Here is a 72,089-nt window from a genome sequence, read left to right on the forward strand (position 1 = left end):
TCAAGTTCTTACTCAAATGTTTGCATTAGTACCTTTTATCATTTCTGGAAGTTTCATGAAGTTTTGGGCAGTGGCGTGAGTCCTAGCCTTGAAAAAGTGGCACAAAATTCGTGGTCATTGGCTCAGAATTGCCTGGAAAAGTCCACAGTTGCTGGCATGCCTTTCTGTGGGAGCGACTAGAAGGCTTTGGTCATATTCATGCCTTGTCATGGGAGTGACTAAGGCTCTAATCCAGTAAAAATATAAGTTTTCTCACGGGTTAAGTGCCTGGAAGGGTTGGTTACCTCCTAAAGGGTCTGTAACTCCTAGGGAAGGTCAGTTTGGTTGTGTTTTATCAGTTCCACTTGCTTAACTGTACTTGGGGAGTTAAATCACATAATAGTAGCCTCTCTTCATATGTTTACCCTAGTGGACCAGTTAGCTTGGGTAAATGTGAGAGGAGGTTGTTATAGAGTGGTACCAGAGCATGGTTCACCCCTTGGACTTGATGGGCAGTGTATTGGTCATGCTTTCATGTTGGTTGCATATATGTATTCTTCTTGCTTGTGGTCTATGTACTTGTTGTGTATGCATGGTGGTGGTCATGGTTGCAATGGTGTTGCCATGTGAAAGTGGATGGTGTGTTGTTAGGTGTGGTCATCATGAGTGTATGTCAATTATCAATTGGTTATGCATGTCAGTGCTTATATATTGTTATTCATACATTGATATGGTTGTAGTTTTCATGCACGAGGTCATGGTATGTGGCTAGTATGATCAGGAATTGATAACTAGATAGTGGTTAAACTGATGTTATATGATGACGTGATTATGATTATACATGTATCATGCTAATCTGGTTGATCTTGTAGATGAGATATCCTCCCCGAACTATTCTGAGGTATGTTGATTATGTTATGTTTTCGATTTATCTTACATGGTATACTTGTAGGAAGAAGATCAAAGATGACTAGCAAGATGGTAGACTACAGTTCATGAGACTCTCCCTATGGATCATATAACAATGTGGTGTTGGGCATTCTTCTAACTTAGCAGACACATTGAGAAGTTTGAAGGCATAAATAAGGAGTTGCAAGGAAAATAATGATAGGATCATTCAGGCACAGGAGACACAAGCATAATTCAATGCATTAATTCTTTATAGGTTGTCAGAATTGCAGAGATAGGGACCACTTCGGGTTAGCCATGGGAAGGAGGACATGACAAATGGGACATATGGAAGTAGATCTCATGGTGGGCACAAGTCCGATAGAGATGAAATGATTCAAGATGGCAGACTCTTAGATAATCCGGACAAGGGAGGTGATGTACATAGGTTCTATTCTAGTTTTGGTTTTGATTGGCTATGGTCATCATCGTTATTATCCTTACAGGAGAAATGATAGGGAATATTTTCCAGATGAGTTCAAGAAAGTGAAGCCACCTACCCTTGATGGAGATTTGAAGAAGTCAGAGGATGCAGAAACATGGCTACTTGGGATGAAGATTCTTTGAGTTTCATGAATACACAGAGAATATGAAGGCCATAATAGTTATCTTCAGTCTCAAAGGGAAAGCAAACATTTGGTGGGAAGATGTGAAGCGGGTCAGAGACATCAGGAAAAGGAGTTGAGTTGGCATGAATTTAAGAGACTTTCTAGGAAGAAGAACTTGTCAAAGAGGTACTACGACAACAAAGCCAAGGAATTATACGAGCTAAATATGGGATCGATTATACATGAGGAGTACAGAACTAAGTTCTTGGAGTTATTGAGGTATGTACTACACCTTAAGGATGAGAAGGCCAAAGTTTAGAGATTTATCAGTGGATTTCCATTAGCCTATAGAGATCGGAATGAGTATGATGAGCCTTAGTCACTTGAGGAAGTTATTAGGAAATTGAAGCATTTTTATGAGCATTCAAAGTGAAAAATAGAATCTCAACAAGGTTGGAAAGGGAAAGACAAAACTAAAGGTAAATGGCAGCTGAAAAGAACAAGGCCTTAGGATGCATGTGAGAAAGAAAATGTTGCACCTTACAAGAAGTTAATAGGTCACAACAAGGAGGGAAACATAATAAAGGTGATGGTATAGTATGGTTGCAGTGTTGTACATGTGGTAAGAAACATCTTAAGAGGGTTTGTCTACAGAATCAGGGTGGTAGGCCTCAAATCTACAATGCACAGGAAGCGCAGAAAATTGGGAATGTTAGGCAGAGCATTCCATGGATTTGTGCAACACTAGATAACAAGTAGGAAGATCATCAGACAACTGTAATCAAGATAGATGGTAAGATTTGTGATCAAGTTGTTTCCATTTTGATTGATCCTGGATCTAATTATAGTTATGTTAGTCTTGAGTTGATGGATAATGTGGTTTGAATAAAGAAGTGCTTGTAGAATCCTGGTTAGTGTAGTTGGCTACAGGTACAAAGAAGAGAGAGTATCATTGGGTAAGATCTTGTGCATTTGAGTTGAATGGTATTGCTACCTTAGCACATCTGAATGTATATCGTTGAGATCATATAATATTCTTTTGGGTATGGACTGGTTGTATCTTCATAAGACCAAAGTGAATTTTTATGACAAGTCCATTGAGTGTTTGGATGACAGTGGAGAACAATGAATCTTGCAGGGTAAGAAGAAGGTAACATCAATTAGAATGGTGATAGTTATGCAGGCAAAGCGTAGTCGCAGAAAAGGGTGTGTGTTATTTGCAGTGCATATTTCTAGTGATAAAGGTAAGGATGTTGAGGATGCGAAGGTATTGAGCAGGTACCCGATCTTGCAAAAGTTTCAATATGTGTTTCTAGTAGACATTTTAGAGTTGTCACCTCACAGAGAAGTGGACTTTTCCATTGAGTTGGTACTAGGGGTAGCACCAACATCGAAGGCACCATACAGGATGAACACTCTAGAGTTAGTAGAGCTGAAGTTGCAGTTGAAGGAAATGCTTGACAAGGGATACATTAGGCCAAGTGCATCATTGTGGGGTGCACTAGTGTTGTTTGTAAAGAAGAAGGATGGTACTCTTAGGTTATGCATTGATTATAGGTAGTTGGAAAATGTAACCATCAAGAACAGGTATTCGTTGTTGAGTATAGATGACTTGTTTGATCATTTTAAGGGAGCAACAATATTCTTGAAGATTGATTTGAGATCAGGATATCATCAGGTACACATCAAGGAAGAGGACATATACAAGGTTGCTTTTAGGTTCAGGTATGGGCACTATGAGTTTGTTGTAGTTCCATTTGGTTTGACTAATGCTCCAACTACATTTATGTGCTTTATGAATAATGTATTGCGTCCTTATCTGGACAAGTTTGTTATTGTATTCATTGATGACATCTTGATATATTCTAAAAATGAGGAAGAGCATGCCGAGCACTTAGCAGCAATGTTGAGATTGCTAAGAGAACACCAGTTGTATGCTAAGTTTAGTAAATGTAGATTCTTTCAGACATAGGTACATTACTTGGGACATGTTGTTTCCAAGGAAGGTATAGCAATGGATCCGGAAAAGATAAAAGCTATTATGGAATGGGAAACTCCTAGTAATGTGGATGAGTAAGGTCATTCATGGGGTTATCAGGTTACTATAGGAGGTTCATTAGGAACTTCTCACGCATTTCATATCCTATTACGTGACTACGAAGGCAAGGTAATAAATTTGAATGGAAAAAGGAATGTGTAGCCAATTTTGAACAATTGAAGTAGTTGTTGACAAATGCTCTAGTATTGAAGATTGCAAATCCAAACAAAGAATTTGTGGTGTACATGGATGCTTACAAGAGAGGACTTGGTGGAGTCCTTATGTAGGAAGGACATGTAGTATGCCACGAGTCACAAAAACTAAATGAGCATGAGCATAATTATCTGACACATAATCTTGAGTTGGCAACGATCATTCATGCATTGAAGGTGTGGAGGCACTATCTTCTTGGCAGGGGGTTTGTCTTGATGAGTGATCACAGTGGATTGAAGTATATATTTGACCAAATGAATCTGAATGCCAGACAAGCTATATGGTTGGCCATGATTAGGGAGTTTGACTTCGAGATTAGGTACATCAAGACTAAGGAGAATAAGGTTGCAGATGCTCTTAGTAGGAGACTACTCGTGAACCACATAGAAGCTATGAGCTCTTATGGGACAAACTTACATGATCGGATTTTACAGGTAGGAAAATAAGATGATAAGTACATGGAGCTTATGCATAGGTTACAACAGAGTACAAGTGGTTAGGATGTTGAATATCTTCTTACAAAAAACAGTTTGATCATATTTAGGGACATGATATATATGCCAAATGACAATGAGCTCAAGAAGAATATCTTGCAAGAGTTTCATGCAATATCATATTCAGGTCACCCAAGATACCATAAGACATTGGTAACAGTGAAGAAGTTTTATCATTGGCTGAATCTGAAGAAGGAAGTGGCAGAGTTTGTGGCTAGATGTTTGGACTGTCGGCAGGTGAAAGTCAAATGTAAGCATCCAAGTAGACTACTACAACTGATTCTGATTCCAGAGTGGAAGTGGGAGGCCATTTCCATGGATTTCATCAGAGGTTTTCCAAGGACATCTAGACAACATCATTCCATCATGGTTGTGGTTGAAAAGTTGACAAAGGTAGCGCACTTCATTCCAGTGAAGTATACTTATTCAACTAGAGATGTGGCACAGGTATTCATCAAAGATGTAGTGAGGTTGCATGGTGTTTCGTTGAATATTGTGTCAAAAAGGGATGATAAGTTTACTTCCAAGTTTTGGAAGGAGTTGTTTGCAGGTTTGGGCACAAAGTTGGTCTTCAGCACAACTTATCATCCATAGACAGATGGATAGACATAGAGGGTGATCCATTAATGAAAAAGGTATTATAGACTATGTGTGAATTCACTTATGTTACTTAGTGCAACAGATTGAAAAGATTGCGAATAACATAAACACATAAACAACTTGAAAACACATTCAAACACATCAACACAACCAAATTTAATAAAGGAGTTCGCCAGACTTTCTCAGTATGTCTCCTGGTCCTTTCGCTTCCAATGCTGACCTATTTATTTTGTCTTCAAATTGTTGTTACATGTATGAGATCGAAAACAGAGTCTCAAATAAGAAAATGAACATCACCACTGTGTTCAGCTCGAGATTTCGAGTCAAACAAGTATAAACTCGACCATATTTGGCCACTGTGACCTCCAGACCCCCTGGAATGGTCCAAAACCACCTCTGTCCCTGCAAAACCACCCTCCATTTGGAAAAATCCACCTTATACCTGCATAAAACCACCTTGGTCTATGCGTTGGTGGTAGGGCAGGTTCGATACCTGTAATGGTTTATGAAATTGGTGACTTGGTTAACCAAGTCCCACCCTTTGGCATATTGGTTATGTTTTGTTATATGATATTGATATCCCATATATAGTTGTAATCTACGATGAATGTGGAATAATGTGATAACATAAAATCAAAGGATCGGTGGTCGTGGGGCTAACCCCGACCGTCTAACCTTTTTCCGGCAGAGATCCTGACACCAAAATAAATACAACTTTAGCATACCGATCCAATGGCTATCGCGTCACCCGTTCACCAACTATCTTGACCAATCTCCATTTTCAATCAATCCCACGTGATCCAACGACTATTGCATCATCTGCTCACCAACTAGCCCGGACGATCTCCACCGTCGATGTGACCCGTCCAATTGAATGACTATCGCGCAATCTCGCGCAGATTCTTGCATGACCGATATCAAATCGAGAACACACGAGAAAAGTGGTTTTCTCGTGCTACGTGTTGCATGTTAAGGTTAATCACGTGAATTTTAGAAATACCATTTCCACCTTTAGGGTGCGCGAGAAACCGTTTACCACTTCCCAAATACTACCCACGTCCTTAATCTGATCTTTTCATTTTTTAACTTCCTTTTACGCGACTTAATCCTAGCCGTCTATCTCCCTCACTCTCGTTCGTTGATCTGACTAATCTGATGACTGTGTTTCACTGCTTTAATACCACTTTCATCTACATTTGAAGACTTTGATCCGTAGGCAAAACTGAATCCATTTTTGGGTCACTCCTCCCCACTTGAAGCTTTTGGTCCACCAAAATTTGTTTTTAGTTGTTGAGTAAGTGAGGATAAAGTTCCCTCACTTTTCCAATATCTATCCATCGTGATTTACTCGAATTTGTACCTTTGAGTCCAACTCGAAGATACTCAACATTTCCCCGTCACGAAGTCCTTATCCTCCAGTCAAGAACTGTGTCCTCCTGTAACTCATTGAGATACTCGAGCAAAAGATCTTCAATGGAAGGTAGCTGACCTTGCTCTTCGGGATCTTCAATTAATGAAGGCTCATACAATCGCAAGTTTTCAACATTTACGACGAAACAGATTTGCATATAAGCTGGTAGATTTGTAGAAAACATTTTCACCAAATTTGTCAAGTATTTTGAAAGGACCATATCTAATTGGTTTCAACTTTTTACCTTCCCCTTGCAGTCTTTCTTTACTGATGTACAACCAAACTTGATCACCAACTTGAAAACTATGCTCAACTTGATGCTTGTCATGTCGCGCCTTATACTTTGCTTGGCTTCGTTCCAGTTGTTCCTGTACTACCTGGGGAATTTCCTGGATTTGTTCAATTAACTTGGTTGCTTTGTCCACATCATTGTATCCATCAACTGCTATGTCTTTACCAAATACAAAATCCAAGGGGTCTTTGGTATAAAACCAAAACAAGTCTCAAAAGGAGATCTCTGAGTAGAAGAATGTTTTGCATGGTTGTAAGCATGCTGCAAATAACACAAATGCTCATCCCAAAGTTTGGGATGCTTGCTGCAATATCCTCGAAGCAACTATATTATTGTCCTGTTGACCACTTCTGTCTGACCATCTGTTTTGCGGATGAAATGTCATGCTCTTCTTTAAATTTGTGTCCATTAACTCCCATAGACTTGACCAAAATTTCTTGACAAATCGAGAATCTCGATTGGATACAATAGAAGTGGGTAACCCAAAATGAACCCATACATTTTGAAAGAACAAATTTGCAGTTTGTTCAACTGTGACCTGTTTATTATATGGTGTCAAAATACACATCTTACTAAACCTATCCACAACTACATACAAATAATCATGACTCTTTCTAGACTTTGGCAATCCCCCAACAAAATCCATGGAAACAATTTCCCAAGGACGAGAAGGAATTGGAAGTGGAGTATACAAGCCTAATTTTCTATTACTTGGCTTGCTTGTAGGACACATAGTACATCCTTTAATATATCTAGAAACTGTCTCATTCATTCGTGGCCAATAGCAGAATCTTTGTAATTGTGCCACTGTTTTACTTACACCAAAATGACCTGATATGAGAGGAGTATGTGCTTCTTGAATTGTATTAACTCTTTCAGTTTGTGGGATGCATATGTTTACCAAATGATATAAGAGTTTGTTCTTTATGTAATAATCCAATTCTTCTACCTATTTTCCATGACTTAAAGTTGCATATACATCCTTAAAATTTGTGTCTTGAGCATATTGTTCAATGTAACTTTCATGAATTACCGAATTATGCTTGAGTATTGTGGATGCATTTATAATTGGTCTTGATAACATATCTGCAACCTTATTATGTATGCCCTTCTTATATTTGATAACAAGATTAAATTGTTGTAGAAAACCCATCCACCTGTAATGTCGTGATTGTTGCAATTTAGTTTGTAAGAGTAAATATTGAAGTGGTTGATGATCTATGTGTATGATTGTTTCTTTACCCATTATGTAGTGTTTCCACTTTTTAACACTCTGAACTAATGCATAAATTTCTTTATCATATGTAGGATAGTTAACTACTGTTGATATGAATGTCTCAGAATGAAACCATATAGGCTTTTTATGTTGCATCAACACTACCCCCATGGCATATTCACTTGCATCTGTCTCAATCTCAAATGGATGCTGAAGATCTGGCAGTGCTAGTATTGGCGCTGTACTGATCCTTTCTTTCAATGTGTCGAAGGATTTCTGTTATTTGCCCCTCCACTGAAACACCTGTTTCACACTTGTCAAATCATGTAAAGGAGCTACAATAAAAAAAATCTAGCAATAAACTTTCACCAATATTGCACTGCCCCTAAGAAACTTCCAACTTCTGTAGCAATATTGGGCTTAGGCCAATTTATAATGACTTCTACCTTAGAGAGATCTATCTTAAATTCACCACCCCCTACAATATAACCCAAATAATTCAAATATGTTCTACCAAATTCACATTTTGACAGTTTTACATAGAGATTTTCTCTTTTCAAAACATCTAAAATCTGTTTTACATGCTTTACATGTTCATCCCATGTTCTACTGAAAACAAGAATATCATCTAAATTGGCTATTAAAAAATCATCAATGAATTGCCTAAATACATCATTCATGACTCGCTTGAATGTAGCTGGAGCGTTAGTTAAGCCAAAAGCCATAACCATCCATTCATAGAGTCCTTGCTTCTTTTGAAAGCAGTCTTCCATACATCCTGTTCTGCAACTTTGATCTTATGATAGCCACTCCGCAAATCCAATTTAGAGAAGTAAACTGCATCTTTTAACTGATCTAACAAATCATCAATACAAGGAAGAAGATAAAGATTCTTTATTGTGATTTTATTTAATGCTCTAAAATCAATACACATTCGCCACAAACCGTCTTTTTTTCGCACTAACACAATAGGTGATCCGCACGGTGATGTGCTTGGTCGAATAAACCCTTGATCGAGCAACTCCTATACCTGCTTCTTTATCTTTGCATTCTCTAGATCTGATAAGCTGTACATTCCAATGTTAGGTAGTGGAGCATCTTGCTGCAAATAAATCTCATGTTCTATCTCTTGCTTGGGTGGAAGCCCTTTGGGCTCTTGAAATAGAATATCATAATCGGAAACAACTTTAACTAGATTTGCTTTCTGTATAGGATTACAGTCTTGGAATGCATCATATTTATCAATATCCTTTGCTTTTACAATCATAAGTAAAAATTGTTTACTTGAATTTACAATTCTTTTCATCTGTCCTAAATTTATGAGAGAGAAGTTATCTTTGAGTTTATGAGCCCTTACAATATATTTAGTTCCATCCTTAGTGAGTTGATACTTATTTTCAGTTCGATAGAAGATAGCATTTCTATCGTACAAGTATGGACTTCCTAATACAATTCCACATATGTCCAATGGGACTATGTCTAACTCAACCTCATCTACAAACTTTGACCCAATAGCAAAACGAAGTTTACATTGTTTCGTAACTTGTAGCTTAGTTTTATCACACACCCAACCTAATGGATATGGATTTTTATGAGGTTTTGTTTCTAGACCCAACTTCTTTACAATCGCTTCAGAAATCAAATTAACTTGTGACCCACTATCAAATAATGTATCAATTTTTAATATGCTTGGAAATGACTCTAATATGAAATAGCTCATTTCTTTTATTCTCATCATTATCATTATTAATAGAATGCGAAGAAGTACTTGTAGATGCTTTAGAATCTTTACCTTTTATACCTGTAGTTGTAACCATTGTCTCGTCATGTGAATCTAATCCCAAGTCCTTTGAATAGTAGCAACATTCTTTCGCTCTTTACTCCCAAACTTCTTAGGCTTTAATTCCATATGCAATGACCAACAACGTGCCTCATCGTTTCCTTGCTTCTTATAATGAGTGCATGAAGTTTTATCCTTCTTCACAATGTTTGTTTTCTTGTCTTTCCATTTAAGTTTCTTTTTTCCTTTATTCTTGCTTTCAATAGGTTTGGATGATTTTCCAACATCTTGGGTTACATCTTTGCCTCTAGCTTCTAGATGAGTTGCTTGAACCAATACATCATCTAAGCTAGTTGGATTATAAATAAGTATGGTATGCCTCAAATAACTATGAAGACCACCTATGTATTTCAACAATGTCTCTAGTGAGTCCAATGATATGCCTAATGTTAAAGCTCTCTTACGGAATTCCTGAGTATAACTTTGAACACTTTGACCTTTTAATTGACGTAGTGTTTTCCAACTCATCATTGCTTGTTCCATATAAGCCAAAGGATAAAATTGTTTTTTAATAGCAGAAACAAATTCATTCCAAGTTGAAATGATTTTACCATACTTTTGGAGATCTGCTTGTGTCTTTCCTTCCCACCATACAAGTGCGGTTCCTCCAAGTCGAAGGCTAGCAAGCTGGATCTTCTTCCATTCTGAAACAACTTTCGGTACCCTACAATACACTTCAATTTGTCTTATCCAATTATCAAGATTTTCAGCGTTAAGTTCTCCATCATAAATTGGCAAATCAAATTTTACATCTAATTTGATCAAAGAGGATTTCTTCTTCTTCTTCTTCTTCTTAGAAGGACTAGATTTATGAGAAGAAGAGGATAATGACGATGATGGTGATGATGGAGGAGATGGTGGAGGAAGCATTCCTCCCTTTCCCTTATCTTCTTTATCTTTAGGTGATGAAGTGCCTTCTTCTTTGTTCTTCTTAAACTCGCGATACATCTCTTCCACCATTGCACGTATTGTCATGAAACTATCCAAGAATTGAGATTCTAACCCAAGTGGAGTTCATCTACCATCCTTCTTTGTGAAAATACCCTTCCAATCTCTAGATTCACCTCAACAAGTTCACCTTCACCTCGTCCGAGCGTCAACCTAGTAAGCATTGAAATCTCCACACAAACTTGTCAAACCTTAAAAACCTTGATGCTCTGACACAACTTGATCCGTTAATGAAAAAGGTATTATAGACTATGTGTGAATTCGCTTATGTTGCTTAGTGCAACGGATCGAAAAGATTGCAAATAATATATACACATAAACAACTTGAAAACACATTCAAGCACATCAACGCATCCAAATTTAATAAATGAGTTCACCAAACTTTCTAGCTACGTCTCCTGGTCCTTTCGCTTCCAGTGTTGACCTCTTTATTTTGTCTTCAAATTGCTGTTACAGGTATGAGCTTGAAAACAGAGTCTCAAATAATAAAATTAACATAACCACTGCATTCAGCTCGAGATTTCGAGTCAAACAAGTATAAACTCGACCATATTTGGCCACTGTGACCTCCAGACCCCCTAGAATGGTCCAAAACCACCTTTGTCCCTGCAAAACCACCCTCTATTTGGTAAAACAACCTTTTGCCTGCATAAAACCACCTCGATCTGCACACTAGTGGTAGGGCAGGTTCGACACTTGCAATGGTTTATTAAATTGGTGGCTTGGTTAACCAAGTCCCACCCTTTGGCATATCGGTTTTGTTTTGTGATATGGTATTGATATCCCATATATAGTTGTAATTTACAGTGAATGTGGAATAATGCGATAACATAAAATCAAAGGATTGGTGGTCGTGGGGTTGACCCTGACCGTCTGGCCTTTTTGAGGTAGAGATCCCGACACCAAAATAAATACAAGTTTATCATACCGATCCAACGGCTATCGCGTTGTTGAGCCCCAAAATTGCATCTTTCCTATACACCTTTCTAGACTTTTTCCATTTACTTGGACCTCCTAAGCTGTCAACATCATTGCATATTGAGTTAAAAGAGCACATAAAGTGGTTTCCTAACTATGTTTTGTGTTTGCTGTTTGAATTAGATTTTTGCTCATTGAGCTGTGGAATCTTGTCACTTTCTGCAACCAGTTCAACTTTCTGCAGCCTTTTTGTTAAAGTCTATATTGCAGGTGTCTTCAGGCAATTCGAGCCACATAGGCAAGTTGGAAATGATGTGGACATGGACCGAGTCCTATTGGCTCAGTCGAATTCATCAAAGGAGGCCATAGTCAACAGGGGTCAAGCGATGGTCAACAGAAGAGTCATATGGTAACAGGACTCCACTTTTCAACACGTGAAGACATTGCGTGGCCGTTCTTAGATCTCTGGGGACATATCAACACCTGTGGACTACTCCATAAGGCAAATCCAACAGCCACCCTCAATAGATTTAATCATCACGGCAACCATGATGCTAGATCCCTGGACGTCGTTGTTCACGTGTTCTCTGTCAACGTAGTTCTTAGGAAATCAGTTATGTAAACGTTTGCTATAAATAATGCATTTCCATACACATAGTAGTTAGTCTTGGTAATATAATTTTGTTGTTAAGAAAGCCCACTATGCCGTGACATTATTTCTTTGTTATGACTGCGTTTTGAATACATGAGAAGACTCTGTTCATAAGCATAATTCATGGTTGATAGCTATTGCCCGAGGTTGTGCAGAGGGCCCCTGTACACACCGAGGTTTTGTTTCATACTGCTGTACATTTTCACGTTGTGTTTCTTTATATTCATTATGCCATAATTATTCACTTGTATATATTGCATTTCTTATGGTATTAACGTGTTATTTTTGTCCATAATTTTACATGCTTTATATTGCTGTTAACTGATCAGTGTGTTTGTTCCAGATTACAGTAGGCAGCCCGGGCATTTGCACATAGTTTCACAATGACTAATGACATGGAACCAGTCTTATCTTTCTGCTGATTTTTTTTTCTTAGTTTTTTTTAATTCCAGCACTGTCTTATTTATTTCAGTTTTGTTCATTTTTTTTTTTTTTTTTTCTAGGTTAAGACTAAACTAAGTACCCACGGGGAATTGAACCAGTGACTTATCGCAAGGAGTGCCTTAACAGCGCACCCATTCACCGTCAATCCAAAGCCCCATGGGCCAGTTTTGTTCATTTTCTTTATTAGTTAGATTAAATATTAAATTGCTCATGTCATTATCAGTTACCTCCGAAAGCCATAACGAGACTAATGGTGAGGGATTGAAATATGAGTGTGTAGTTTGATATTAGTTTATTTTTCTGCAAATTAGATATTGAGTTGCTCATGTCATTATCAGTTATCTCTGAAAGCCATAGCGAGACTAATGGTGTGGGATTGAAGTATGAGTGTGTAATTTGATATTAGTTTATTTTTCTGCAAGTTAGTTATTGAATTGTTCATGTCATTATCAGTTGCCTCTGAAAGCCATAGCGATACTAATGGTGAGGGATTGAAGTACGAGTGTGTAATTTGATATTAGTTTTTATTTTCTGCAAATTAGATATCAGATTGCTCAAGTTGTTTATGATTACCTCCGAAAGCCATAACGAGACTAATGGTGAGGGGTCAAAATATGAGTTGATGTAATTTGATTTTAGCTTTACTTTGCTTGCAATTTTTGGATTTATTTGAGTACAATTTCTTTTGTATTTATACAGCAACAAGGATAATGGTTTCATGATCAATAGTTCACTGTTTGTTTAATTAGAATAGTGGCACATTTTCATTCTCTTTTAGGAATTAATTCCATCATTGCATGTTTTAAAGCCTTTTTGAAAAGTTTGAAGTTTTGGAATTCATTTTAAAGGACATCATTGCCTTGAACATTTGTATCCATACTTGTCTTTAGAATTTCCATCTCACATTAGGAAATCAACGAAGATAAACCCAAAAACAAAATAAAAACCAAAAACGACAAAAAGTAAGAAACAGGTTATCTTGCACATATAGTGCGCCGCACTTCAACAGTTTACGACTCCCAAATTGACAATTAATATAGCAATTTAGAACACTCTAAATTGACCAAACACGCGTCACCCATTCGCCAACTATCTTGGCCAATCTTCACCGTCGATCAATCCCACGTGATTCAAAGGTTATCACATCGTCCACTCGCCAACTAGCCCAGACGAAATCCACCATCGATGTGACCCATCCAATCGAACGGTTATCATGCAATCTCCCGCAGATTCTTGCACGACCGATATCAGATCAAGAGCACATGAGAAAAGTGGTTTTCTTGTGCTATGTGTCACACGCTAAGGTTAATCGCGGTGAATTTTAGAAATACCATTTCTAGCCTTTAGGGCGAACGAGAAACCGTTTACCACTTGCCAAATTCTACCCACATGCTTAATCTGATCTTTTCATTTCTTAACTTTATTTTGTGCGACTTAATCCTAGCCGTCTATCTCCCTCACTCTCGTTCATTGATTTGATTGATCCGACGACTGTGTTTCGCTGCTCTAATACCACTTTCATCTACATTTGAAGACTTTGATATGGAGGCAAAACTGAATCCATTTTGGATTAGAGGGTCAACAGGATATTAGAGGGCATGTTGAGGATGTATGTGATGCATCACCAGACGATATGGGAAGAGTACCTTCCATTCATTTAGTTTGATTACAACAATGGATATCAAGAGTCACTAAGGATGAGTTTGTTCGAGGCACTATATGGGTAGAATTGTAATACTCTCATCAGTCGGAGTGATCCAGTTAACAGGTGGTCGATTGGACCAGATATGTTGGCAGAGATGGAACAAGAAATGCAGGTAATAAAAAAGAATATAAAGGCAACACAAGATAGGAAGAAAAAGTTATGCAGATCATAATAGATCGTTTATGGAGTTTTAGGTTGGGGAACATGTGTATTTGCGCATCAAGCCCAAGAATATCTCCTTGAGGATTGGATCATGTGCCGACCTAGCACCTCGATTTTGTGGACATTTCAAGATTCTTGAAAGGATTGAACCAGTAGCATATCAACTTGCATTGCCCCCGATAATGAAAGTCCATGATGTTTTTCATGTGTCATTACTTAAGAATTATGTTAAATATGTTTATCACGTGCTTGATTGATCTATATTGCAGGCGGAGCCAGATGGAGAATTCCAGCCGAAACCTTAGTGTATTGAAAAAAAATATGCTCATGCTATGAAACCAAGCAATCAAGCAGGTTAAAGTGTAGCGGAAGCACTTTGAGCCCGATGAAGCTACATGGGAGATGGCGGATTAGATGTGGGTTATGTATCCTTCTTTATTCATTGGTTGAGCGAATATTTTTGGTATATGTTTTCGTGTGATGTATTTTGTATATGTACATATGTATAGGAGGTAAATAGTGCAATGAGTTGTGTTATAAAGCTCCAATAAGTGGTATGGGTATCATGTCGTCATGATTATCATGTTGTTATGTTGTCATGTTGGTTTGCTTCTCAGTAGGTTGATCATTATAAATATTGCATCGAACTAAGTTATAACACTCCATGGGCAGTATGCTTTGCTTCTCAACAGTCTTGTTGGTTGTAGGTGTCATTGAATACTGAGGACAATGTTCCCCCAAGGGCAAGGGTTCTGTGACAACCCTGGTAAAAATTCCATGTAAATAAAGTTAATAAAAGAAAAATAATAACCAAGGTCATGGGACACATATTCCAAGTTGAATGTTGGAAAAAAACATCCTAGTGTGAGTGTTCATTTTGTTTATTATGGCTAAGGAAATTGACAAAGGCATGAGATATTAATTAGCATTTTATTTATGAAAATAAAGGAAATTAGGAGAAAAGGAAGGTGAAAGGTCACAGGTTGCATGTGAGGAGAAAAGTGAAGGAAAATAATGGAAAATTGAAGAAAATAGAGGCCTCATTAATAAAAAGGCTTATGAGGATTAATTGGTACCTTTTGTTAGTTCAGTTTTGGAGCTCTCTCTCTATTCTCTCTCTCTCACTCTTGGACACTTAGAGCATTCTTGGAGCACTCTAGAATTAGTACTTTTGCTTCAATGTCATTTATCATTTCTGGAAGTTTCATGAAGTTTTGGGTAGTGGCCTAAATCCTGGCCCTGAAAAAGTGGCACAAAATCCAAGGTCACTGGCTCAAAACGTCATGAAAAATTCCACAATCGCTGGCATGCATTATTACGGGAGCAAATGGAAGGCTTTGGTCACATGAATGCCTTGTCTTGGGAGGGACTAAGGCTCTAGGACAATAAAAAGATAATTTGTCTCTAAGGTTAAGCACCTAGAAGGGTTGGTTACCTCATGAAGGGTTTGTAGCTCATGGGGAAGGTCAGTTTGGTTGTGTTTTTCAGTTCTACTTCCTTAACTATACTTGGGGAGTAGAATCACATCATAGTATCATCTCGTCACATGTTTAACCTAGTGGACTAGTTAGCTTGGGTAAATGTGGGAGGAGGGTGTTACATAGTGGTTGTCCCATGTCAAAAACCTTACAAAATCCCGACAACGAGACAACAACCACCTCAAATTAGCATAATTAAGGATGTTTTCGTCAAGGAGGATGTATGGACACACATTAAAATATGGCAACTAGGAAAGCAATGGACATCAATGGGTTGCAAGTGGAATTCCTAAAGTAGGGTCTGAACATTACAAGCATCCTCAACCAAATGGTCAATGAAGGATTTCCAAACAACTAGGAAACACGCTTAATTTTTCCCATTCTTAAAGGGGAATACAGAAACAACCTAAGGAATCACATGGTTATCATGATCAACTCAATGTTTGCTAAATTGATGGGTGGGGCTATGGAAAGAAAAGTTAATAAGTGGGATTTCGCACTCAACAATTTCTAATTTGAAGCACCCCATCATAGGTCATTGCATCACACTCAGGCATATAATAGAGACAACTAGTGATAAAAAAGGAAAATATTTATGATATTTTTTGTTGATTTCAAGAGAGTCTTTGACACTATATTGAGAGATTAGGGTCCCAAATTGTTGGAAGGTAGCAATACACTAACTTTACGAAGACGCAAATGAAAAAATCTAGACCAAGGAAGGGCTACCCAAAACTTTCAATCGTGACATTGGGGTAAAACAATGTTTTTCTTTCTCCCCCACACTTTTTAGCCTCTACATAAAAAAGCAAAAATATTAGATAAACATGAAAATTGGGGGATTGTGAATATTCCATGAATTATTGTCAAGTTCTTGATTTATGCGGATGACATAAAACTCATGGTTAAAGAAATACACAACTTGCAATTTCATCGTAAAGCCTTATAAACCTTTTTCATAGAGGCTAGAATATGCATGAACATGGGAAAAACCAAGTTAGTGACATATCTTGCTTTAAAAAAAGAAAAATGTAGCCCCAAATTAATTATGGTGTAGCTCTATTGAAAGTAACCCAAGAATACGAGCTCTTGGGGTTTCATTTCAATGAAAATTTGAGTTGGGATAAATGAACACAAAAAGAACTCCAGGGGCCCTCTCTTTATACTCCAAAATAAATTTAGCTTAGTGGAGACATGGGACTCAAAGATGTGGCGTTCCCTCCTCCAAACCATAATTACTCTAGTGCTATTATATGGTTGTGAAATTTGGGGCCAAGTCTACCCAAAAGTAAGTGGAGGTAGTTAGAATGAGTACAAAAAAACCATATTAAGCAACTTAATTATAAAACACAACACCCATATTATATAATCCTTACAAAGTGGGGTTTGTACCCAATAGAGTTTGAAGCTTTTGGAAAATTAATTTTATATAGGAAAAAAATGACAATGATGAACAATAAGAGGTTTCCAGCCAAAATTGCCTAAGGGGAATTAAAAAGGACAGAAGAAATTAGGGGACCCATAGTGTAGAATTCAGCTTAAGGATTGGGGCATAGAAGAGGAATTTATCTCAATAGATAGAAAAGAGTTCAAATGCTATATCCAAAAATATTACAACAAGGGGAAATGGAAGAAACATTTGAGTAGGAGATAACTATACTACATAGAAAACTTCAACCAATGGGGGTAAATACAAATTCAAGACTATTTGAAACTAAACACATCATGTTGTCAAACAACATGTTATGGCTTAACTAAGAAATGGGAAGATGGGAGAAATGTAAGGAACTATGAGAGGAAAGGTTGTGTAGGATATGTGGGAATGCTAAAACGGAAACATGATGACACTTCATTCTTCATTGCATTGTATTCTCATGCATAGTAGAGGGCCAAAACACACACACTGAGGGTTGGGAAGTGTCATTTCAAAAGGAAAAAATAGGGGACATAATGATCCAGGTGGATATTGGTGGCCACCTGCCAAGTCCACCTAGACCCCCACCATTGTCCCTCTTGACATTTTCAGTTTCCTTAATTATAGCACAATTTACTATTTTTAGCAGTTTTCGGGTCCTGAACTTCCGGAGCCGTTTTGAGGCCCTAAACGATGTTTTTTGGGAAATCCCGCTTTCTGCGATTTTTTAGATAAAAAATCGTTGTTTGCGTTATAGTCCTCAGAAAGATCTTTTCAACGGGCTATCATGCGCGTAAAACGGAGATCGTATGCCAAAGTTACGACCCCGGGAAGTTGATGTACCAATTTACCCAAACGGGGCCCATAGTTTGGCGTTTTCACCTTCTAGGGTTAGGTTTTGGAATGTTAAGGGTTTTCCATTGTTTCTCAATAATAAATAGGCCTTCGAGCCTCATTGTAAAGACAGTTCGGAACAGTTCAGAGGCATGTAGCCGACACATCTCTTCTCAGAGATAAGCTACCATCGCCCTAGCTGGGTCATTTCTATTTGTAAGCATATTTCAGTATTCTCCATTAGTGAAATGAAGTATTATTTCCGCTGCATCTCTGTTTTTATGGTTATCGCATCTCTGTATTTATGGTTATCTCTGTAATCTATTGCGTTCCTGCTTAAATCCGGATCACATAACAAGATTGGTAAAGAGACATATACAATTAAGGAAAGGGTTATCAAAGAAGAGTCTAAGATGGAAAATAAATGATCCTTAATTTTATGATAGTTTCATATTATAGTCGGGAACTGGACATCACAAGTTCCTTCTTGCTTAACTATTTCTTGGTCCCATAGAACCTATGGTCTTGTGGAAAATTTAATAAAGATAAATCCATCCATCTATCATATATATATCTATCTCACTCAAAAAAGCGTAAATGTGAAGAGACAACACTTAAATTTAACCAAAAATTTTAATAATCCCTTGTGAAAGTATATCTTAAACCCTAAGAGAGTGCTCTCCATTATTATGCCAAGGGGCACTCCACAACTCAATATAAGAGAGATGTAATGATGCTTTAGATGAGATGTTGTAATGATATGTTAGATAAAAAAATAATAATAACAAAACATAATGTTGTCTCAATTAAAAAGGTAATAAAAGGTAAAAAGTAATAAAATGTAATAATAAAAATAAGAAGCCCATTCAATTCAATTTGTTGCACCGAGAGGCACAACTATGGAAGAGATTTTGTCATGTCCTATCTTCTTATGTTATGTTATCTAAATATTTTGACTTGGTCAAATTACATAGAAATACAAATAAAGGTAAAATGAAAATAAATTAAAAAAACAAAATAAAGTAAGAAAATAAAATTAATAAATAAAATAAAATTGAGGCAAAATAGTCAATTTAACATTTGCATTTTTGGGGTGCAGGTTTTCATAACCCATGGTTTTGCCAATGAAAATTTTCTCTAATGTACCTTATTTACAGGCATAAAATTCCTTGAGCTATAGAGCTATTCTAAACTTATGTTAGGTCAATAATTTTTTTTTGTCGACAATTAGATATGCTCCTACTCTGATCCAACCTTAAAATTTTCCTATTGAGGTATGTCCTACATTCCTTTTCTAGAATAAAACCACTTTTACACATCTCTATCATTTTTCAAAATATTAGACTATGGTTCATATCGTAAAAAGGTTGAATATGACTTTTTGGAAAATTTTGGGCTTTCACAACCTGATAAATGGGCAAATGTCCAATAGTGCCTTTATCTAGTGTATTACTTTAATATTTATATTTAGAGAAAAATTATAAAGCCAAGAAATCCCAAATAAGTGCATCATGTCCTAGATTCAACAAATGTATAATGTGATTATAATTTACAACAAGGCATAGTCCAATTGTGAAAAATGTCATCTCTCTTAGGCCTAATATACAATACAAACCATAACTATTAAGGGCATATAGAAAGGTACTAACCCATGGTTTGATTTATGGGAAATTGGCAAAGAAAGTTTGAAACCATCTAAATCCAGTTATATTATGCGATGTGAATGGAAAAATCCTAAAAATTATCTTTAATTCTCAGGGTCTGAATATTACTAATCTAGATTAGGAAACCATCGGAAATGTGTGTGTGTATGGTGAGACAATGTAAATGGAAGTGGAAGTGCGAATCTTTCAATTGTAAAATTATGGAAACATGATATTAAACATTCAAAATCTGTATTGAGTAAATCATCGGAAAATGTAAATTCATGGTTGACCACTGCAAATGGAAGTGGGAGTATCGTTTTCGAGGATGAAACATCTAGAATTGTTAAAATAAATTGGGTGTTCCCAATGGTGGTATATGCTAGTTGTTATTGCAAGAATTATGGGCAAATTGTTAATTTAATAAGAAATGAACTGCAATGTTAATGTATTAAAATCATAAATGTTGCACATTCCTGATTTGATTAGCCTATCAAGATGATTGTGTAAATGTGAAGGTATTAATATATTGATTAGGGTTTTACATGTACTACACTTTCATTTTAGAGCGTTCTTGAAAACATTATTCATCAGTGTGATGACTCATCCCAAGATAGATAGGAAGGGATAACTTTTTTTGCTTTTATGTTATTGTTTTATTTTTTATTTTTCATTATATTCAATAATGAGGATGTTGTCATTATATTCCATAAAGAGGATTAAAAGAGGGGAATATAATTAAATATTAATTTCAAAATAAATTTAAATAATTAATTATTTAATTAAAAAATAATTTAGCATACCAATACATCTTTAATAAAAGATAGAAGAATAATTTAAATAAATATCTTATTTATTGTTATCCTTAATTTTTTTTTGTATGAAAGCACCCACAAGGGATTTGAACTAATGACCTATTGCAAGGAGTCCCTTAACAATGCACCCAAACACCATCAATCCAAAGCCCCATGGGTTGCTTTTGTGTCATCACTTTATTTTTTGTTTTCTTTATATTCAATAATGATGATGTTTTCGTTATATTGTATTAAAATAAATTTAAAAAACGACTATTCGTGATTTTTAAAAAACTTCATATTTAAATTTAATTAATAGACATATACAAATTTAATTATTATTTATATTTGTGATTACAACGGGACCAATTCATTTATTGGATGGAAGAAGAACAATCAACCCATGTATGTTATCATTTTTTTTAGTTTTTTGTGACTAGGATGAGGCCAACCCATTTATTGGATGGAAAAAGAACACTCAACCCATAATGGGATGCCATCACCGAATTGTGGAATTTTTTTTTTTTTTTAAATGGGAGGGGCTAGTTCCCAGAAGAAGGATTTATGGGCCCTCTTTTTTGTACATGTATTACATATCGGTCAAAGCTGACATCACATCTCATTACAATCTTCATTATTATTTTTAAATGGGAGAGGCTAGTTCCCAGTAAAAGCATTTATGGACCCTCTTTTTTGTACATATATTACATATCGGTCAAAGCTGACGTCACATCTCATTGCAATCTTCAATGAAACTTTTTATATGCTGCAGCGCAACGCCTCAATCGGGACTTGATCGCTGGTGGGGTGCGTAGCAGCCGACTGCTGTGTGCAAAATTGTGGAAAACTTGGTCAAACTTGGACTATCACCAAAATTGTGGAAAACTTGGTCAAACTTGATCAAACTTGGACTAACCTTGGGACAGTTTAATTTCCACAAAATAATTTCCATCCTCAACCCCTCCTCATAAAATTAATACTCTCACTGGAGATTAACCCTTATAATAAAATTAAATAAATAAACATTCCAATAATCCTTGTTAAACCATAAATTATCTAATTTGCAAAATATTAATATTAACTAAGATTTATGGTGAAGAAACACAAGTTATTTAATTAATATTAATTTGCAAAATATTAATATTCACTGAGATTTAATGTGAAAAAACACTGCAATAAATTTCACTACACATCTTTTCAATTAAAAAAAAACCCAAAAAACCAACCAACGCCACCTTAAAATTTTATAGATAATTAATTTATAAAGTAAAATATTCAAAATCGCAACACATAGTTTAGCCTAGGATTTTTTTTAGAGAGAAAATCATCATGTATTATATTAAGAGAATATAAAGTTCTGAGTACATACAAGATCCTCTCATCCTGAAACAAATTCAGAAAAAATCAAAACATCAGATTATACATATACTTCTACAAAAAATATGACTATCCAGATAACACCATCCAAAAAGGATAGAGATAGTTTAGCCTAGGATGGTCAAAAACGAGACCCTGCTTTTCTGCAAATGTCAATAGTGTTCAAATTTGTAACTATAACCTATCCTACAATTAAACAGTTAGGGTTTAAAAGGGTACGCCCTGATTTATTAAAAGTCGAGCTGGGGGTTAAGATGAAACCATATAAGCATACGACGGAGCAGGGGAAGGAACAAACTGCCCTGTAGAACTGCGGGATGCTGAAGCTGTGGCAAATGTACTTGTGGATGGCATGTCACAGCCGTTATGGGTTTTCTCAGAAATCTTTTAAGCTCGTTGGGGGTTTTTGATGTCTCGGGTTTTTTTTTTTTGGTCATTGGTTGGCGATGATGAGGATCTTTCAGCTTTATAATGCCAGTTCTGCTTCTGATTATTAAGTGAGTGAAATGCTGGATTTTTCCTGAGCCTTTTTAACGGTATATGCATTTGTTAGTCGTTTATGTTACCCATGTTCGTATTATAAAAGACAACTAGTAATCTTATGATGATTCGTGCAATGAAGCAAATTAATAGATGCTTGAATTTCTTGATATGCGCCAATATGTTCCTGGGGTCTTACCAATTTACAGTCTGGGTTCCGTGTTGGTGGGGTCGTGCCGATTAGGGTTTTTATCATTCCTTCAACTTTAGATATTGTCAATGGCTGATGATGATAGAAGGCCAATGAATGGAGTTGCAGATGGTTCCAAGTCCTTGATATTCAAGGAGAACCTACTTGGAGTTACCTCTGCATTTCAATGGCAATACTGGCTTTCGCTGAGGCCCATAAAATTCTAGTATGCACTAGTGTTGAGATGGCTATTTTTGTTTATTACCTGCTAATGATGATTTGTTCAATATCTGGAGTTGCAAAGGGCTATTTTTGGTAATTACCTGCTAATGATGATTTGTTCAATATCTGGAGTTGCAAAGGGCTATTTTTGGTAATTACCTGCTAATGATGATTTGTTCAATATCTGGAGTTGCAAATGGTGCCAAGTCCTTGATCTAATCAAGGAGAACCTACTTGGCGGGCCTTTGCATCTCAATGACGCCATTGGACATTACTGAGGCTTTGGAATTTGGGGATGCTTTCTATTTATTTAAAAGAGGGTGCTTTCAGATATTTTGTTGATCTAGTTGAAGTTGATCTTATCAGGTTTATTATTATATGCTTCAGTGTATTTGCAACTTTTTTTCGCGCTTGCTGCCTCTTGATCAAATAAATATTAAAAAGCTTTCAAAGCTTCAAAATGAATTTGGTGCATTGCCTTGAGGGTTTTCAACATTAGGGTAATGTTGTTCCGAATCTTTAAGAACACACTAGTTTACTCTTTAATAACTCTTTTCCAAACATCCATGTGATCTTGATAGTTTTAGCTGATGTACTTTTTGACTTTTTGAGCGTATAGTTTTATAATAGAAATTACAGACCCTATTATAGGGAGTGCATATTACAAATTGCTTTCCTTGCCCATGGTGCAGAATTAAAACATGTCACGAAGTATATAGGCTTCACCTCTGCATTTCAATGGCAATACTGGCTTTCGCTGAGGCCTATAAAATTCTCCTATGCACTAGTGTTGAGATGGCTATATTTGGTAATTACCTGCTAATGATGATTTGTTCAATATCTGGAGTTGTAGATGGTCCCAAGTCCTTGATATTGAAGGAGAACCTACTTGGAGTTACCTCTGCATTTCAATGGCAATACTGGCTTTCGCAGATGCCCATAAAATTCTCCTATTCACTGGTGTTGAGATGGCTAATTTTGGTAATTATCTGCTAATGATGATTTGTTCAATATCTGGAGTTGCAGATGGTGCCAAGTCCTTGATATAATCAAGGAGAACCTACTTGGCGGGCCTTTGCATCTCAATGACAGCATTGGACATTACTGAGGCTTTTGAATTTGGGGATGCTTTCTATTTATTTAAAAGAGGGTACTTTCAAATATTTTGTTGATCTAGTTGAAGGTGATCTTATCTGGTTTATTATTACATACTTCAGTGTATTTGCAACATTTTTTCGCGCTTGCTGCCCCGTGATCAAGTAAATATTAAAAAGCTTTCAAAGCTTCCACATGAATTTGGTGCATTGCCTTGAGGGTTTTCAACATCAGGGTATTTTTGTTCCGAATCTTTAAGAACACATTAGCTTACTCTTTAATAACTCTTTTCCAAATATTCATTTGATCTTGATAGTTTTAGCTAATGTACTTTTTGAGCATATAGTTTTATAATAGAAATTACAGACCCTATTATAGGGAGTGCATATTACAAATTGCTTTCCTTGCCTGTGGTACAGAATTAAAACATGTCACAAAGTATATAGGCCTCACTTTTCCATTCTGCAGTGAACTGTTATCAGTGTATATTTAATTGCTCCGTGTCTGTCCTTTTGTCGTTGTGAAACCCATAAATTGGTTGGCGGGAAAAAGTAGGTGGTCTGAACTGTACCCTCTGTGCAATAATCTCTTGCAAAATATCAATTGCTTCATATTCCCTTCGCAGTAATTTCTTGCTAAATATCAATTGCCTCTAGGAAACACTGCCTTTATCTGCATCCCACCACCATTCTCATCCCGTAGAATGTAGTCGTGCCTTATCATATTGTTCTGGTGCTGTGTATGGCACTTTAGATTCTTTTTCAAACCATCAGTTGCGTCAGTTCAACACTCTCTTGTCAAATGTTTCTGAAGAGGATATTATGAGTAACAACACTAGCCCAGCAACCCTCTTGACCAATGCCAGATGACATCTGTATGCACTCTTCCACCTCCCTGCATTTTGTAGTCCCTGTAAAATAAGGTTAGGTTCTGAATAATTATACTGGGTTTGCACCCATTTGATGTCATATCATTAAGGGAAATGATGTTGCAGATAAAATTACAGACAGTCAATATATTCTATATATTCTTGAATGATTACACACATATTTATACAATCAGTAGTCTTAAGATAGGAATGCTATCTTAGATGTACATTAGTGTGGTTGAGAGATTCTCTCAACCACACACTAAGCTAGGAGAAACTAAATTCCTATTACATAGGAATAAACTCCTCAAATAGAAAAATACAACCATAGACAAGTAGGAATTAATTATTTCCAACTCCCCCCTTAATGACTACTTGTCATGATAGTCAAATCCACCATCATCACACGAATTGCATGTCCAAAACCTCCAAAGACACAATCTGCCGCCCTCGGACAGATCCACAACTTCTCCGACCCCACGGATCCCTTGAAGGTGAATTGGCGCGCTCCTGAACGAAAAAACCCGCACCCATTGGCGCGATTAATGGCCTAACAGTCCCGCCAGTTGGCCTTCTTGGCATTGCTGTTAGCGCGAAAAAACGCCAATCCCCTTCTACTCAGAAAAAAAAACATCTGAGTCCGAGCCAGGTGTTCTGCAGTCCACCTGCTCCTACGAGCACAAAGCTCCCGTGTACACACAGCCACAAAGGCACCTCAAGCCACATAGGCGATTCAGCCACAAAGGCACTTCAGTCACAAAGACTATATAGATGGTTTCTGGCTCACCACCAACCATTCAGCCACAAAGGCAAGCTGCCACCACCGGGCAAGTCCGATTTACCACCACCGGGCAAATCCGCCAACTTCAATATGCCACCACCGGGCAAATCACTGATCTGCTTCCACCGAGCAGAAATCTCCACGTGCCACCACCGGGCAACTCCTGTAGCCACTAAGGCTCTATAGATGGTTTCTGGTTCACCACCAACCGTCACATTACAGTGACAAAAGATGGTTTCAGGCTGACCACAAACCATTACAAAGTGGTTTTGAGATCACCACGAACTTTCAAATGCCTTTACAAGGCTTACATTCAACATTTGGAGTTTTTGGTACATACAATGACTATTACAATCACATGCTAGGGAGTTTATTCTACAAACCACACTAAAACAAAAAAAAATCTACTTTGTTGTCCGCCATAGACATTTTCGTTGCTCCTTTGATATCATTGTTGCACAAAATTAATATTTGATGCAATTCAACCTTGTTACCCACCACATTTGCATCATCTTTCTGATTTAATTGTCTTGGCTTCACCTGCATGATTTGTTAGAGTAGCTAATTCTAACAAAATCACTCCATTGAGTTAGCTAAGCTCAATGATTATAATTCCAAAACATTTATAAATACCACATTTTACTGTTGCAGTGGCAGCGTATTACCAAAGAAATTCGAACGCAACTATTATGGCTTGTCCATCACCATGCTAACCGGCCCTCATTTCAAACTGATGGCCTCCAAAGAACCTTGCCAAGTGAAAGAAATCCTCCGCCCAGGCTTTCTCTGCCTCCAGGGAAGTTTCCGGTGCTTCGATCTCGTAGATTGAAACTCACACAGGTCGGCCTCCAGCTCGACCTCCATACACAGCTTGGCAGCGGCTACACCGATCTCAACGGCCACTGTGAGCACGTACCGTCGGCTCCTTCGTGATCGGGTCTCCACGGTCACCGCACCAGAATTTCGAGAACGCTCAACCCTCCAATCATTCTTGCCATTCAAAGCACGTACAGCATCAGTTGCATCCCTGCGGTCCTCAAATTCAATGAATGCAAAGCCAGGTGGTTTACGAGCTACCCATACACTGCGCAGAACGCCATAGACTCTGAACTCGTCCTCCAGTTCCCGCTCGGTTACCCGGGGATCCAAGTTCCCCACGTACACCCGCGACATTGCCTCATCACGGATCCCCGATCTTCCATTCTCCTCTGATATCTGCTATTTCGTCAAAGGAAATAATCCTGAAAGCACTCCACTGCATGAAGAGCACTCCAACGACTGTCTTGGGTGATTGCAGTCTTGACAACATCTAATTCATATATGTCCGCAATACACAGAATGCTTTCCAAATTTTCAATGTTAATAATGTTTTCAATTATGAAATTTTGAAATGTAGAGAGTAGGAAATCGATCTGGTATTGCTGGCACAGCCGAATAATCATCTCGGCTTTTACCTCACCATTTTCTTGGAAATCCTTTGCATCTATCTGGGCCTTATAAAGGAATTTTAAGAATATGGCCACTGCTTCTTTGTTCACGTCCTCCAGCCTTATTACCATGCTCCTCGACTCTTGCATGCCTGAATTTAACATCGCCTTGAAAACAATAGATCGACCTGACAGAATTGAACTGTGGGCAACGAATCGCCCACCATCTGGTGTAAGTAGAACGACGTCCGCAGAGGAGTCATACCCGGGAACCGAATCCCTCATTGTTAGAAACTGAATTCTAGCCTCGAGAGACTTCAGTTCGGACTTCAGGGATTCATTTTCTTGCGTGGAGTTCTTCGTACCTGCCGCCTTGGCTTCTCAAGCATGAAATCGTGGACTGTACTAATCCAGCAATACACGAGCCCCTGATCAATACCGAGCTTACTCTTATCCGTCAGTCCTTCAAACCGAATTTTGTCCAGCGCATCGGACGAATTGCTGAGCCTCGATCCCACGACGCCCTGCTGGAAGCGGGCATCGTCACGCTCCACAGGATCCTAACATCGATCCCAATCTGCCACCATCATCCGCATCACTTGAGGGAGGGGCGTTCTCCTCCGTCCTCGAAAAACGAGAGCCAATGCAGCGCATCCTCGTAGATATCTTCTGCTGGATCTGGAACAATGTCTCCACTGACACTATCAATCGCTTCGGCAAGCTGGTTCCACTTCTCCTCCCCAATCCGCTTCACCAACCGATCACCGTCGGCATCGTCCCCAAGAAACAGGTCCCCGGTATCATCATCCGCAGAAATCTTCCCCGCATCGCCCCGGGCACGGCCCCGTCCCCAGCGCCTGATGCTGCCGCTCTGCAGCGACCTGCCAGCAGGAACCGCACGATCCCTGATTTTTAACCTCGGTCACAGCTCCCTTCTCTCTCCAATCGAACTCCTCGGTATGCGGATTCCCAGCCTTGAAGCTGAGGATCTGGGCCTTCCTCCCGCCATATGTCCACCAGATCTAATATCCCTCAAATGAATTCTGATCGAGTTGAAAGACCCCAAACTATAAGAAGAGTACCAAACATACTCATTCGCCCTGGCTTCAAGAGGGCTACAAAAGCACCTGCAACTGCAACGTAGCTACCTGCTAACACCTCAAGGCGCTGAAGATCCATGACTGCTTGATGTATAGAATTTGATCAGCGTCAAACCTTCTTTTAAAAGGTACCATCAACGAGTTGATGCCACACCAACTTAACTTTTCAAGGGCTTCAGCAATCCCCAAATCACGTGCTTCTTGTCGGACAGATTGATACTTAGTTCACGCGATATTGCCTTCTTCCACGGATGCTTCACGCAGTGATGGCCTTGATTGTTCGGCGTCAATCAAGACCAGACCTTCTCGGCCTCAATCAAGCAATTCAGATCCAACACGCTGTCGGATTGATGCTCACCTACAGGCATCCAACGCGGCCTCCTCCACGCAGCTGCAATTTCACGCAGAGATTTTGGCGATCTTGCAGAGATCCAAAATGTTCTCAACTGTTTGTCCAAGCACGCAGGCTTTTCAAACAACACGCAATGTAGTTTTTTTTTTCAGCTCAAGATCGGCGCGTCTTATCACCACGTAATCATGAAGGTCTTCGCGTAGTTCCACACTGTGGGGTCGGCTCAGCAACAATGAAAAAAAAAATTGATGGACAAACAAACATATACTACACTCTTTATTTTCCCTCAGCCCAGGAGGGGCCAAGCCCAGGAGGGGCCAGGCCCTCACAGGCTCTGATACCAAGATAAAATTACAGACAGTCAATATATTCTATATATTCTTGAATGATTACACACATATTTATACAATCAGTAGTCTTAAGATAGGAATGCTATCTTAGACGTACAATAGTGTGGTTGAGAGATTCTCTCAACCACACACTAAGCTAGGAGAAACTAAATTCCTATTACATAGGAATAAACTCCTCAAATAGAAAAATACAACCATAGACAAGTAGGAATTAATTATTTCCAACTGTTGCTGTTACTTCTCATTTCCATCGAGGAGTCTTACGGTCCTATCCTATCCTTACCACCGTCTGACATGTGTTCATTAGTTTATCAATATATCTTAATGTGTTTATTAGTTCATCAATATATCTTAATGTCTTCAATATATGTTAATTTACTTAGGGCAGGTGGCTGTTGGACATTGGATAAACCAACTTTCCCAGTGTGTCCTTATCTCTCCTTATCTCTGGCGATGCCATCGTTTGGTTTAATGACAATCATGATTCCCGACAAGTGGTATCAGACTGGTGATGCGATCATTTGGTTTAATGACAATCGCGATTCCCAACAAGTGGTATCAGACTGGTGACGTGATCATTTGGTTTAATAATAGTCGTGATCCCCAACAAGTGGCATCAGACTGGTGATGTGATCATTTGGTTTAATAACAGTCGTGATTCCCAACAAGTGGTATCACACTGGGAATCGTGATTCCCAACAAGTGGTATCAGAGTGTAGGTCACGAGTTCGATACACACCTGGCTCGTTGGGGGGAGATTGTTGGATATTGGATAATCCAACACCCCCACCTCTCGTGGATCCTTCCTATCTCTGGCGATGCGATCATTGACTAAAAACTGTGGGTTTTTGGTCTAACAGCAATCATGATTCCCATAAGTAACCCCCTTTTATTATATATATTGAATCAAACATTAAAACCTCTTAACAATTTCTCTCAACCATTCTAGATGAATCCTTGAATCCATGTCTATCTTCTATTCTCGAAGTTGAGTTGATTGTAACTGTAATAGAAGGGCTTCTTGTAGCATTTTAAAGCTATGTCTGTTTTTCTTTTATACATTACAGAATTATGTTACAAAAGTAGGATTATACGGAGAGACAATCATCGTATTTAATGCTCTGCTAACTATCGTGTTTAATTCTATATCTTATTTTTATGCGCATGCTCTATAAGTAGATTACTAATGGTCGATTTTCATCTTGCGCACCTATAGTTTTAGGTGTTGGTTAGTGGCTCATGATGATATCAAACCAAGGATTGGAGTTGCAGATGGATCAAGTCCTTGATATTCAAGGAGAACCTACTTGGAGTTGCCGCTGCATTTCAATGGCAATATTGGTTCTTTGCCAAGGACCAATAATATTATACTATCTACTAGATTTTTGAAGTGGAGTACCTATTTGATCTTGCCATCGCATGTCAATGAAACCATTGAATGCTTACTTAGGCTTTTATTTTCGGATTCTTTGTTCTCTTTAAATACGAACGGTTTCCTGATGGACGATTACTCTGCTCTGATCCTTAGGGTAGTGATAACATTTCTTTTTTGCTGTTATCATTTTTTGCCCTCTTTTGCCACAATTAGAAGAATATATGATGTATTTTGTCTATTTCTAACAATTAGATTGTTTTGCAATGCTTATCTTGGGGTGATGAATGATCTGACAATGATTTCTTTTATGACTAAATTACTAATGCTCCATTTTCATCTTGCCCCACCTATATTTTTCATAGGTATTGCGTAGTGGCTCATGATAATATCAAATCAATGATTGGAGTTGCAGATGGGTTCCAAGTCCTTGATATTCAATAAGAACCTACTTGGAATTGCCATTGCATTTCAATGGAAATATTGGTTTTTGACTTGGGCACAATAATATTCTACTACTATCTACTCGATTTTTGAATAGGAGTAACTACTTGATCTTCCTATCACTTGTCAATGGAACAATTGAATGCTTACCTAAGCTTTTCCTGTTTTGGAGTCTTTTTATCTTTTTAAATACCAATGGTTTCGTGCTGGTCTTGTTAACATTTTTGTTTCACTGTCATCATTGGTGTTTGTTCTCTTTTGACGGCCACAAATGGAAGAGTATACACTGCTATTCATTCTACAATCAGGAATGTAGGGTGCATGTTTCAATGTAATAACGTGCTGCTAATGGTGATTTGCCCAATATTTGGAGTTGCTAATGGTGATTTTCCCAATATTTGGAGTTGCAAATGGTGATTTTCCATGGCTTGAATGTTCAGATAGTGTGTTTTTAAATGCAAATGAAGGAATGTAGAGTGTTATCTCACAAGTTCTTCCTAAAAGCAAAGTCCAGACCTATCTAGGAGAAGAACTACAGACACAAACAAGCAAAATTGAAAGAATGTACAATTTGTTATCTCACAAGTTCTCCCTAAAAGCAAAGTCCAGACCTATCGAGGAGAAGAACGATAGACACAAACAAGCAAAATTGCCCATTGTCACTTTGGCAATTTTGCTTCTCACTTCTAGGTTAGTTCTTCAAACATGAGGAGGGCTTCCCTATTTAATTCTAAACCTGTTGTTGCTATTGGTGAATAGCGAAAATAGTAAATGACTAAATGTTTGATTCCTTCAAATGTGCAAGTGACTTGATGAAAGAAATGATACCGTGACCATGCCAATTTAGGAGCCTTCACAGAAATTTAGGAGTATTCAAAGCGCGCATTTGAGAAAATGAAATTAAGTTTCATACCACGAAAATTTCATAAATCAACATCTAGCAGTTATACACGGATGTAGATGTCATTTTCTCAAGGCCAACTTTTGATATCATTCAGACGTATGCAAATTTGTAACATAAAATGAGGCTTATTTGTCAGGAATAGAATGTAAAGGTTGTTCAGATAGTGTAATGCAATCAATTTATGCACCAAGCTTATACCAAGATTCGCATTAAAATCATTATCCATGTTTTATCTCATTCACTTGCTACCGTGGAAGCATCAAATGATCTCGAAATGCAACATATAAGATGAGGCTCAAGTTTAAGCATTTCATGACCCAATTTTCGAATGGCGGTTAATTATCAAATAATCTCGAAATGCAACATATAAGATGAAGCCCAAGTTTATAATCTCGAAATGCAACATATAAGATGAAGCCCAAGTTTGCACTTGAGTGCATGGTTCGCGCGGTGGGGGCTGTCGGCTTTCTCGCACCTCATCTTTGATCGATCCCAGTTGACGTGGCTTGATGTAGCGCTGCGCAGGCTATCATAATGCAGCTTTATCGTAGTTAAAAATGCTTTATCCTAGTTAAAAATGTGTTTAATGTGATGTTTGATGTATATGTAAAATATTGTGCAAATCAACCCTAATAATAAAAGCTTCTTCCAGGGGACTTGGCCCCTTTTGAAAAAATAAGATGAACCCCAAGTTTAAGCATTTCATGACACAAATTCCAGATGGCGGTTAATTACATTGCGAAACTTCATAGAAAGATTCACAATTCTCGAAATGCAACATATAAGATGAAAGCCCAAGTTTAAGCATTTCATGACACAAATTTCAAATGGCGGTTAATTATATTGGGAAATTTCATAGAAAGAAGGATTCACAATTCTAACGGCTGAAATTTCTTTCATGCTATCAATTTATTTTAGAACTGGATTACGCAATGCATGTTTCAGGTAATAACCATGAAATTCACCAATTCATATCAATACTGCAGATGATACAAAATCACATCAATTTTCTTGCTAGGAAATAAATGTGCTTGACAATTATCAATCGGAGTTTTCAAATTTTGATCACAGATGCAAAGTTAGTGTATTAAATTTACAAAACTTTGTTGTCTAGCTTAGTGGTGAGTGTGATTTGACCCTTTTTTTATTATTTAATTTTTGTTGGTAGTTAATATAAATTTTGTTTGGTCAAGTTAATGAGCTCCAAGTTTACAAGAACTTGTGGTGTTGCCCATGGTATTCATAGGGAATATTGTCTTATTTAAAGGGGAATTAAATCAACTTAGATCCAATTTACATCTTAAACGATCAAATCTCTTGAGGTGTGAATATTTTAAGATTTATACAAGATTTGATTTTTCTTGGTGCTTTGTAGATTCAAAATTAAGATGGATCTGTTAGGGTCTTATAATTTATAGGATCTCAAGGTAATTGAGTGATGTATCTCAACAATTTCATTTTGTAAATATTTGTCAATCTGCCAATGATTTTTAAATTAAAAAATATAGAATAAAAGTGACAAAATGGGTATAAAGAAGAAAAATAAAGAAAAAAACAAAATATTGAAAAGAGGAAAAATTGAATTCCATCAAAAAAGAAAATAAAAAAAGAATAACATAGTTGTTGCAAGTCTAAATGCCACTACTTATACATAGCTTTTGCTTCATTTCTGTAAAATAAAGTTGTGTGCAACCTTTTTGCTTCATTTCTGTAAAATAAAGTTGTGTGCAACTTTTTCAAAATGCCACAAATCTGTCAATGATTTCCAAATAAAAAAATATAGAATAAAAATGAAAAGAGGGGATAAAGAAAAAACAAAATATTGAAAAAGAGGAAAAATCGAACACCACCAAAAGAAGAAAATAAAAAAAGAATAATACTTAAAGTGTTAAGTCTAAATGAAAAGAGGGGATAAAGAAAAAACAAAATATTAAAAAAGAGGAAAAATCGAACACCACCAAAAGAAGAAAATCAAAAAAGAATAGTAAAATAAAGTTTGCTTCATTTTTGTAAAATAAAAATAAAGTTGTGTGCAGCTTCTTCAAAATGCCAAATGCCACTAATCCGCCAATGATTTCCAAATTAAAAAAATATAGAATAAAAATAAAAAGAGGGTATAAAGAAGAAAAATAAAGAGAAAACAAAATATTGAAAAAGCAAATGATTTTCAAATAAAAGAAATATAGAATAAAAATGAAAAAATGGTATAAAAAAGAAAAATAAAGAGAACAAAATATTGAAAAAAAGGAAAAACTGAACTCCACCAAAAGAAGAAAATCAAAAAAGAATAATACTGAAAGTGTTCTACTCGTACATAGTTTTTGCTTTATTTATGTAAAATAAAGTTGTGCGCAGCTTGTTCAAAATGCTACAATCACTAATTTTAATTTAATCATACTGTTTAATCATGATTAGGTTTCTTTAAATTTTTGTGAATTAGATAGAGAATAAGGGTTTATCTAACAGCGTAATCTGGGTAAATCATTAGTTAGATAGAAAATGACATTGATCAAATTGCTTAATGTGGGTCAATAAAAGAAATAAGAAATATGTTAGATAGTTTTTCATTCTGCATAAAAGAAAATAAAAATGGGTTTGCTAGTCTAAGTGCACCCTGGAGACATAAATAAAAATGTTAGTTTAGCTAATGGTAGGTAAGTTAGGTGATTGGGTGAATATCTCCCTATTAAAATTTTATCATAAGTTTGAGAATATAGCAAAAGAGGCAAATGTGCATGCTATGGATAATGTATTTCAAAATGTTTCATTATATTTACTTTACCCTAAGTTTGAAATCTCAAAGTGCACGTTGTGGATAAAATATTTCACACTTTCATTACCCGTCTTTATCCTAAGTTTGGATAGCAAATATTAAAAAGCGTAAGTGGACAATATTTTTTGTTGTTTGCGATTAACACTCGGTCGCATTTAGCACCTCGGTATGTGATCCCCTGCTCCATCCACGACTCTTGTTCTTTTTCGGCACCCCTTCACATTCTCCCTTTACCACCCGGGGGGGGTGGCGCGGTCTGGAAGGTAGTTTCTTCTGCAAGACCCCATCCTTACGTGGCGACTTGCCCACATTCCGCAACCCCCAGTGTATACCACCAATTGCTCCCTACCCCCTTTGAAAACTGCTTCCCCCTCGTCCCTTTACCGTTGTCTTTATTTGAAACCTCCGACACTCCTATCCCGCCATGTATCCTTCGCCTATAACTCTTGTGCCATTTTCAACGGGACTTTACTTCCCTGTTTAAGTAAATTTGATGCCCGTCACTCTCAATTTTTCACTGTTTCTGCTATTTACAGTGCCCTTCAACAATCTCCATCAGAACATTCCTACGACCAGACTGCGACATTCACTGACTTCCTTTCTTTCGCCTGACACATTGTTTTAGTTTCTGAGTTCGGTAAGCCCTCCTCTGCTTATTCATACTGTTCTAAAAATCTTTTACAGTCATGGCTCCTAAGACCAAGACCCAAGACAAAGCCATTAATCCTTTAATTCCCCCTTCCATAGATTTGGATCATATACCATTAGCAGACAAGGATTACAGAATAAGTGAAACTCTGTGTGACTGTGATTTCTTGGAGTTGTATTGTTGGTTAGAGGATAAACACACAGATAAGACTGATGAGATAGGACTCTAGGAGTCAAACCTCCCCCACTATATCTTTCTCTTGACATTCCAAGCCCCAGAATTTACCAGAAGATGTCAAGCTTGTTATGTCTCTGCTCAGAAAGCCATAATTGTCTCTGTAGGTGACATTCATTTCACCATTACAGCGAAATCCATTGATCAAATGATGCTAACCCCTAGTGTGGAAAATGTTGTCCCTTTCTCCCTAAAAACCCTCACCCAACCTTATCAGAAGCTAGATTTTGCCACCAGAGCTAGAATTTTTGAGATTTTCCTACTAGAGAATGCCCAATTGCCCAAGAAGAATCCTCCATATCCTTCTTCCATTTTCCCTGATCAGACCAAACAGATTATATCAATCATTTCTTACATCTTAGGTTATCATTCTATTCAATGGGTAGATGATCCCATTCTAGGATTCCTCCACATTTTCCACAGACAGCAAGCCCTCTATGATTTTCAATTTCAATCAATTCTTGGCTGACAATATCCATGAGAAATTTATTAAATTTTCTACAAAGCAAGTGTTCAATTACACCTCTGTTTTGATTTACATGTTCATTTATTACCAAGCAGAAAAGTTCAATTTTGCATTGCAAAAGTTGGATGATGTAGAGGACCAACGACCAGTGATCTTTTGGACCTCACTGGTCATGAGAGATCAGAAGGAATTCACATACAAACAATTCATTGAAGACTTTGTTCATCTAGCTATGAACATTTTCAATAGTGCATCGCAACCTAGAATGAGTGAGGAGATCAAAAGAATTTTGCATCTATCAGACCAAGTAAACACTGGAGATTGGTACTTGTATGAAAACTACAGAGAGATTAGAGCCTATGGATGTGAATTGGCCCCCTATAAACTTTTTAAGTACCTCCCAATGAGGATTTTTGCACTAGAGTATATCAGACATATGTTGAACTCAGATGATATCCACTTTGCAGTGGCCAAGAAGAAGGCATAATTTAGGATAAAGACACAGGCAGGCCCATTTGTGTGCAACACAAGGACAACAGTGAGGAGGCAGATAAAATATTGAAAGAGATGAAGTTCAGTGTGAGCTTCACATGTTCTTATGACACTTGTGGCACCATTTCGAAGCTCAGAGTAGAGAACAAGAACACTCCCTACATACACACTTCTAGGCCAAACATAGAGCAATATGCCAATCATTTAGAGTGGACAAAAAATACCTTGCAGGAAGTCGAAGAGAAGCTTGTTTCTACTTCTAGTTTGTAGATTCCTGCCCCTTAGGAGAAATCAAGCAAAAGGTAGAGGGAGGAAGGATCATCATTTTACTACTGGAAGTGAAGCTAGAGAATTTATAATCAATTATAGAAAGAGACCCAAGGTAACTCACAAACCAGAAGTAGACAAAGAGACTGAAGAGCATGCATCTATCATCATCACAGATTCACCACCTGCAACCACCAAGTTCACTACATTTTCTTCTGAACCTTCATCTTCACAAGGTCATAAAGATACTGAGCTGGATTCACAAACTGTCCAAACAGATAAAGAAAAGACAGTTTTTGACAGGTATAGAGAAATAAAGCTCAAGAATGAAATCTTGAAGAACAACACTGACAAAATAAAGCTCAAGAATGAAATCTTGAAGAACAACACTGACAACCAATTCTGGAAGCAGACTTCCAGCTCCCAAAGTAGATTGTTGTTAGTATTTGATACTGAGCATGGTAAAATACAGATGACCTTTCTTGAGGCCTATATTCCACAGTCTAAATCAGCCGCTGATATCAGAGGTAGATGAAATTTACCGCAAGGTAACAAAGTTAACAGTGCGAGATGAAAAGAGATGGGAAGAGTTACTTGATTTACTGGATTAAGGAATACACTGGAGTAGTAAAATGATTTTGCCAGCGCAACAGACAACACGAGAGTCAGTTCAAAATTGCATTCTGGTTTGGGATGACTCAACAACCAAAACCATCCAAACAAAGCCACCATTCTCCTCAACAGCCTATGTGGCCTATTCTTTTGTCAAGTTTAGATGATATTAGTTTGTAATTAGGCTAATAATACACTGTTGGTTTGACAACAATTTTGTAAAGCACTATTGTAATTTTTATTATAAATACTTCACTATTTGAAGTATTTTTTTTTAACATGATCGGGTGCTTATCTATTATAAAAACTGCTAGGAGCCAAGTCCTGTTACATATGTAGGTAGAAATAGATAAGGAGAAGTCCAAAAAGGGTTCGCAGACCCTGACTTCTTATAGGAAAACTTGAGTAGCACAGATTGAAAAAGAAAACGGCTGTATAGCCTTACAAACAGACCTGCGAGAAGACAAAATTTACTAGTCATTAGGCAGATTGCTAAAGCTGATTGACAGAGTCATCAATCTGAGGTTCTTTCTTAACACTTGCTCTGGTTGAAGTCTCAGCTTGCATACTCTGAGTGATAGATTTGATGTGGGCGATTGCCTCCTCCATGTGGTTACATTTTTCCTTTAGGCTTTCTATCTCTGCTTTTTGTTTTTCCAACTTCTTTCTCTTTGATCTGCTATCTGCCTGAAAGTCCTCTTTGAGCTCGTTGAAATTTTTGACGAACCTTGCTATCATAAAGCAATGGGCTTTACATAACGTGCAATTGTTGTTTGCAATCACTCCGTCCAAAGGATTCTCGGGTTGCTTTGTGTTTTCTAGAGTCTCATCATGCACTCTGTTTTCCGGAATCTCAGCCATATCTGGGGAGCGATTGGGGAAGGGGATGTAGTGCAAGAACAGGGAGAAGGGACTGGGGTAGAAAAGAAGGAGAGGGAGACCGGTAGAGAATGAGGGAAATGCCAAGAAGAGGGAATAGACCAGGGAAGAAACCACGCATAAAAGGGAAGATTAGGCACTGAGATTTACCAAACTATTGTGCAGGTGAAGAACAACCAAGCAGATGGCGAACTTCCAAGCTTGGAGACTGCTAAAGACACCCCTGGAAGCTTTAGAAGACGATCTCACGACTGTGTTGAACTGTTGGCGGCCTCGCTTGTTGCAGAACTTCTTGAGCTGATTGCCAAATATAGGACCTTTACTCTCCTGTGAGTATAAGAACGTGTTTCTGATGTGCTCATAAAGAGAAGGGTTAATGGATGTATAAAGCGGAGAGGAAGGGTGAGTGAGCAGAGAGTACGACGTGAACTTGATGGTCTGGCCAGGATTAGGATTAGACTTGAAATCTTTGTAGCAGTCTATGGAGATTTTGAAAAGACTCCTACCTAAATTCTGCGTGAGAGAGTCACGAGAAAACTGGGAGATCGAGGTCCTGTGATCGGTCCAGAATGAATGAGTGGTAAACATGGAGAAGGGAGGATCGTAGTTCAAGACATGACAGGCTGCGTGCGACTTGAATGAGTTTGGCCAAAGATCACAAGAGGAGATGTGGGGAATGATTAGACAAAGGGTCGGGAATACGCTGATATGACTGGTCAGAGAGTTTGACAGGCAGCTAAGCCGACTACGGGATTGGTTTTTCATATATGGAGTCATTTTCCCTAACTTGACCGATCTGTCTGTTGGATGCCTTAGTGGCATAGTGATCCGCTTCTGTGTTGTTGTCTCTTAGGACATGTTTGAAGGTCGTGTCCCCCATTTCTTTGATGTTATCCGCAATCCTGAGCTTTACATTATTAAGGGCCTCTTTTTTAAATTCTGTCCCCGACACCATAGCTGCAATAACGATGGCCGAGTCTCCCAATATGATTGGATTCCTAATTCTCAGCCGGTTCAGGATGATGGTGCCTAAGTAGAGGCTGTATGCTTCTGCCAAATTGTTGGACATTTGGCCCAATCCCCATTCATAGCTTACAAGAGTTTTACCTTGACTGTCCTTTATGATACCCCCTGCTCCAGCTTCCCCCGGGTTATTTTTGGAGGCACCGTCGAAATGCAAAGTGGGGCGATTCTGGTCTAGAATCCATTGACTTACTTCTTCCTTTGTGCCTCTGAGCTTCCAGTGTATTCTTCTCGTGCATGCTTTGGGGTGAGCTAGTTGGTTGTTGCTGTAGTTGATGCAGAATTTGTTGTACCATTCCATCTCTTCTTTGTGCCAGCTTGATTGATCTGGAGGAGCGACCAAGTTTGCACTTATTGTTTCAGATATGAGCGCTGTTGTTTTTGCCAGTATACGGGCAGGATTGGGCTTCTTGTTATTGAAAATACAGTTATTCCTAGCTAACCAGATTTGCCAACTAAGAGTAGCTGGGATGCATTTCCACAAACGGATGATGTTGTTTTTACCTTTCTTAGGAAAAGGGTAACATTTTACCCAGTTTTTTTGAAGAGAGGATAGCTGATCAAAAGTCTCTTCAATTTCCATTGGTCTGACAATCTGAGTCCAGCAGCTTTGGGCGAGGGGGCAGTGGAAGAATAGATGGTGACTACTCTCCTCCTCAGCGCGACAGAAGCAACATATTGATGGCCCCAAGATCCCTCTTTTCCTTAGGTTTTCAGCTGTAAGCACCTTTCCTTTGAGGAGAGTCCAATTGAAATGTTTGACCTTTGGTATGCACTCTGATTTCCATACAGTTGTGAAGAGGTTCCATTTGGCTGTTGAAGTGGATGCCTGGAGAAATTTGTAACCATCTTTGACAGTGAATTTCCCTCCGCTTGGCTCCCAGATATACCTATCTTCAGCCCCTATGTTGGTGGGAGCAGCGCCTGTGAGGGAGACCTTAAGATTGAGCCATAGATCTCTGAGTTCATTGGGAATTTGAAGGTCCTTCCAGCCCTGCCAGATGTTTTGGTCCCATATTGAAATATCGTACAAGGAGGTTAAATTTTTTGCTTCCATCCAAATTTGCAGAGGCCTGAGATTTTGGAGGAGGATTCTTGGTTTGGCACCCATGATTCTATCAGTCCAAATATTGACCTCCTTGCCGCTTCCAGGCACTTTGGAAATGTTCTCTCTGAACTGTGGGAGGACTTTTTTAATGAGCTTCCAAACAGGGGTGCAAGATCTTTCAGCTATTGTTTCGGAAAGGAGATTAGAATTTGGTCCATTAAGGTATTTCCTTTTCAAAACCTCCACCCACCAAGAGCCTTTGCCGATGAGAATTCTCCAAATCAGTTTAAAGCCCATAGCACGGTTGGAGAGGCTCGGGATTTTAATGGCTAGTCCACCCTTATCATAGGGAAGAATGACTTGATCCCATTTGACAAGGCTAAATTTTTTAGATTCTTGCTTTCCCCCCTGCCAGAGGAAACTTCTCATTAATAGTTCCATGTGCTTATGTGTACTAGCGGGAGCCAAAGTGACCGCATACTGGTAGATGGGGAGAGCAGAGAGGATAGCCTTTATAAGGGTCGTTCTACCAGCCAGATTTAGCCAAGAAACTCCCCAACTTTGAAGGAGACCTCTCATCTTTTCTATATGTTTGGCCCAGATCTCAGCCTTGACTGTTTCTTTGGCTAAAGGCAGACCTAGATAAGAGAAGTAACTCCAATTCCTTTGCACTGGAATGTCCAGTATCAAGGAGATTCTTTGCCTGATTTGGTCAGAGACATTCCAGGTATAGATCTTGCATTTTTTATTATTCAGCATCCCTCCTGAGGCAGCTAGGAAGGCATCCAAGACTTTCTTGAATCTTTTTGCCATTAGGCTTGAGGCTCCCCCAATGAGAAGGGTATCATCCGCAAAGAGCGAATGATTAATCTCTTTAGTCCCTCTTTCTATACCAATTCCAGTGATCTCTTTTTGCTTGCGGAGTTTTTCTAAGTGAATGCTCAAAGTTTCCGCCATAATGATGTATAAGAAGGGAGAGAGAGGGCAGCCTTGCCTCAATCCCCTGGTGCTTCTAAAATACCTGCTTGGGCGACCATTAATCAGGGGAGCAGTCCAAGGATTGGAGATGCATCCAGAGATGATGCTTATAAAATTTTTTGAGATCTCGAATTTTTTGAGGATCGCTGTTAGGAAGTGGTGGTCGACACTATCGAAAGCGTTTTCCATGTCGAGTTTGATTATCATGCTGGTGGGCTCCAGTATTGTAGCAATAATGCTACAACTCCTGGAGCTTCCTATCTATAATTTTATCAACCCGGTAGTTCGTACAAACTTGGAAGCGACGGTGCTGTATGCACAAGTACTAGCTCTTGTCGCAGCTGTCACTTGGTCAGCTGGCACAAGTCCACTAGGGCTCAAGCCAACTTCTATATGCTCTCAGAAGGAGCTTTATGAGTGATGGATGAAAGCTATCTCGAAGAAAGCTAGCCTACTTTGCAAAAAGGAAACTGAAAGCCAACAAAGCATGGAAACCCTAGTAAACCCTAATTTGACTAGCTAGACCCTTACTATGCAAAACTGTGAATGAAACCACTACCAATAATGCCATTACTTGCAGTGAACTGAAATACATGCATCTATGCTACTTGCATCTGAAAAGACATTTTTTTGTATTTTTTTCATTAAGTGGTTGGATTTATTGTGATGATGCTTTTGATTAGGGTTTGGTTGTGCAGGAGCGGTTGGAATGGAATGGAAGCATGGGCAAGGTCAGGATGGATAGGGGAGGTCCCAGAGGGTCTCTAGCATCAGTCCACAGAAGTCTACCACGTTCGGATGCTCAGCAACCGAGTTTGCAGGCTTCTACAGGAAGTCTGCAGGGGATCCTACAGGAAACTCAGGGATTTCTACAGGAAGTCTGTGCAATTCTACAGGATGTTTGACCGTGGAAGTTTTGGGAGATGGTGAAGTGTTGGAGTGGTGTGGGAGGATAGGTGAGATGGAGATGGAACTGGTGATGGCTCAGGAGCAGAGAAATCAGATGGAGGAAGAGTGCATGCAGTGGGTTGATGGCTGGAAGGATGGGATCAAAAAAAGGTCAAAAAGATGAAGCTACGTGGCAATGGATGAATTGGAGGGTAAACGAGCTGGACAAAGGCCGAGTAGGCGACTTGAGGAGAGGTTAAGAAGAAGAAGAAGGAAGTGGAATGATGTGGAGTAGTGTAAATGAAACAAATGACTTATGCACCAAAAACGAGAATTCATTAACCTATGATAACTGTGCCATGAAACCTATGAACAGCAATGGAAAACCAAGAAATGAAACTCGTGCATGGAAGTGAAATGTAGAAGTATGGTTCAATATCAAAAGTGCATGGATGGATCTTCAACGAAAATGTCTATGTTGCAGCTTGCATGGAAGTGAGAAGAACTGCGTTTCTTTTTGGTGGTTGGTTATGGACTGCACCCCAATCCCTAAGCAGAGATGGCAGTGAGCTCTAACAACCTTTTTCTGGAGCTCCAATGAATTATATCTATCCTCTTCTAACCTAAGCAACTGGAAACAAATTCACCATAAACTAATCCTATTCAATCTCATGAAAAAGACTAAATTAACAGACTGTAAATTCAAATTGCATGTTAAAGTAAAAACTCAAAGTGCTGGAACGAAATGCAAACAACATTACAACACCGAGGAGATCTATTGCTCTCAGGTTGGGCCCTAACCTGAGAGCTATAGCTCCCTTAAAAACTCATAATGAGATCAAAATCTGCCTGCCTTTATTCATAAACGAAAATCTGATGTCATGCCAAAACTGGCTTACAAAAGGAACAAAACACCGAGCTGTAGCTCATACTTCCAAATTACAAGAGCAATACAAAAGTTAAAAAAACTTCTATCCAAGGCTACGGCCTCAGTATTTATGCAAAATGATCATCCAACAGGTGTCCTTGATTTGTGGAGCTCGGTTGTCCAACTGAAGGTTAAACTGCTGATCCTGTAGAACAGTTATAACTACTGTTCCTGTAGAACAGTTGGCTGCCTCTAAGCTCGGTGGGGAGATTGATTGGAGCTCGGAGCTATGGTGGGAATCACGAGGAAGGTCCCCAAGACCGTGGACATCCTCTCCTAAAAACCAGCAGTGCCACCTCACTGTCTCCTTGTCTCCTTTCTCGTGGTCTTTGCTCCCTTTTTAATGCCAAAACCTGAAATCATCATGTATTAGTCACGTGGATAGAATGCCTACCCTTCTTCCTACAAACAACACGAATAAACCAAGAAATGAATGCATAAGCAATAAAAAATGAATGGTTTGAGCAGAGCAAGTAGGCCAAATGAGCCCAAATTGTACCAAAAATTGGGGCTCATCATCACCCCCCAGCTAAACTATTTGCTCATCCTTGAGCAACTTTGCTCTGGCTCCTCGTCTTTGGCCGAGAACTAGAGCCCGAAGCATGCTTTTCCTTTCCTGTTTTTGGTGGCCCTGCCTTTTCTGCCGAGGGTGGCGCTTCTTCCTTTCCTGTTTTTGGCGGCCCTGCCTTTGCTGCCCCTGGTGGTGACGAAGGTGGTGCTTCTTCCCCCTTTTCTATTTCCTTGAGCCGGGCTTCGGAAGGCGATTGACCTATTTTTCGTGTCCAGGAAGTTATTTTTGGGCTTCCCTTCTCGAGGGTGGCTGATGTTTTAGAGGGGGTTCTTGCACTGGGTGAAGTAGGGACATCCCCTAAAATGGTTTGGCTGCTGGGTGGAGGCTGTGGCTTGCTCGTGGTTATCCTCTTGCTTCTCCTAGCTTCAGATGGTAGAGGGGTCTTCCTCTCTCTCTTCTCCTTCGGCTTTGGAGGTGTACTGAGGGCGGCCAGCGCCGCTGCTGCCTCATTTTCTAGAATACCAGCCTTCTCTTTCTTGCGTTTTTCTCTCTCAGAGCTCCTTGTAGAGGGCCCCTCCTTTTCAGATTTCGGGCTTCTTGTAGAAGACCCTGCTTTGCCCACTTCCGGGTCTCCTGTAGAAGAATCTTTCTTTCTCGATTTTGGGCTTCCTGTAGAAGACCCGGCTTTAGCCACTCCCGAGGTTCCTGTAGAAGCCCCTGCTTTGGTAGTCTTCGGGCTTCCTGTAGAAGGCCCTTTCTCTGTCTTCAGGCTTCCTGTAGGAGCCTGTTTCTCAATGACTTTCGGGCTTCCTGTAGAAGCCCCTTTTTCCAATTTCGGGCTTCCTGTAGAAGCCCTTGTCTCTGTCTTCGGGCTTCCTGTAGAAGCCTGTTTCTGCAATTTCGGGCTTCCTGTAGAAGCCTTTGTCTCCGTTTTTGGGCTTCCTGTAGAAGCCTTTGTCTTTGTTTTTGGGCTTCCTGTAGAAGCCTTTGTTTTTGTTTTCGGGCTTCCTGTAGAAGCCTGTTTCTGCTTTCCTGTAGACACAGGTGTCTCCACCTCCGCTTGCTTGCCTGCCTGAGTTTTGCTTTTTGCTTTGGTTGCAGGTGCTGTTGAGGTACTTGGGCTGACGTGGACCACCTCAGCTTTGTCCATTCTGCTCTTCATCCTCTTTTCTCTTGCTGACAAGATAGGTGTGCCACCTTTTTCTTTGTCCTCCTTTTCCTCATGCTTCTTCCTTTGTTCTCTCTTCTGTACTGTGGTCGGGGTCTTCTGGCCTTCTTCTCTCTGTCCCTCGACCACTGCTTCTTGTTCCTCACTACTGGAGGAACCCGTTTCTTCGATCAACATTTTAATGTCTCCATCTTTTGTTAAATTCCGGAAGGATTCCCATGAGAGGGGGACCTTATATGAGTGCAGCGCATCCTCCACAAGAAGCTTGATCAACCCATGGTGGGCTATCTGATCTGGTATGCCCTCTTTCAGCTTTGTGGCACACTCCATTAGAGACTCCAGTAGGTAATAAGGGATGCTCAGTTTTTGTTCTACAGGAAGATCAATTCGGCGCCTCAATTCAGTGAGCAGCCGAAAGTGATATGCATACACGATGCTGAAACGGCCTTCACAAGTGATATATTTCATGATTTGCACACTGACTTCATTCCATGGTGGCGACAGGCTCGTTCTTCGCACCCCATTTTTGTCCTCCGAGAATTCTTCCTCAGGTGGAAAGAATTCTTTCTTTGCCTGCTGGCTCAGCTTTCTTTCTTCCTTATCCCACGACAAACCCATAGGAAGTTCTGTGATCCAACTGATATGTTCCGGGGTGAGCTTGAGGCTTAGACCTCTGAAGTTCACTGTGGCCAGTGTCTGGGATTTAGGCTTCAGAGCCTGCAAGAATTCTTCGGCCACTTCATCATCGTAACCCTGCAGCTTATCACAAAAAGGCATCCATTGTGCTCTGGTGAAGAGCTCTACCACTGCCGGGTTTTCCCTTAACTTGGTTGAATCAATGGGTTCCCGTCTTATAAACCCACCCGGCATGATGAACACGGTTGTTTTAATTAAAGGTGGCAAATGCAAAAGAGATTTGGTCTATTAAGACAGAGCATGCACATAATCCACAAAATTCAACACAGTCTACTTATACTGACATCCTGTAGAATGACAGCATAGGCACAACAAACAACAATTCCACCAATATCTTTATGACCAGACTGTGGACGATGGTCTTGCCACTCTTACTAACCAGTTGCATGAAGAGTTCAGGGTTACCTCTTTAATTGGCCACCTTTTTTCCGTGAGGCACCCGCTTCCCTGTAGAAGACTGCGTTCCTGTAGAGACTGCGTTCCTGTAGAACTGCGTTCCTGTAGAACTGCGTTCCTGTAGAAACTGTGTTCCTGTAGGAGCAGTGCGCAATTCTCGGGGAGGACTGTAGTTGGCCCGCGCTCGAGGTGTGCTTCACCGGCGTTCTGGTAGCCAACAGCTCGGCGTATCAAAGTGCAGAGGAGATCAGAATAGCCACCTGAGTTTGAAGTGGTGGTTGATAAATGCATGCGCATGATCTAGCCGATTAGATTTTGAATCGGTGCAATCCGTGGCGCGGGGGGTGAGCTGTCCCCGCCGGACCGTTGGGCGACGTCATCCATCATTCGCCTGCGTATTCACTTGCTGCCGCATCCATTCCCACAGATCTGCCGCCGCCTTTTTCTGCTAAACTCATTGTTTCCGACGGGAGTGTTCTCACGTGCGTGCCGCTCATTCTCTTTGTCGTGGCCGCCACCCAAACATCCAATTACACTTTAACTAGCCGACGTGGCCAGTCGACTGGCCATACGGCCGCTCAACCATTCACTTTTACGCCATGCAAACAATTCAAAGTAAAATTCATGCGATTTGATGGAAGGAAGGGTCGAGACACTTACTTGCGTGGCTGCACATGATTTTTCCAGTCTTTGGACGATGGTGAGTGGATCTACCTGCTGCATGCGAACTTACACAGACCCGGAGGCTCATGGTTACAGGCTGCCGACGGTGGAGTGGATGCTTGGGTTGCATGCGCCCACGTTTCCTTGCAGATGGCAATGTTGTGAATGGTATTCACTCTAGCAGGTTGAACTGTTACAGGATTCCCGCGAGGTGTCTCGTAACAGTTATTCCTCCTTGGGTGCATGCTGCACGATGGAGGATCTGGCCTTTCAATCACGTTCCCAGAGCTCTTGATGCATGCGGTATGAGATCCCAGCATTTGTTTAACTTTGAAAATGTCTTTTCCCGCGAGAAATCATCGATCTGCTTTGTTAGTGCAGGGAACTCGGTTGCATGTCGACAAGGATGGTGGAGCAAGGTAACCGCGATGTGCAAGGGTGCCAACAGAGGCTTGCATGCATCCAAACCAATCCGTAGTCGATAAATCTCCTTTTAAGATGAATTCTGGGCCGTCCCAAACTTCTACAGGAAGTTTCCTGTAGAACACAGAGCTTCCTGTAGAAAGTTCGGCCTTCCTGTAGAAAGTCTGTACTTCCCTGTAGAAAATCCGCGCCTTCCTGTAGAAAGACTGCATCTTCCTGTAGAAAGACTGCATTTCCCTGTAGAGGACTCAAACCATGATAAAATTGCACATACCTTGAAAAAACATGGGTACCCTTGGAGGAGGTGCTGGTGAGGTCTCTTGACAGCATGATAAGGACCCTTGGCTTTGAGTTGAAGGGCTTCCTCTCCTCCATAGAACATCTGCAACCTGCATGCAATTTTACCATATTTTGCTTATTGTTTTTTTTTTCTTTTTTTTTTTTTGAAAGATAACAGGGGCGCCTCAAAGAGGTTTTCACCCGTGCCATCTGCCCTGAGCGCCTCAGAGAGGTTTTCACTCAAGGATATTTTTCAAACCTTTTCTCCTTTTTTTTTGAAAGACAATAGGGGCGCCTCAATGAGGTTTTCACCCCTACCACCTGCCTTGGGTGCCTCAGAGAGGTTTTCACCCAAGGATCTTTATTATTATTATTATTATTATTATTTTTTTTTTTCATATCCCTCAGGGTATGCCAAAAGCAGAGGCAGAACCCCTCTCTAGGACCAATACAGATTTCTCCACAGTTTTGATGAACTCTTGTCTTGAGAGAGGTTTCCTGTAGATCTTCAATCGATGCCCATTGAAAAGCATGGGAATGGCTTCCTCATCAATGGTTCGAATGAGGACAGATCCATTGTCATGGCATTTCTCCACTGCATATGGTCCTAGCCATCTGGTTCTCAGCTTCCCCTTGAAGTCTTTGTATCTGGAGTCATACAACAAAGCCCAATCTCCCGGCTGAAATTGCTTGTCATGGAGATGTTGGTCATGCCACACCTTTCTCTGAAGTTGAACCACTTCTGAGTGAAGGAGGGCCTGCATTCGGTGCTCATCCAGGCCATTCAGCTGCAGTAGCCTTTCTTGTTGTGCATGGCTGAGATCCAGGTCCAGCTGAGCTGCCATCCTCAAAGTGTTGTATTCAAACTCAATGGACAGCAAAGCTTTCTTCCCATAGACCAGCTCATACGGTGTGAAGCCGGTGGTGGTCTTCCAGGTGGTGTTGTAAGCCCATGTGGCTTCAACCAAGCGATCTGCCCAGTCCTTTCTGCTGCTGCTCACCACCTTAGTCAAGATCCCTTCTAATGCTCTATTGGTGACTTCCACCTGCCCATTTGCTTGAGGGTGATAAGGGGTGGAAGTCCTATGCTTGATCTTGTGATGGGCTAGTAGATCTTCAACCAGGTTGGAGGTGAACTGGCTCCCTTGATCGGTGACCAGCTATCTTGGATAGCCAAACTTATAGAAGATGTTTTCTCTTAGGAACTCGACCACCTTTTCTTCTGTTGCTGCTTTGATTGCTTTGGTCTCTGCCCACTTTGTCAAATAGTCAGTACACACAATGATGTAAGTCCTTTGCCTCGAAGAGGGGTTGATTGGGCCCACAAAGTCCATGCCCCACTTCTCAAATGGCTCAAGAGTCACTTGAGGTTGGAGAGGCATCTCATCCCTTTGGGTCGGTTTCCCCATTCTTTGGCATTGGTCACACTGGCTGACATATCTTCTGACATCTTGATGAAGTGTGGGCCAATAGTAGCCTGCCTGCAGGATTTTGAAGGCAGTTCTCTTTGCTGCAAAATGTCCTCCACAAGGCCCATCATGACAAGTGAGGAGGATATCAAAGACTTCCTCCTCCCTTACACAACGCCTTAAGATCTGATTGGGGCCAAGCTTGAACAGATTGCCCCCGATCCAAGTAAATGAGGCACTTTTTCTGATGATTCTTCTCTTCTCTCTAGAAGATAGGTGTGGAGGGAACTGTGCTGAAACAAGATAGTTTGCTATATCAGCAAACCATGGAGAGAGTACTGAAATAGCAAACAGATGTTCATCGGGCATCTGGTCATCCACTGTTCCATCCTCATCTGCAGACAAATCCAATCTAGATAAAAAGTCAGCAACAACATTTTCTCTACCTGGTTTGTCAACAATGGTCAAATCAAACTGCTGCAATAAAAGTAACCATCTAATAATACGAGCATTCACATCTGGTTTATTCATTAAATATCTAATAGCAGCATGGTCAGTATGTACAAAGGTCTGGTAACCAGTAATATAATGTCGGAACTTGTTCAATGCATGGACCACAACCAAGAATTCTTTCTCGGTTACAGTGTAATTCAACTCAGCTTTGGACAAGTTTTTGCTAACAAAGTAAATGGCATATGGAAGTTTTTGCTCAACTTGTTCTAAATCTGCACCTATGGCCTTGTTCGAGGCATCAGTGTGGATGTGGAAAGGTAGGGCCCAGTTTGGACCTCTCAGGATTGGGGCTGACACCAACTTGTCCTTCAATTCATTTAAAGCCCTCTGACAATCGTTAGTCCAATTAAACTTCACATCTTTTGCCAACAGGCCAAACAATGGCGAGGCTAGCTTGCTGAAATCTTTAATGAATCTCTGGTAGTATCCTGCTAATCCCAAGAAACTCCGGACATCCCTTACCTTTTGGGGAGGTGGAACCCTCTTGATGAGAGCAATTTTGTTAGGATCCACCTGCAACCCTTGGCAAGAAATGGTATGGCCTAGCACGGTCCCTTCAGTCATTAGGAATTCACATTTTTCAGGACTAAGGGACAAGTTCATCTCGGTGCATTTGGTTAGGAATTTTCCCAGGTTGGACAATGCTTCCTGGAAGTTGGCCCCATAAGGAGTAAAGTCATCCATATAGATTTCCACCGCATCATGGACCAGCTCCGAGAAGATGCTCAAGACAGCTCTATGAAAGGTAGCAGGAGCATTGCATAGCCCAAAGGGAAGGACTCGATAGGCAAAGGTACCCCAAGGACAAGTGAAGGTGGTCTTATCTTGGTCTTCCGGGCTGATTTGGATTTGGTTGTACCCGCTAAACCCATCCAGGAAAGAGAAGAACTTCTTTCCTGCCAGTCCATCCAACACTTGATCTATGAAAGGTAGAGGGAAATGGTCCTTCTTGGTAGCTTTGTTCAATTCTCAGTAGTCCACACAGATTCTCCATTTCCCATTTTTCTTGGGAACCAACACTAGAGGGGACACCCATTCAATATCTGAGATGGGGTAGATGAACCCGGCATCCAACAGTTTTTGCAATTCTTCCTTGACAATGTCCTTAAGGGCTGGATTCATTCTCCTCTGAGGTTGCCTAACCAGTTTACAATCCTCTTTGATGTATATATGATGGGTACAGACCGAAGGATGGACTCCTTTCATTTCCTTATAGCTCCAAGCAAAAGCATCTAGGTGGTTGGCCAACAGACTACACAACTCCTTTTCCTGGGAAGGAGATAGGGAGGAGCTGATTTTCAATGCTTTCTCAGGGCCGAACTCCACATTCTTGACTCTGGGAGTAACAGGGTTGGTTGTACAAAGATCCACTAAGGTGCTGGCTTGGGCATCCTCCACCAATTTCTCTAAGGGTAGTGCACTGGAAGGTGGATTCTAGATCAAGGTATCGATCAAGTCATCCTCGGTTGGGGGGTCTCTTCTAGTGGTATCTAAGGTGCACAGAGGTGCTGAGTACACCTCGTCTACCTCTCCTTCTTCCAACCAGAGTGGTAAGTCATGCTCTAAGGAGGGTTGGGCAGGAGGGTATAGGACTAGCTGCTTGGACATGGGACCATTTTTGATGGTCATGTTTCCTGCACGAAAACTTATGTAAGCATCTGCAGTAGCTAACCAAGGCCTTCCCAAAATGAGAGGATATCCAGTAAGCTTGGCCTTTGGTTGCAGAACCAGGAAGTCTGCAGGGTATTCCCAAGAGTCAATAGAGACCAAGACATCCTCCACAATCCCTTCGGGAGTCACGCTGGAGCGATCTGCTAATTGCAGTACTGTCGAGGTCTTCCTCAAGGAACCCTGAAGATTAAGCTTAAGCATGGTATCCCTGGTCATCACATTAATGGCAGCCCCCAGATCAATCAAGGTGTGAGGTATAATGGTGCCATTGATGTGAAAATCTACTACAGGACTTCCAGGATCTAGGTACTTTGGGCAGATGACTTGTCCTAACATAAGGTCAGACAATTGTCCTATGACATTGATAGTTGAGGCATCTTTCTTCCGTCTGCCTGGGTGTTTGAAACACTTCTCCTTAACCAGTTTGTTGTATATTGGCACATCCTTGATGGCTTGGAGAAGTGGTATTTTCACACACAACTGCTTGAGCTCACCCAGAAGCTCATCCTCCTCTGGGTTGGGTTGTGTGGTGGCTGTTAGTCTCTTAGGAAAGGGTGGAATAACCTTCGGTTCACTTTCCCGTTTATCTTCCTCATCCTCTGGGGGAGGAGGTTGGTGATCTGGTAGAGTCTTTCCAGATCGAAGATTGATCTCCTGGATCTCCACAGCATATGTAGGGCATGAGGTTTCCCCAGTGTATACCTGCTGGGCCTGTCTATTGTTGGGGTTCGGGTTCGGTTGAGCAGGCATTTGAGGTTGCCTTGGAGGAGCAGGAGGTAATGGCTGAGGTTGAACTGGTGGTGGAGGCAATATGGCAGGAGGAGTGTTGTATTGGGGCCTCCACCCCGACTGAGGTGCATTCCATTGAGGCTGTGGCTGGGCATGTGAGTGATATGAATGAGAAGTAGGTTGAGTGGGGTACTGAGGTGAATAAGACCATGGAGGAGGCATGGACCATGAAGGATGAGCAGGGGGACCCCAAGAAGGCATAGGAGTCGATTGGTTGGGGCTGTAATAAGCTTGAGATACCCCTTGCATCCCCTGCTGATAAGGTCTAGATCCCTGTGGCCTCCTTTGGTTGAGGTAATAGAGAGGTTCAGTGGGAGCTTCTGCCCCTTGGTACATGGCTTTAAACCCAGGTAAGGTTGGACACTGATTTGTGGGATGGTCCTCCTCACAAACGAAACACACTTCAACTGAATGCAATGGACATTCGTTCTTAGGGTGTCTCCTGGTGCACCTAGGGCAGAAGACAGCCAAGGCTCTCTCAGCTTCTTCTTTCTTTTGCTGAATCCTGAATGTGTCAAGCTGCATGGCAATGGTCTGTCTCACCTCACTCTTAAGATCTTCTAATTGATTTGCAAGCTCATGTTTGGAGAAAGGGACACTAGTTGAGAGGTAGTTTCCTCTACCTCGTTTCCGAGCTGCACTGGAGTGGTTTCTAAACACAGTCTTGATGTCCTCATAAGGTAGTTGGTAAATGTCCCCCCAGCTAACATGTGAAGGGTATCTAAGAGGTCTTCAGGGACTCCTCGGAGCAGTACCAACTTGAGGGATTCAGGGTCAAGTGTGCACCTGGCCCGCTTATAGCTTAGTTGGAACCTCTCCTCATAATCCTCTAAGGACTCATCATTTCCCATGGACATCCGAAAGATTTCCCCCTTTGTTTCCTTGGACCTACAGTAATCCCGGTACTTGGTGTTGAAAGCTTGCTGCATTTGAGCCCAAGTGGTGATACTATTCCCAGGTAAGCCCATGAACCAGCGTAGTGCTGCATCCTTAAGAGTGGAAGGGAAAAGTTTCAACTTTTGCTCATCTTCAGTATAGTCATAGGTTCTACAAAGGACAACAAACTCAAACAGGAAGGTATCCAGATCTTTAGTGGTCAGCCCATGGAAGTGAGGTAAGGCGGAGGGGCTAATGTTCTTCATTTTCATCTCTCCATTGGTCTCTCGGATGGGGAAGACACCTTCTATTCTCTCATCTTCTCTTCTATTGTCAGCCATAGCTTTAGATGGAGTGGTCTCTAACTCTTCTTCTACTATAGGATCTTTGTATATCTCAGGATGTTCACCTATAGGTTCTTCTGGGTCACTGTCACCAAAGAAGAGAGAAGGGTGACTCAGTGATGTGGTGGGGGTGTTTGGTAGGAATTTGCCTGATCTATCTCGGTTCCTACGAGGCATGAAATGGAAAAGACTTTCTTTTTCTTTTGATTGTTTTTGCTTTGCTTTTCTTTTGGTACCTGCAAAACTGAGACAGATTGATCTACAACTAACTATGAAAGATGCAGAATTAAACTGAAAGTAGGAAAGAACTATTCTACTTTGCTCAAATGAAATTGCAAGAATGGAAATGCTAGTTTATGCTTGCAGAAAGGAAATGCTAATCTATGAAAGCAGGAAATGCTAATCTATGAAAGCAGGAAATGTCTATGCTACTTTTGCAGAATGGAAATGAAGTAAACTACTTAGCAGAAGGCAAGAGTAAGAAAGTAGAAGAAAAGCAACAATTACTAATACTCTGACGCTTCCCCGGCAACGACGCAAAAAAGATGGTGGGCTCCAGTATTGTAGCAATAATGCTACAACTCCTGGAGCTTCCTATCTCTAATTTTATCAACCTGGTAGTTCGTACAAACTTGGAAGCGATGGTGCTGTATGCACAAGTACTAGCTCTTGTCGCAGCTGTCACTTGGTCAGCTGGCACAAGTCCGCTAGGGCTCAAGCCAACTTCTATATGCTCTCAGAAGAAGCTTTATGAGTGATGGACGAAAGCTATCTCGAAGAAAGCTAGCCTACTTTGCAAAAAGGAAACTGAAAGCCAACAAAGCATGGAAACCCTAGTAAACCCTAATTTGACTAGCTAGACCCTTACTATGCAAAACTGTGAATGAAACCACTTCCAATAATGCCATTACTTGCAGTGAACTGAAATACATGCATATAAGCTACTTGCATCTGAAAAGACATGTTTTTGTATTTTTTTCATTAAGTGGTTGGATTTATTATGATGATGCTTTTGATTAGGGTTTGGTTGTGCATGAGCGGTTGGAATGGAAGGGAAGCATGGGCAAGGTCAGGATGGATAGGGGAGGTCCCAGAGGGTCTCTAGCATCAGTCCACAGAAGTCTACCACGTTCAGATGCTCAGCAACTGAGTTTGCAGGCTTCTACAGGAAGTCTGCAGGGGATCCTACAGGAAACTCAGGGATTTCTACAGGAAGTCTGTGCAATTCTACAGGATGTTTGACCGTGGAAGTTTTGGGAGATGGTGAAGTGTTGGAGTGGTGTGGGAGGATAGGTGAGATGGAGATGGAACTGGTGATGGCTCAGGATCAGAGAAATCAGATGGAGGAAGAGTGCATGCAGTGGGTTGATGGCTGGAAGGATGGGATCAAAAAAAGGTCAAAAAGATGAAGCTACGTGGCAATGGATGAATTGGAGGGTAAACAAGCTGGACAGAGGCCGAGTAGGCGACTTGAGGAGAGGTTAAGAAGAAGAAGAAGGAAGTGGAATGATGTGGAGCAGTGTAAATGAAACAAATGACTTATGCACCAAAAACGAGAATTCATTAACCTATGATAACTGTGCCATGAAACCTATGAACAACAATGGAAAATCAAGAAATGAAACTCGTGCATGGAAGTGAAATGTAGAAGTATGGTTCAATATCAAAACTGCATGGATGGATCTTCAACGAAAATGTCTATGTTGCAGCTTGCATGGAAGTGAGAAGAACTGCGTTTCTTTTTGGTGGTTGGTTATGGACTGCACCCCAATCCCTAAGTAGAGATGGCAGTGAGCTTTAACAACCTTTTTCTGGAGCTCCAATGAATTATATCTATCCTCTTCTAACCTAAGCAACTGGAAACAAATTCACCATAAACTAATCCTATTCAATCTCATGAAAAAGACTAAATTAACAGACTGTAAATTCGAATTGCATGTTAAAGTAAAAACTCAAAGTGCTGGAACGAAATGCAAACAACATTACAACACCGAGGAGATCTATTGCTCTCAGGTTGGGCCCTAACCTGAGAGCTATAGCTCCCTTAGAAACTCATAATGAGATCAAAATCTGCCTGCCTTTATTCATAAATGAAAATCTGATGTCATGCCAAAACTGGCTTACAAAATGAACAAAACACCAAGCTGTAGCTCGTACTTCCAAATTACAAGAGTAATACAAAAGTTCAAAAAGCTTCTATCCAAGGCTACGGCCTCAATATTTATGCAAAATGATCATCCAACAGGTGTCCTTGATTTGTGGAGCTCGGCTGTCCAACTGAAGGTTAAACTACTGATCCTGTAGAACAGTTATAACTGCTGTTCCTGTAGAACAGTTGGCTGCCTCTAAGCTCGGTGGGGAGATTGATTGGAGCTCGGAGCTATGGTGGGAATCACGAGGAAGGTCCCCAAGACCGTGGACATCCTCTCCTAAAAACCAGCAGTGCCACCTCACTGTCTCCTTGTCTCCTTTCTCGTGGTCTTTGCTCCCTTTTAATGCCAAAACCTGAAATCATCATGTATTAGTCACGTGGATAGAATGCCTACCCTTCTTCCTACAAACAACACGAATAAACCAAGAAATGAATGCATAAGCAATAAAAAATGAATGGTTTGAGCAGAGCAAGTAGGCCAAATGAGCCCAAATTGTACCAAAAATTGGGGCTCATCATCTGCCTCGTTCCTTCCTGTTGATGCTGCTGTGGATTGCCTCTTGAATAAGTATGACATTATCTGTGATTTTCCTGTGGGGAACAAATCCCCCTTGGTTCTCTGATATTAAATGAGGGAGGAGCTTTTTGAGCCTATTGGCAAGAATTTTGGTGACGATCTTGTAGGAGACATTACAGAGGGAAATTGGATGAAAGTGGTCAAAGGAACGAGGGTTAACGTCCTTAGGGATGAGAGCAAGGTGTGAGGATTTTGTGTTTTCTCCCATCTTGTGATTTTTAAAGACATTTTTAACCATCCACACAAAGTCTTTTTTGATTGTGTCCCAATGATTTCGGAAAAAGGCCACCGTAAATCCATCAGGGCCCAAGGCCTTATCCTGTTGCATACTAAAAGTTGCCGATCTGATTTCCTCTTCTATGACATCCTGATCCAGATCTCTGTTTTGAGAGTCTGAGATTTTACTCTCTACTGCACTGAGAAAGTCAGAGTTGTTCGACTGCTAAGGGACTGCTGAAAGAAGAGATTTAAAGTGATTGAAAGCTGCCTCTTTAATTTCTTCTTGGTCACTGAACTCTTTCCCTTCTGCCTCTATTTTATCTATCTGATTTCCGACGCGCCTGAGCTTTATGTTGTTATGGAAGAAAGAGGTATTTTTGTCTCCAGCCCTCAACCATAGGCACCTCGATTTTTGCCTTTGTTCCTCTTCCTCAGCTCTATTTTGTCTATATAGCTCCCTGTACATTTCATTTTCATGGATTATATCTTCATTTGTGAGTTGGCTGTTCTCCTTTTCTTTGTTCCACTGCTCCATCTGCGTATACAGATCTGCTTTTTTCCTCTTCTCCGTTGCTGCGTTTTCCTTAGCCCACTGTTTAATGACTGCTCTTAGGGATTTTAATTTGGTTTCCCAGATGTAATGAGGCGATCCCAATACTTCCTTTGCCCACTGTTTTTGTATGAGGGAACGAAAATCTTCTTTAAAATCCCAGATTTTATTGTATTTGAAGGGGAGAGGCCCCAAGTTTCTCCCTTTTTCCATATTCATCACCACAGGTTTGTGATCAGAGGCCGAAGCTTGAATAATTTTACTCTTAATGGAAGAGAAGCTTGTTGCGATTCTTTCCTGCACGAGAAATCTATCTAACCTCTCTTTGATATTGTGGCAGCCTGTTCTTTTGTTACTCCATGTATATTTCCCGTTGAAGGGGGGTATGTCAATGAGATTATGAGTCTGGATTATAGCCTCCAGCGCCTCTCTTGAAGGATCCGAATGAAAGTTTCCTCCAAGCTTTTCATCCACATTTCTTATGAGATTCAAGTCTCCTCCCAGAATTATGCTCCTGTCGTGAGAGGACTGTAAGTCTAAGGATAATGAGTCCCAGCAGGTTGCTTTATCCCGATAATGGTTTGGAGCGTAGATGTTGTATATGTTGAAGACATCTTGAGAGACTTTGTTTCTGAGTTCTGTTCTTATCCACCAATTGCAAGATTGGAGGTTGATGTGAGCCCATTTATTCTTGTTCCAGAGTGTTCCTATGCCTCCTGAGGCACCTTCTGAACCTATTGAGTAACCTTCAAAATTTTTGAATCTTTTGACTTGTTTTTGAAAATCTTGGTCTAAGATTTTGGTCTCCTGGATGAGGACGAAGTCTTTTTGCTCCTGATTTATTAAGTCACGGATTGCATTTATTTTTGAGGAGGAGCCCATCCCCCTACAATTCCAAGATACCAGATTCATCATTTACCAGATTTTGGATGAGTCCCTGCCTCATCTCTAAGTTATTTATTTGACTTTCTACCTGCCTTTCTTGGGGGATCTGAGGGAAGACTGGTTTCTTTCAGTTTATTTCTGGTGAGTATTCTCTCTATTGTTGGTGGAGGGGAGGACAGAGGGATCGAGGGCGGGGAGATGACAACTAATGAGTTGTCGCGGGGGGAAGGGGGAGGGGAAGAGGGGTCTTCAACTTCCAGGGATTCAAAGGGGTTGGAGGTGGAGGGAAAGGAGGGAGCTGAGCTAGAGGGGGGAGGAGGGGGAGGGTTTCCGGGGAGGGCTTAGAGCTAGGCCCTTGATAAGAGGAAGATTTTTTCTTTTTTACTTGTTCCCAGTGGCCGTCCGGAGATTCTTCATTTTCAGTGGATTCATTTAATTTTGACTTGCTACATCTATTTGCGAAATGTCCATATTCGTGACATACCTTGCATTTGAAGGGTAGTTGCTCGTAGTCCAGCTGTTGGATGTGCGTCCATTGATCGACCTTGATCTTGATGGCTTCTAGCAGGCCTTTCCCGAGATCTACTTCTACGCAAATCCTGGCGCACGCATGCATGTTCTCCCTTGGCTCAGATCTGTCGATATATTTTCCGACTGCGTTCCCTATTGCCTTTACTGATTCATCCCCCCAACAATGGAGCGGCAGATGTGGGAGGCGGACCCAAACCGGAACTGCATTTGGGATGTCCATTTCCGGATCGAAGTCTGGTGTCCATCTGTTCAGATAGAGGCCTCTTGAATCCATAAAGTAGGGGCCGTGTCTGAATATGAGATTCTTGTCCTCTTTTGTTTCGAAGATGAATGTGTAATAGCCTCTTCCACAAAATCTGATGGCTATTTTCCCTTGGGTCATTGCGTTCCAGTTGCGCTCCACCCATTTTTGAACTGATCTTGGAGAAGGCCAAAGGCCAGTGAACTGTCCTACGAGACCTCTTTCAGCGAGGGTGATTGCTGATTTCCTTGGCAAGGATGGAGGGAGAGAAACCTCGGGGATTTCATCCAGTTTCTTGATAAACTTAGAGAGAGAGGGACGAGTTCTTGTAGAAGCATTGTCAGGGATCAATGAAGCGAAAAGTTCTTCGTGGTTCTCTGGATCTGGAGGGGGGGGGCGTTCCCAGCCATTCAAGACTGAGAAGCCAGCTCAAAAGGGACGAGGGCAGAGGATGGGCCCCAGCGCAGGACCGGGCAGGAGGCCCGAGGGTGATAGCGCAGCGCGCAGGAGAGAGGAAGGCAGTGGGCTGGCGGCAGCCCTACCAGGCACGGCCTGGATAGCAGAACCAAGCAAGCGCGGGAGGAGAATTTTGAATCGCCTCCAGAGCAGTTTTTTTACCATCACTATTTGAAGTATTAGTGTTGATTTCACAATGTAATTTTTGCTTCATATTGTAATTTTGAAGTACTGGAGCATCAATAATACATGGACGTTTCACAGGATTCATGTGGTTTGTTAAATGGTGATGTGTTTCTTCTGTCGATTTGTTTAAACGTTGTTATTTCTTTCCTTTGTTACTCTAAATAACTGAATTAATCAACAGAAACTATGATAAATATGATTCATTATTTAGAGCACTCTATTTTGGCTGCTGTTAATTTTAATGTTTTACATTGAAGTCATGACAATGAATTCTTAATTTCTCTTTGGTCTCTACTAAACCTTACACTTTTGCTTTTCCACCATCCATTTAAATTCTGAAAGATCCATTTATTGCAACCTAACTTGCCCTGTGAGAACTCATCTAAAAATTGATAAAAAACTCAAATCTAGTTTATAATTTCCATAGCCCAATGGAATTATAACACTCAAATTAACTAAACCAATCAAACAAAACAAACAAGTACAATCATAGCTAGCCTAAAATTTATCTATAAAACAAAGCTAAATCAAATAGAGAGATCCCTCTCTGAAGCTGGCAAGGCTAGATTCCAATTTCCAAAGTGGTTTTGATGTTGTTCAATGTGTTTACTCCCTCAACCTCAAAAATACAAAACGACAACATGGTGGTGACCATACTAGGGCAGAGTATTTCTTACTTTGAAACATTATTATTCCCTGGTTTTTAATCAGTATTTCATTAAACAACTGTAACATCATTATTATGAAATACATGAACTGAGGTTGTTATTTTGTAAATATTCTACTGTGTCATTGAGTTGATTTTATTTGTGTGATGATTTTTAATAGACCTGGCTCCCAAAAGAGTTTTAACTAGATCTCACCCTGATCCCAACCCTTCTAAATTTGTAGATAACCTTGAGACGCTAGTGAGAAAGAAGAGTTTTACAGAAAGTCAAGGTAGTAATAGTCATTGTCTAGATGCAATTATTTTCTTGAGAATATTCTTTTGTCAAGGTCTAATTCTCTTCCAGAGAAATTTGAAACTATACAAGATATAGAGTTTGATTTACCTTTCCAACAAAGTTTGTTTGGATCAAAGTCTAAGGCTTTTGTAGTTCAAATTGCCATAGATAAAGCCATACTCTAACCATAGATACCCCAACCTTAACTCCTTGAAATAGATCCCGATCTTGAATTTTTACAACAATTTGACAAATTACAAGGTATAGTTTTAGTGTTGGACCAAACTATTGAAGAAGCATTTATTAAACAATCTGTTGAATTTTATTCTTTCACAGTTGCAACAACCTCTTTGTCTAGTCAATCCTCCTAGTAGTTCATCTACAACCTTCCAGTCCTATTCATTCCATATTATCAACCACCTCACTTTTGGTTTCTCAATCTGTTATTCCTATTATCCCTGTAGTTATCAAAACTACACCTCCATTAGGTCCCTCTTCAAGTCAATCTTGCAGAATAGTTATGGTAGATAGATATGCACCTTTGGTGTTGCCATGCTAGCTGAATGCTATGCTTGGAGATTAACAATCTAAAATTGTGACCTTTGATAACACTGGTGCTTATACTGCTCAACAACATGTGGATAGGATGAATGATGTGTTTGACCTTCAAGAAGTGGATGAAGTTGATGTTAAAATGAGTTTGTTTGCCCAAAATTTAGGAGGTGATGTCAAAAAATGGTTTTATGGGTTTACCTTTAGGAAGTATAGCCAACCTTGATGCTTTCCATCAAAATTTCTTAGCTAGATGGGAGATCAAGAAAAATCCACTTCAACTCCTAAATGAATATAAAATACTGAAAAGAAAACCAATTGAAAGTGTAGAAGAATATTGTGAACGGTTTAATATTGTTTACAACACCATTCCACAAGACATTAAACACTACTCTGGCCTAGATTTGATTGATTTTCCAGATGCTTTCAATGTAGACATGGAATATCAACTTAGAGAAAGAGAGATCGAACAACTTTGGAAGAAATGCAAGCAAATGCAATTAAAGTTGAAGCTAACATCCTGGCTAAAAAAACCAAAATGAAGTCTGAATGCAGTGTTACCATAAAAGAAGAACCTTCTACTTCTGCCATTGATCATAAGATTGATAACTTAATAAGAGTAGTGAATAAAATGATGCAAAGAGTGAACATTAATGACCAAACTCAAGTAAGATAAAACCAAAATGACCCTCAAACTAGAAACCAAAATTTTAGAAGCACTGTTCCCCAAATTAAACAAAGAGAACAAAAGGGTCTAGACCATCAAGTTCGGCCTCCTTTTTAGGAAAATTACACAGTTGATGAGGGGAATAGTGTGGAAGATTTGAGAGATAATCAAATAAACTTGCTAGTGATAAATGATGATGAAACAATTTTCCTCACTCAAGAGGAGTAGGAACTTTTTCTTATAGCCCAAACTGAATTGGATTCTGAAGAGTCAGATGAATACAAACAAGGGTTTGAAAATGCCATAATGGAAGTCCATAGACAACATAAACTTTGAAGCAAAAAGAATCCAGACACTCTAAATGCCCAAATTGTAGAAAAACTTACTAAAAATTCATTTGAAAATGAACTTAGGAAAAACATAGACAGTCTTCCTAAGAAAGTTGTGGATAATTCAGGTAAGAAAAAGGTAGAAATCCATGTCAAAAAGGTTGTTGACAGTGTTGCTAAAACTACTCAAACAGATGTCCCAACCACCATTCAACAAAAAGATCCTATGACAAAACAAATCACAGAACAACTTGAACTTCCCAATTCAATCAAGATTCAAACATCGTTCAACATTGAGAATGCACTGGCAAAATTGAAAATTCCCACTCCTCTCACAGAGTTATTGAGCAAAAATATGTACAAACCCCAAGTAATGAAAGCCTTAAACATTGGGGAAAACACTTACTCTGTAAATCTGAATGATGACCAACCTAAACTCTTATTTGGACCAGAAGTTGAAGGTAAACCACAGGAAGGAAGGGTTCCTCCATTCTATGTTAGCCTAAATATTCATGACAAGATTCTCCATAATGTTATGTCATATTCAGGTGCATCGCACAATTTAATGTCTAAAGCTGTGATGGAGAAATTAGGACTTGATATTACTAGACCCTACAAAGACTTGTACTCCTTTGATTCCAACAAAGTTAGATGCCTAGGTCTTATCAAAGACTTATGTGTTACTTTAGCCCAAATCCCTGCTAAAAGCCTAGTAATGGACATAGTGGTTGCAAACATTCCCCCAAAGTATGGCATGCTGTTGTGACGCTCGTGGGGAGCAAAATTACAAGGAACCCTACAAATGGACATGACCTTTGCTACCATACCAGTTTTTGGGCATCAAAGGAGTCTATATAGAGAAACTTTAATGAAATTTATGGTGAGTACTCAAGACAAACCTCAAAATTATCCACTTTATTCTGTTCATTCAGACTTAGATTCATTTATTCTTTATAATGATAGGGATATCAACAATCAAGTAATCAATGATGAAATGAAAATTTCTAAATCAGACCCAAACCAAACACAAATAACACAACTGAAAACTCCTCTTGAACCTCTTTGGAACATGAGTTTTGATGGCTCTTGCAACAAAGATGGTGTTGGAGCAGGAATTTGGGTAGTTAATACAGGAAATAATCATGCTGAGGGTCATTCATACCGACTTAATTTTCAATGCACTAATAACATAGCAGAGTATGAAGCCCTTATTCTAGGATTGCAGTTGTTAAAAAAGTTAGGTGCAAAAAGAATCTCTATACAAGGGGATGCTAAATTAATTATTAAACAAATTAAAGGGGAATATTTAGCCAAACATCCTAGGATGAGGGCATACAGAAATTTTGTGCTCGACTTCCTAGAAAGTTTCCTTCAATATGACGTTTTTGCAGTTCCTAGAAAACAAAACATCATTCCAAACAATCTGGCTTTTTTCAGCCAGCTCTTGCAAAATGCCTTATCCTAATCAAGAATATCCACTGGAGGCAAAACATTGACCAATTGTATCTGATAACATGAGATATTGGTAGGTGTTTGGAAATAATAAACATATTGAAAGTTTCCCACAATCCAAAGATGAATTTCAAGATGACAATATTGATTTGGAATCTGAAGCAGATAGTCAAATTGTTGAACATTCTGATTCAGAAAGGCAACTAGATAATTTAGATGTAAATACTCCCTTAGATAAAGTTGTAAATAAACTAGAATTGCTTGAAATAGACCCAAAAAAAGAAGAATTGAAACACTCCAGCTCAAAGATAATATTTTTCCTAGGGGTCTAGCTCCACTAGAAGAATTATTTGATTTCAATGATGTGGCTAAAAAGCCTAAGATTGAGCCCTCAGGAACAATTGTTGAAGATTGTAATTTAGGTACTGAAAAAGACCCAAAAATCATAAAACTGTCTAAATCAATCCCAGCAGCTGAAAAACAAAAGTATATTGCTTTATTCAAGGAATTTAGTGATGTTTTTGCCTGGAGCTATGAAGATCTTAAAACATATGACATTGAAATTATACAACACAAAATTCCAATTAAGGAAGATCAGAAACCCTTTAAACAAAAACTTCGCAGAATAAATCCGATTCTGATGCCTTTAATTGAGAAAGAAATCAAAAGAATGTATGATTCCAAAATCATAGTTCCTCTTAGGTACTCTAAGTGGGTTTCCAACATTGTGCCAACTAGGAAGAAAACAGGTGAAATCAGATTGTGTATAGATTTCAGAAACCTAAACAAAGTTTCCCTAAAAGACAACTATCCCTTACCTAAAATGGATCATATTATGAAAAAGGTAGTTGGATCTTCTAGGATTTCCTTATTAGATGGATTCTTAGGTTATAATCAGGTCTTAGTTCATCCAGAAGATTGGGACAAAACAATCTTTACCACTCCATGGGGTACCTTCATGTGTGTGAAGATGCTTTTTGGATTAATGAATGCTGAAGCCACACTTTAGAGAGCAACGGATAATGCTTTTGCAGATGAAATTGACAGATTTATAGTGATCTATCTGAATGACATAACTGTATATTCTAAATTTGATGAAGAGCAAGAATCTCATGCAACTAAGAAGAGTTTTTGAAAAGTGTAGAAAGTTTGGGATCTCATTAAATCTTAAAAAAATAGTTTTTGGCCTTAAGGAAGGAAAATTTCTTGGTCATATTATATCTAAGGAAGGTATCAAAATTGATCCTAAAAGGATTGAAGCTATTCTAAAAATAAATCATCCAAGAAATATTAAAGAAATTCATTTATTTATTGGGAGAATAAACTTCCTAAGAAGATTTATCCCCAACCTTGCAAAACTTCTCAGAAATATCACAAATGTGCTAAAACAAGATTCTGAAATCAGGTGGAACATCGAAGCTAGGAAATTGTTTGACCAGGTTAAACAAGCATTTTTTTCTTTCTAAATATGACTAATTCTATTAATGTAACAAAAAATGGTACAAGGAGGCACCGGCCTTTGCAGATCAAGTCTTAGATTATGCCATGTTTATCAACCAATAACTGTAAATCACTGCTCGCACCAGGGAAACCAATGCAAAACTAGAAGTGTTTGCTGCCCACGTAGGGGTAACAACTTGTAACGCCAAAGTGGAAGAGTTTGTTGAACAAAACATCAAAATTGACAACATTTTCATAAAAGAAACAGCAGAAAAGACCCCTAAGGTTGGTAGCTGGGAACTCAACACCTGAAAAAAACTTTGGCCAGCTAGGTGTCATTAGGTGGAGGAGGTTCTTCCACAATCAGACACCTATATGCTTCCATGTCATCTTCCTCGTCCTGTTGATCTCTTATCGTTGCGTCCACATTCTTGTAGCCGCTTGGAATATTGCATTAGTGAGCTGCGCCTGAGCGGTTCGGAGGTTATTCATGGCTTCTACGCGTCCATGAGTTGCTGCCAGGGGCTTTTCTTCTGCTGGTGTTGGTCCTCTCCTGAATGTTATGAGCTGAGACTTTAGAGCTTTGAGGCTCCTCTCTAAAAGCTACTGAAATGGTTGCAATAATGCACGGGCGCTCCAGCGTGCAACGAAACTAGAATTGGGCAGAGTGACTGGGTTGCAGAGTCAGGATAGAAGCAGCAGGAGGCTGGGGAGCCTCTTCAGTACTCCGAGAACCAGCCGGCTGAGCACGCCTCCTACCGCTGCGGGTGGCAGGATAACGACCTGAGAAATGAGCCGTCGTCGAGGGGGAGGAAGAGTCCAAAGGGGTTGAGTCAGAGAGGGACAGCGAGGGGGGGAAAATTTCTCTTCCTCTGCTGCTGCCTCTTTTGCAGTGCATCCTGTGACGCAGACGAGGCATGTTTGCCTGGTCAAAATTGGGCTGACGAGGACGAGGAGGAGAAGTGCCAAGGATTGAATGGCCAGTGGAAGTAGGAGGATCGGTAATCCGTGGTTCAAATCCAGGGTTCAAGGCCGAAGCAGCAGTTCAAAAGTAGCAAAGTAGACTCTGCGAGAAGTGGACATCATCTACCATGTCAATACAACAAAGGATTTGGCATCGTCTCCCCATTGACGTGCGTGAGATCAGCTCTGCAGCAACAGGGAGACAAATGCAATTCAGAGGAGGTGGAACAGGGGAGAGGCGGTCCGAATTTTCCATATTATGAACCAGAATGAGGTTTCCTTAGCCCGCACAAACGCCATTAATGTCGGCGGTGAGCTTCTGGGTGGAAGTGTGGGTGTCCATGTGGCCGCGCCACTTGCCAACCCACATTTGCTGCACTGTACCAACGTCTTTAATCACCTGCATCTGGGAGTTCTGCATCATTCTCCACCAGATCAGTGCTTTCCTATAAGTGAGAGCTGTCATTTAAAATGTCAAACGAGCTAGTGTTTATAACTCTTTCACTATCCACCCCCATATTTGCTAGGAGATCTTCCACTTTATTGCCTTCCCTTTTGACATGTTGGAAAGTGATTGCTCTATTGGTTAAGAGCAATTTACTATATGCTCTAAATGAGTCGCTAATCTCCAGCTGCTGGCCACTTTGTGAGCAAGTGTTCCTTGGAGAATTTGATTGGTTATGTTGATAAGGATTTGTGAGTCTCCTTCAATTACAATAGGAAAGAATCTATGCTGCTGAGCTAAGCACAATCCCTGCCACAGTCCTTTTAGTTCAGCGGAATTGTTCATGTCCCAACCTTTTGAGCCAAAGAATAGCAGAAGTGATTTGCCTCCATGATTCTTGAAGATGCCTCCATACCCTACCATGCTTGGGTTGCCTTTGGAGGCTCCGTCAAAATTTAATTGTATCATTCCTTGGGGAGGAGGCTACCATTTACTTGGAGCTTTGGGATTTTGAGAGAGGTTGTTGGGGTGCTCATGAGTTTGGTTAATCTAAAGATACAAATTCTCCCAAACGTTCTTCTCCTGGGGAAGGGTAGGAAGGTCTTCTTCATGCCATTTTTGAAGAGTCAAGGTTTCCTAAAGGTTGTTGTAGAAATTACTCCATATGTTATCTAGAGGTGTGCATTGATTCTTAAAAATGCGTTTGTTTTTATAGTCCAGACGAGAATGCTTGGAATAATTTTTCATAGGGAGTTTAGCAACCTGCTCTTGTAAGGATCGATTACCCAGGTACGGATGGTGTTTATAATATCCCCTGTTACTCTACCTCTTTTTTGACATCTAAAATCGGTTTTTTTCCATAGTTTATTGGCAAGTAGCATGGGTCCATAAGATGCTATATTGTTTCTTCCTGTTGGTTGCAATTAGGGCATCTTGAGGGCCCGTGGGAGTTTTTTTTCCTTAGATTGTCCCAGGTGAGTATCCTTTTTTGACATAGCAGCTAGAGAAACGTTGAGACATAGCAGCTAGAGAAACGTTGAGATCTTGGGCTAAATACCGGGAGGCCAGATTTTATCCCACATAGGGTCTTTTGAATCCTGATTGCTAATCAAAAGGTTGTATGCTTTCTTTGTGGTGAAAATCCCACGTGGTGTATAACCCCATCTCAGAATATCCTTCTTGTCTGAGAATCTAATTTTTCTATTCGTGAGTTCTGTGTCAATCTCATTGTGGATTTGCTCTGTTCCTTGTCTGATAATTTGTGCCACTTTTAGCCATTGTCTATATCCCTGGTTGAGGGCTGGAATCTAGTGTTGATTGAATTTTTCCTTCTGTTGTGGTGCCCAATCATCTGTATGTGGAGGTTTAAACAAATTGATGAGTCGTGGTCTTTGTTGCCATGAGTCAACCCAAAAACGAGCATTGCTACCATCTCTGATTTCCCAAAAACTGTGCTTCTGTATCATGTTGCTATGCTGTCTGGCTGCATTCCATATTAAGGAGCCCTTTTCAGTGGGCAGAAGTCTAATTAAATCTTTTGGCGGTATGTTATTTGCATATTTGGCAGTCCAAAGTGTAGCCCACTGTGTGTTTGGAGCTGAGATCTATTTCCACAATATCCTTGCTCCCATAACAACATTGTTGTGTTGAGGATCTCGGAGACCCACACCTCCATATTTTTTGGGAAGGAAAACTGTCGTCCATTTGACCAATGCCCATTTACTATTTTGGCCTGAGGATCCCCATAGAAAGTTACGTTGTAAATTTTTTATTCTCTTAAGCACCCATTTTGGTGCTGCTAAAACAGAGAAAAGATATAGAGGCATTGATTGTAGAACGGCTTTAACCAGCACCAACCGACTAGCCATATTAAGGGCTCTAAAGGTCCAAGAAGAAAGATGGACTTCAATTTTTTCGAGGAGCAATTGTCAAGAGGCATGCTTAAGTGCCTAAATAATTTGAGGGTAGAGAGGATTTAGAGAATCCAAGAATGCGAGTTATAGAGGATTGAGTGGAGGGGGCATGTGAAAAAAGAAAATTTGGGATTTTTTAGTGTTGATACTGGCTCCAGATGCTTCCGAATATTCATCAAGCAGGGATTTAAACATTAATGCTTCTTGAACTGAAGGGTACCCAAACAACATGTTGTCATCCACAAACTGTTGATGTGTGATGGCTGGGGAGTCATGGAGTGAAATGCCTCTGAGCTGTTGAGTTTGAATAGCGTTCTTTATTATACGTCCTAACCCTTTATCCATTAGCACAAAAAGAAAAGGAGAGAGGGGATCTCCTTAACAAATTCTTCTAGAGTGGTGGAGAGGTCGTGAGGGAATGCCATTTACTAAAATGGAGAAAAAGGTAGAGGAGACAAGATTCATGACCCATATGACTCAGGGAGGAGAGAATCTAAAGGCAGTAAGCATTTTTTGAATGTAGATCCAACTTAACTTGTCAAAAGCTTTAGAGAGATCAATTTTGAGAAGCATACCTGCTTTTTTGTTGTGATTTAATGAATGAATTATCTCATGTGTGAGGATGATGCCGTCAATAACTTGCCATCCTTCTATGTATCCCGATTGTTCTGGTGATATTATCAAGGGAAGCAGCGGTTTCAGATGGGAAGCGATGACTTTGGAGACGACCTTATAGATAACACTACAGAGAGCTATTGGCCTGAATTTGTCCGGAGTTATAGAATGCTCTTCTTTAGGAATGAGTGCAATAAAGGTAGCATTTAGAGATGGAAGCAACCAATGCAAAGTTCTAGATTCTTCCACAACCTGCCAAACATCCACTTTGATGAGATCCCAGAATTTATGAAAGAAGTTGGAGGTAAAACCATCTGGTCTAGGAGCTTTCCCCTCCTTGAGCTGATTCATTGCTGATTCAACTTCCTGTAGAGTAACCGGTCGAAGGAGTAATTGATTATGTTCTTCCGTTATGATTTTAGGGATATGCTGGAGAATCCATTCTATAGCTGGCTGTCTATTGGTTTGTGGTTCCTGATGAACGTTTTTGAAATGTTGGAGGAGCTCTCTTTCGATATCAACGTGTTCTTCTGGTATTTTTCCCTGCTGATTCTAAATTTGTGTGATGTTGTTGTGCATTCTTCTTTGTATGGTGATGAGGTGAAAGAATTTCGTATTCTGCTCTCCCTATTTTAGCCATCTTACTATGGATTTCTGCTTCCAAATGATCTCCTCTTGTTTTCTTCTTTCGTCCAGCTGATTCTGAAGGTTCTGTTCCTTTTCTATCAATGCTTTTGTCTTTCCTTCATTAATTATTTTCTGCTGAAGTTCCATCATTTCTTGTGCTAGAGCTCTTTCGGCTTGAAAGAGATTTCCAAAGGTCGTTTGATTCCATTGCTTGATATGCATTTTGAGATATTTGAGCCATTGTTGAAATTGATACATTTTTGATCCTTCAGGGGGAATGAAGCTTTTCCATACTAAGAAGACCATATTGCTGAATTCTGGGTGAGTAAGCCAAAATGCTTCAAAACTAAAGGGTCTCCTTGTGGAGTTGCCAGGTCTTTGCCATTGAAGAGATATGGGCCAATGATTTGACCCGGAAAGAGGCAGGATTGTGGCAGTGAAGTCTCCTCCTAAATGAATGGCATTGTCAGATAACAAGAAATTATCCAATCGTGAGGTTGTTTACTGTGGGCCTGATCTTTTATTGTTCTAGGTGTACATTCCATTGTTAAAGGGAAGATCAATGAGCCAGTTATTTTGTATAAAATCCTTCAAGTGGCTACTTTCCATGTCTAATTTGACTCGACCTCCATTCTTTTCCTCAAGTTTAGTAATCATATTAAAGTCACCACCTGTAATCCAAAGAAGATGTACTCTGGTAGAGTTGAGCGTGGCAATTGTGTTCAGCAATGCCAATTTGTTCATGGCATCCTAAGGGAAATAGACATTGGTGATATGTCCATGAGTATTGGTCCCAATAATATGAAAATTAGCTTGTATGAAATTATGAGTCACATGAAAATCCGTGAGCGAAATAGCCTGTGTATCCCATGCTATTGCAAGTTCCCCTGAAGCTCCCGAGGCGTCCACTGCTACTGAATGGCTTCTTGGCCATGCTTTTGAGAGAATGGTGCCAAGTGTATTACTGTTACATTTTGTTTCTTGCATGAAGAAAATTTGAGGTTTCTCCTGCTGAATCATGTTTTTTATCATTCTGTACTTCACAAGGCTGTTTAACCCTCTTAAGTTCCATGATGTGAGTTTCATGGTTCAATATTGGGTAGCGGCCTGTAATACTTTGTTTACTTGGAATATCTTCTTGAATCCACCAACATTTCCCCAATGATGATGGTTCTTTGCAGATCTGTCTTTCTTCCTCGTTTCTTGGTATCTTTGGGAAGGTTTTTCCCATCCCATTGACTACTCGGTTGGATCCCTAAATTTCGCTGTTGATGTGCTCTAGAAAGGATTACCTCCAAACTTTCTAACTGTCTATCTGGGATTTTATCAAACTCTTTCCTCCTGCATGCTTGCTCAAGGCTGAATATATCTAGATCCCCAATGTCAATACTTTCAGGCTCCTCTTCCATATGTTTGGGCTCACTGCTTCCCGCTACTAAGTCATTTGAATGGATTGGTTCTTGGAGAAAGTTATCAATTTCCATTTCATTAGACCTCCATTCAGTTTCCTTAGTGGGATTGGATGTTGGGCTTACCAGGGCATGAGGTGGCTTCAGGGCTTTCCTTATGTCTGAGGGTTGGATTATCGAAGATGACTTGGGTATATCATTGGTTTGGTTAGGGGGTTTAGAGTCATTCAATGCTGGTTGTGCTAGGATATCAAAGCTGTTGCTGGTGGAGGATATGGAGGAGATGGCTGTGGAATTTTTGGAGCCCGAGGCAGGATTTTTGTGGTGCTTTTTCTGGGTATTTACTTTGGTAAATCCTTCCGAATCAAGTTTTTCTGAGGTGGTATTGGTTTTGGTGGTTGCATTGAGGGAGCAGTCACAGAAAATATGACCATGTGCATGACATTTTCTTCATCTAAATGGAACATGTTCATAATTTATAGTCTAAATCCATTCAAAATCATCGTGATATAGAATTAGCGATTCTGGAGTGCCTTGTTTAGATGCATGTAGTCACAGATGTGAGCATAAGACGTATACCTTCTTAGTTTCATTTCTTCGGCTATCTTTATGAAGTTGCCTAGACCATTTCCAATGTCTTTTAGAAATTCTTCATCCTAGTACTCCAATGGAAGGGAATACAGGTGGATCCAGACCGGTGCCCAACTGAAATCCTCTTTGTCTGGATTGAATCTTTCGATCCAGTCTCTAAGATACAGGCCCACAGAGTTGAAGAAGTAGGGGCCACCGTCTAGGACTCTGTTACTGTCTTCTATGCAGTTGAAGATAGCCGTTATAAGTTGTATCTCTATATAGGTGAATAGGTTTATTTTGAGGGGTTGACATCTGATACTTATAAAGCCAATACCATAGAATATTCCTATTTTTTGGACATCCATAGTGAGTGTCCTTAAATGAATTTTCACCAAAATTTAAAACAAAATCTTAGAATCTTTATGGTTAGGTAATCACAATTCAAATGACATTCCCTTAATCAAGTGATCTAGTATCACTATATCAAAAAATCTTAGAGGTCGGGGAATAAAAAACATTTATATTTTCAACCAGGCTTTTGTTGAAAAATCTCTTTGGAGACTCGCCCATAATAGCTCTCAATGAGGAAGAGCTATGCAATCTAAATAAAGAAGCCTTTAGGTCCGAGCTACAGGGTGACATGTCCTTTAGGCTTTCTCTATCGGCCATAATCTAATAAATTTCCCTATGAGAGCGTAGTCCTTCATAAATTGGATTTGGGTATTGATCCGGTGTCCAGGTAGTTCTATCTCGGGTCACTCTGCTGCAATTGGTTTGCAAGTGGCAGAGGTCACTTTGGGGATCTCTCTATTCAATGTAGGATGGTATTGCTGCTAAGTCTGAGGCATTGCCTCTGTATCTTGTGGTGATTTTTGCTTCTCATTCTCTGTTAGGTTAGTCTGCTTTGTGGTGCTATCAGGCTGAACTGTATCAAAATCCCTTTCAGTCCCATTGCGAATCTGAGTCTTGTTGCTTCCGCTGGGGGGAGGCTTCGAGCCCCCCCTCAGAAGGGGATCCATAGCAATGGGTTTGATTGCTGAGTAATGCTGTAACTAGAGATGCTGAGTTGTTGATGTCCGGTGTTATCCAGAGAGGTTCAGTTGCTGCAGAGTTGACCAGAAACCCTAAGCAGCCATGAAGCGCTGTGCAGGTTAAACAAGCATTAACAAAGGCACCAATCCTTATTAGTCCTGATTTTACTAAAGGTTTTATAATTTTTTCATTTGCTTCTGAACATACTATTGCAGTTGTCCTTTTGCAGAAAAAAGCTGATGGATATGAACAACCCATTGCGTTTTTCAGCAAGGCTTTAAGGGATGTTTCACTCAAGTACAATATAATGGAAAAATAGTATTTTTCACTAATAAAAGTAATTAAATATTTTAGAGTATATATCATTCATTCCCATATAATTTCTTATGTACCTAATTCTGTAGTTAAAAATCTATTGACACAAAATGGACCAGATGTTAAAAGAGGTAAATGGATTTCCATCATTCTTGAATATGATATGGAAATCAAGCCAACCAAGTTCATCAAAGGACAATGATTAGCCAAATTAATCGCCGAATCTAACTTTAATGATTTAGATATTAACTTTGTAGTTGAATTGGATGATCAAGAGGAATAGGTGACTCCACAACTAGATGAGGATTTCATGACCTCACCCTGGTATGCAGACCTTATTTATGTTTTATTTAATTTAAATTCTCCTCATGGTCTAACAAAAACAAAGGCTAGATTTCTTAAACTAAAAGCAGTTAAATTTTGCATCATAGAAAATGTTTTATATTGGAAAGATGTTGGTGGTATTCTACTAAAGTGTCTATTGAGTGATGATGCAGAAAGAACAATG

At 39.8% G+C, this 72,089-nt stretch overlaps 2 protein-coding genes, 5 non-coding genes and 1 pseudogene across 7 annotated transcripts; 6 read left to right on the forward strand and 2 right to left on the reverse strand.

Moving 5' to 3' along the window:
* The first annotated feature begins 22,386 nt into the window (after nt 1-22,386).
* LOC149166330 (small nucleolar RNA Z223) lies at nt 22,387-22,479 on the forward strand. Its single transcript, XR_016261000.1, has one exon. It is a non-coding gene; the product is annotated as a small nucleolar RNA Z223 (small nucleolar RNA).
* A 231-nt stretch (nt 22,480-22,710) lies between these two features.
* LOC149166331 (small nucleolar RNA Z278) lies at nt 22,711-22,831 on the forward strand. The gene has a single exon (XR_016261012.1). It is a non-coding gene; the product is annotated as a small nucleolar RNA Z278 (small nucleolar RNA).
* Nucleotides 22,832-23,001: 170 nt separating this feature from the next.
* Nucleotides 23,002-23,121, forward strand: LOC149166332 (small nucleolar RNA Z278). The gene has a single exon (XR_016261021.1). It is a non-coding gene; the product is annotated as a small nucleolar RNA Z278 (small nucleolar RNA).
* Nucleotides 23,122-23,522: 401 nt separating this feature from the next.
* Nucleotides 23,523-26,909, reverse strand: LOC149166333 (uncharacterized). Its single transcript, XM_089432536.1, has one exon. It carries the CDS (start codon nt 26,755-26,757, stop codon nt 26,305-26,307), a length of 453 nt encoding a protein of 150 aa, XP_089288662.1. The 5' UTR covers nt 26,758-26,909; the 3' UTR covers nt 23,523-26,304.
* On the forward strand, nt 23,659-23,777 carry LOC149166334 (small nucleolar RNA Z278). The gene has a single exon (XR_016261020.1). It is a non-coding gene; the product is annotated as a small nucleolar RNA Z278 (small nucleolar RNA).
* Nucleotides 23,832-23,951, forward strand: LOC149166335 (small nucleolar RNA Z278). The gene has a single exon (XR_016261016.1). It is a non-coding gene; the product is annotated as a small nucleolar RNA Z278 (small nucleolar RNA).
* LOC149166336 (uncharacterized) lies at nt 26,811-27,296 on the reverse strand. Its single transcript, XM_089430137.1, has one exon. The coding sequence runs from the start codon at nt 27,294-27,296 to the stop codon at nt 26,811-26,813; it is 486 nt and encodes a 161-aa protein (XP_089286263.1).
* Nucleotides 27,297-30,048: 2,752 nt separating this feature from the next.
* On the forward strand, nt 30,049-30,156 carry LOC149166337 (small nucleolar RNA Z278; annotated as a pseudogene).
* Nucleotides 30,157-72,089: the final 41,933 nt, after the last annotated feature.

Source organism: Pinus tabuliformis, chromosome 5_1, assembly GCF_031772625.1.
Source record: "Pinus tabuliformis cultivar Carrire ecotype Pingquan chromosome 5_1, CPIR1, whole genome shotgun sequence".
NCBI classification, from domain to species: Eukaryota; Viridiplantae; Streptophyta; class Pinopsida; order Pinales; family Pinaceae; genus Pinus; species Pinus tabuliformis.

Coding starts and splice junctions, on each gene's coding strand:
- LOC149166336 (XM_089430137.1), bottom strand. CDS start 27,296: ATGAGGGATTCGGTTCCCGGGTATGACTCCTCTGCGGACGTCGTTCTA.
- LOC149166333 (XM_089432536.1), bottom strand. CDS start 26,757: ATGTCGCGGGTGTACGTGGGGAACTTGGATCCCCGGGTAACCGAGCGG.